The sequence below is a fragment of the Solanum stenotomum genome, chromosome 7 (genome assembly GCF_019186545.1).
Source record: "Solanum stenotomum isolate F172 chromosome 7, ASM1918654v1, whole genome shotgun sequence".
Taxonomy (NCBI): Eukaryota; Viridiplantae; Streptophyta; class Magnoliopsida; order Solanales; family Solanaceae; genus Solanum; species Solanum stenotomum.
The window spans coordinates 28,176,719-28,248,807 of record NC_064288.1 but is presented as its reverse complement, the minus strand read 5'-3'; the positions used below and the strand labels follow the sequence as shown (position 1 = coordinate 28,248,807).

Below are 72,089 nucleotides of genomic sequence, written 5' to 3'. Positions count from 1 at the left end.
TTGAACTAGAATTATGAATGCATGATAGATCATGAATATAAATGATTGAATTTGGGACTTTATGATGAATTATTCTTAGAATTTGCCTATGACTATGGATTATGACTAGAATCACCTAGTAATGAAGTATGTGATTGAAATACCTTGAAATCTAGGTATAATGATAAGATCAAGATAGAAAGATTTGAGGATAAGACTTGTAGTCATGAATGTTGATCACTAGGGTTTTAAGAGTTAAGCAAATGTGATGATCTAGACATGCTAAGGCTTTGAGAGTAAAGTCTAAAAAAGAATAGAAGTCTAATAGGTTGGATTTTGGTGAAAGTCCTATACTCCCCTAACCTACCTAATAAATGCTTGAATATGTGAAGTGATAGATTCACTTGAGTCATGATGATGCCAATGTCTAATGTAGAACTCTAGATGTGGTTTTAGGCATGAACATGATAAGACATGAAAGGTTCTCTCACATAGAATGATTCTAGGTTGAAAGGTTTTCTCACCTAAAATGAATCTAAGTCCTAGGACTCTAAGATATGATGAGGCTTATGGTGATTCCCCTAAATGACCTTTGCATGATAAGAATGTTGGGTGAGTTCCTTTATTACTAATTAGTTAGTTATGGGGAGTGTGAGGTGATGACCCTTCATATCTGTGTGACTCCCAAGGCAAGAGGTGATTACCCATTAGCCTTTATGATTGATCATGGAGGAAATTACCTAGGATCCTTCTGTGGTGATGTAACACCCCAGATATCTAATGACCCAAGCTAGAGCCTAACGTGTAGCCTAGTAGCCTAATGAAGTTAAAACGTAAGGTTAGGGTCTTAAAATAAATTCCCTAACTTGGTATTAAGGTCCTAGTGCCTAAACGTCAAGGCATGGCCCCCACAAGGACTTGATGAGAGCCAAGGGACTGCTCTAAAAGCTGCTAAAAACAGCCTCATCCATGAGAGGCAACCTACGAGGCGTATGTTGACTCACACCCCGTAGGTGGGGGTTGTGAATCAACACTTGGTTTCATCTAAGGACCCCTAAAATGTCCTAGCCTCAGTACTATTCCACGAGAGTGCAGTATGGTCCGTGGACCGACTCAAGCCCCGTGAAAGGATCTCGTGAGTTAAGACTTAGTCTCCTCACCCATACCTCAAGCTATCCCTCTCTGAACCAAACCACGGGAAGCCAAGATGGTCCGTGGACCAATCCACTCTCCGTGGTTTGAGGTTCGTGGATCGTTCATGGACAAGCTGCCTAGGTTCGGGCTAGGTAGGGGTGGTTTGGTAATTCACTAANAAACTTGCTTTTACAAATACCATTTCTATACCAGCACATAGGAGGATAATTACACAAGTATAGAGTAATGAACATATAATGAAGTAATTCTGTACACTAAGGAGAGGGGGAAATATTGTTAGCTATTTGGAGATCGTATGCTGCCACTATGTTTCCTTTACTAGGAATAGAACTTAGGAAATTCCCTTATTGATATTGATTGCAAGTATCAAATTTCATGTAGAAGAATATTGAATCGAATAGCCTTACATACCTTATCCTCTGACTAATACAATTATCATGATTCAGCCTCCACTTTTAGGTTTTAATCTACAATATAAGTCGTGATAAACTAAAATTAGCAGCTATCACACCATGAGCCTCATAAAACAGTAGCTAACTTGACGGATAATAAGCCCATACAACCCTCAAAATAATGTGTATCAACACACCCTTCTTCTCTACCCAATACATACATTATATATCCTTTTCCAAGATTACCCAAGCCACACCAACAACAATACACATGAAACAACCTCAAAAATTCTTTATTATACAACCAATTATTGAACTCACCACCCCCTTGAGTTCTTTATGACATCACACCCATAATTCCTCACTCATACATAAGGAGGACAAAAAAAAGAGCAGTCACCTTACCTTAATTTATGCAAATTTCCCTTTTAACTTGGAATCTTTAAGAACTTCAACTTCCCTTCACACTTAAACCAAAGAAGAAGAGAAAAGCATCTTAATAGCCAAGGAAGTGAGCAATAGCTTCTGGAAATATTATGCCTTAATACTTATACTTGAGCATGAATAACATGTTTTCCTAATCATCCATGTGAGAATTAAGCTAAATTCATAAGTGTTTTCACTTACCTTGTCTTGCAGAGATGAGGGTTTCTTCAAGAACCCTAGAAGAACTTTAAGGTTGCTGTTTTAATCCTTAAGAGAAAAGAGGGAGAGCTGGAGTTAATACTCAATATTGTGTGTTAAAATGAGTGAGAATAACAGCCAATATATCTTATATTGAGCTTTCTTCACCTTTAAGAATATCCTCTAGAAAGCTTCATTTTCAGCCACTAATTGGTCTAGTAGATGATGCACCTGCTTATGTACATCAAGCAGCTCAAAAGGTCAAACTAGGTGATGCACCTACTTGATTTCACTTGGGCTTAAATATTGGGCCTTGACAAATTTGGTTGTTGGGCTTAAATTTCATTTTCCTTTTATTTAACTTAATTTGGGCCTCAAGTGAGTCTATTAGCATAGGGCCAAATCTGATCCATAAACCTTTGGCCTTTTAAACTAGATCCATATAGCTCAAGTAGGTGATGCACCTACTTGGTCCTTTGGACTGGTCAATAAGTCAATGTAGGTGATACACCTACTTGTCACCTGCTAGCTTAGTTAATTCAAGCAAGCAACTCAGTTATTTTATTCCATTTTCTAAATATTAATCCCTTTTTCTTTAACTTAGCACTTAACTTTCAACTTTAAGCTCAATTACCACCTTACTGTCTCTTTAAATACTCTTGTTGGAGTTAACTTGCAGTACACATGCTAAAACGTGCAAGGAATCACATAACCTTCCGAGATAGTTTAAACCGACACTAATCATATAGGAATCATGGTCCCTCACCTATACCAAAAGGCTATGTTATCAAAAGAATATAACAAACATATGTGTAATACGGGATGTTATATGAGGCAATTGAGGACATGCTGCCTTATAACACCTTTGTACCTATAAAATGAAAACTCACAAAAACAACAAACAATGTTAGCGTTAGTAAAATAAACTCACAATCGCTCATGTTTACACACATTCAATTGCCTCTCAAATTGGCGCGGCTAATGTTGAAGATTGTTTATACTCAGTTGATCACAAGGTCTCAATTTCTACTCTTGGTCAGAATAGATTTTTATTTCAAGAAGAATGAATGACTCAATTAAAGAAAACGGACTTGAGTCAAGAATTAACTACGAAGTAAAATGAAAAAGCACGAAAAGAAAAGCAATAACAAAGAAGTGAATTCAAGAACCAATAGTCAACAAGTAGAGTAATTACGAGTTGAAAATCAGTTAAGGATTCTTGACAACGAACGAGAATCAGAAGAAAGAAACTAGAAATTAGAACCTGAGATGAAAGGGTCATAACATGAGCTTTCGATCGCCAAATGCACAGTTTTCTTCGCCTAACGTGAAATTCAGCTTGCCAACTTGAAGATTGACTCACCAAACTTGCCAAACAGATAAGGCAAATCGGCGATATGGGTGGAAGTTCGGTGACCAGGGCGAGGTCCAACTCGGCGACCTAGCTGCCCAAAGGGCGAGGCGCCGAGTAAAATGGGCGATCAACGATGGGATTCGCCCAAATTCCTCAAGCTGCACTTGCACAATTCTAAAAATTGACTTGTTGTGGTCCCCACCTTCCTTTGTCCTTTAAGCTTTACCCTTTTAGGTAAATTCCCCTTTTACAAACACTTTTACTCTTTCTATTTCTTCCCTTTTTGAATCAAACACTTGCTTTTCAAAAATCCCCTTTCTTGAAGATATGAATGTTCTTCAAGAACTTCAAGAACAAGATGAACACCCAAAATAAAAACCCGAAGATTTTTAGCTTAGAATTTCACGTAATTCGAGATTCAAGCTCTCTTAGATATAGGGAACATACCCCAATACTCTTTTGCACTCAATTCCTTGCCAAATCTTCCAGATCTCAAAACCCACTTTGTCTTCTTCAAAGCTTCTTCAACCAACAATGGTGGCTTCTTCAATAGTGATCAAAACCCTTTCAAATCTCAGCCCTAGACTCAAATAAGTTTAGGGAACACTAATCCAACCTTGGAAACTTCAAACAAGACACAAATCATCAAACCCATTTTAGCAATTTTCTCAAAACATTTTGAACATATTTTTTTTTGTAGCAACAAACCCAAGACTAGAATCGTAGGGATGATACTAAGCTTGGCTCTGATACCAAATGATGTAATTCTCACAAGAAGAATCACAAACAACAGCGGAAACAAAAGAAAGATAGAAGAAGAGATACAAAAAGAGGAACAATTGGCAACTAAATGATGTATTAAATCCTAAAAACCTCCAATTACAATCCCTAAACAAGCACCTAATCAAGATAAATAGATAGACACACAAAGAGGAAACAAAAAGCAATCAAAGGGTATATTAAGCCTAATGACCTCGATCCGTTAATCCTACAATAGCACCTACCTCGTACGAAGACCTCAAGGGAATAGATATCCCAAGCAAACCTTATTTCTAAACAATGTTCAACAAAAGCTTACCAAATTTTCAACACTCACTCAAGGAGTTAAATTTATCATTCATCAATATTCAAACAAGTCTTCCCTAAAAAGAACCCTAAGACACCTATTTATAGTGTTATGACTTATTACATAAATGGGCCCAAAAGTGACCCGAAATGGGCGAGCCAAGTCAGGCTCACCTAATGACTAGGTGATGTGTCCAATGTAGTCGGGTGAGGAATCTTGTTCCTTGCCTTGGTTGGGGAGCTACTGGAACATTTGGGTGGTATGAAGACCATCACCCAATCCACTTGGTGATGCGCTGATGGTCTTCAGCTCGCCTTATGAGCATCTTTCCCATTCATAGCTCCTTGGGACAGTTGGCGATCTTGGAACCCTCGCCAAGGAGGTTTGGCGAGTCACCGATGTGGAGGTCAGCTTACCGAATGGAACAAAATCTCCACTTTCTGCTCATTGGATCAGTTGGTGATCCTCGAACCCTCGCCAAAGGGCTTTGGTGAGTCACCAAAGTGTCCTTCAGCTCGCCGAATGGAGCACCTTCTTTACTCCCTTCTCATTGCTTCATTAGGCCTCCCATGCTCCAAGCTATCATCCAATAATGGTGTTGCCTAACTGGGAGCTCCTTCAAGGTGTATATGTTCCCATGCAAGGCATGGAACTCCCTCCTTGGCATCCATACATGACAAACAACCTCCATCCTTGTGAACACTCCATCAAAGCATTGAAGTTCGTGAATGGATAGGATTGATGTAATCCATTTTACATCAGTCTCTATGCTCAAAAAGTGTATTGGTGATCCGATTTCCATCCTTCCTTTAGAAGGTTTAGGAGTTGATGGGAACCGTTCTTATGAGGAGGTCCCGATTGAGATTTTGGATCGGCAAGTAAAAAGGTTGAAAAATAAGGAGGTAGCTTCCGTTAAGGTTCTATGGAGGAATCACTTAGTTGAGGGTGCTACTTGGGAGGCCGAGGTCGATATGAAGTCTCGTTATCCTCATCTTTTTCCTTCTACTCCTATTCAAGCTTGAGGTAACTAGTTCCTCTTAAGTTTAGTGTTTTGGGAGTCATGCGTGTTGTATGATTTTCCATGATTTCCCTATATTGTGCATGTTCTTGTGAGAATTCATGTTTAGTATATATTGAGTTTTCATGATGTCTATGTTTCCTCATGTTGATTTGCACTTTAGTATGATGATTGCAATTATGACTTCATGAGTAAATTGATGAACATGCTTAATTGTGTTTTGATGAAATGGCACATTAGCTCCATATTGTTGTAATGAGCTTGCTTGATGTGGAGAAGTTAGTTCCTCCCATGCTTACGTGAATTGATGAGTTGCATGCATATTGAGTTAGTAGATGTAGTTCCTACTTTCTTGTATTGCTTTGGCCATGTTGTGAAAAGGAGTTGAAGTTTCCTCCTTTTGAATAGTGCAAGTTGTGAATAATGCATTTATGAGTTTTGCAAATTTTTTATGTTTCATGAATAATGGGTTGTTAGTATAGAGTTTCTAACTTAGTTGGTGTCTTGGTCATCATTCGGGGATGAATGTTCCCAAGGGGGAGATAATGTAACACCCCGGATATATAATGACCTAAGCTAGAGCCTAACGTGTAGCCTTGTCGGCTAATGAAGTTAAAACGTAAGGTTAGGGTCTTAAAATAACTTCCCTAACTTGGTACTAAGGTCCTAGTGCCTAAACGTCAAGGCATGGCTCCCACAAGGAAGGACCCCCCAAGGGTCCTTGATGAGAGCCAAGGGACTGCTCTAAAAATTGCCAAAAACAGCCTTATCCACGAGAGGCAACCTACGAGGCGTAGGTTGACTCACGCCCCATAGGTGGTGGTTATGAGTCAACACTTGGTTTCATCCAAGGATCGCCAAAATGTCCTAGCCTCAGTACCATTCTATGAGCGTGCAGTACAGTCTGTGGACCGACTCACACCCTGTGCAAGGGTCTCGTGAGTTGAGACTTAGTCTCCTCACTCACACCTCGAGCTACCCCTCTCTGAACCAAACCACGGGCAGCCAAGACGGTCTGTGGACCCATCCATGCTTTGTGGTTTGGGTTTTGTGGATCGTGCCTGGGCAAGCTGCCTAGGTTCGGCCTAGGTAGGGGTGGTTTGGTAATTCACTAATTAATTAGGTTAGGGTGGGGAACGGTTATGATAAGTTGTTTAAGTATATTAAAGTATTTTAAGTATTAAACAAGTCTTTTAACCCTCATAACTCACAAACTAAAAGTCAAACCCACTTCCCTCTCAAAATATTCTCTCTATAAACTCCATTGAAGAACAAAGAAGAAGCTCCAGATTAGGGTTCAAGCTCCAAGATTTTCACTCCAATTTTGTGGGAAAACATCAATTAAGGTATGGGGGACCTTGATTCATGGAACACTTTTCTCCATGAAGCCCTTCAACTCTTGATTTCGAATTGGTAACTTGGTCAAAAACTAGGGTTTTTCATTCCAACCATGGGTTCTTCCTAAAAATGATTTTATTATGTTAATTGCATTATATTATGGATGATTTGATGTTTAATGGTGATTTTCATTGTAAAATTCCCCTTGAACCCATGAACACCCCCATGACCCCAATTTCAAGTATTGTGATGGGTGTATTGATGCAAGATAATTACTATGAATTGTTTCTATGTGAATTTAGTTATTGAATATTGTTTTATTTATGCCTATTGTAGTATCTTTAGGTGTAATTGTGAGACATGATTCATGACCTTGAAAAGGGGTAAATTGCTAGGGCTTGTGCATATGGATGCAAGATTGTATAAACTATTGATTGATTTAGAAAGTAAATCTACTATGACTAATGTGTAAAGAATGGTATTGTTGAAAGGTTGTTCTTCCCTTACCTTTGCACTTGATTATGAATGAAGTGTCTAGGATGATAATGTTGTTGATTGTGTCATTGCAAGGACAATTACACACACACACCCCATGCATAAACATGAGTATGATGTACCAATGGTGTTAAATTGAAAGTATAGTTATCATGTGCACGTTTACACATTATTATGCATGAAATATACATGACTATGATGATCCTATTTGTGTTGATTGAAAGTTCATTCTCATGAGAACACATGATCTTGGTGTGAAAGTTATATTCACATACTAATGTTGATTCTAAGGTTGAAAGAACATACTCACCTTTAATTAATCTATGAGTTATTTTGATGAATTGTATTGAATGAAGGATAAAGTATTCCTTCACACATGTAGATACAATTTAAATACTAATAACATATAATTTGGGAAATAATGCTTAGCACCGACTGGATATGGACAATGAGAAAAAGGCCCCTCCGCTAATGCAATAGGGCGGGTAATCCAAGTGATACTTATGAGATAGAAGCCCCTCCGCCAATGCAATAGGGAGGTTTTCTAGAAGCGATCTCCATATCCCATAACTATGTGCCCACATAGGACTTAGCTAGTGGATCCACCTTATAGCTATACATTTAGTTCTACCTTAGGCAAGTAGGACACCTTCTTTCGATGTGGGGTTACACGACACCAGATTCCATGTAGCTCACATGGTCTATGTTAGTTATGGCAACTTTTCCCTATAATAATGAAGATAATGAAAGAGTCATGAACTATACTACGACTTCTTGGTGAGTTTACTTAGTAGGATTGGGGGTATGGGACTTCACTTCCACATTGCACAAGTAGACTTAATAAGATCTTGTAGAATGGTTCCTTTATGTTATGATGAGATCCAAATGTATGCATGTGTATTGAATGGATAGTTGTTATGAATGACTTTCCTTGTATTCAAGTAATGTACATGACTATTTCCTTAATTGTGACTAATGATTATGATGAAGTCTAGTGATGATGTGCATGACCAAGGTAGCTTCAAGGGGGTGCTTAGTAGGGTTGGTATTATGCGATGCCAACCATACATTGCACAAGTGTTCCTTGGGGGTTGCTAAGGTGATGACTTTACTATGTAATAAGCATAAATGTGACGTTGGCTTGTATTTGACATTGATGGTGCATGTTGGTTTCTAAACTTCACAAATGCATACTTTTCAAATAAAATGTCCTTTTATCATATTTTAAGGATTTTATGCATGTTTCCATACTTAGTACATGTTTGTACTAACCCCTTTCTTCTTCTACATTTTAATGAGTGTAGGTTCCGGCTAGGTGACTTTCACTCTCCTTTGAAGAAGACTTGGATTGCTTATCCAAGTTGTGGTCAGTCCTCAAGTTCGAGGATGGGATTTCCTATTTCTTAGTTTCATTTTGTATCTCGTATATTGAGACTTTTATTCATGTAAAGGGCTAAGTCCCAAAACTTTGTATTCATATGTTTAGATGGTAAATGAGACAAAGTCTAGATTTCCTATTACCTTCCTTTATGAAAAGTGAAGTTGAACTTCGATTGTAAAGTTTTAAATTTTCCGCATTATTTCTATGTCTTATGTAATGATAATGCTAGAGGCTTGTATGAGACCCCTTCGGGGTCAAGTACACCATGTTACATCTAAGGGATAGCCTTGGGTCGTGACAGGTGATGTGGAGGTGAATACCTACATTACACATTAAAATAGATATGGAGGTGAATACCTATATTACCTTAATATGGATATGGAGGCAAATACCTAGATCACCTTAAAATGAACATGGAGGCGAATACCTATGATTCATAATATGTATGACTAGAGGTGAATACCCCGGTCTTTATGATTCCATGATATGTGTGGCTTGAGGTGACTCCCATTGTCCTTCATGACTAAACATTTTTGCCTTGAGGTGACTCTCCCTTGCATTTATGAACATGAGCATGACTAGTTTGGATATTAGGTCTAGATACATCTCCACTTCATGCATGACTAAGAGGTGATTACCTTTGTCTTTATGATGTTAAGAGATGATGAACATGAATGATGAACCTTAGGGTCTAGCTTAGCATGGGTAGGATTATGGAGTCTTGTTCATGCATGGAACAAGCTTGCCTTAAGGTGACTCATGAGATGTTGGCTCTTATATGATTTATGCTTAGATAGGATTGTGCTATAGTTGCCTTCCTTGACATGCTATGATTGAATAAGATGGTAGTTCCTTTGTCTTTATGAAGTAAACTATTAAGTAAGACCATAGGAGGGTGAGTGTGACTAAGATGACTTCAAGGCTATGCTTAGTGTGAAGGGTAGTATGGGATGCCTTTCATGCATTGCACAAGTATGTCTTAAGGTTACTTAGAAGTATGGTGCCCTTATGGTAGAAAAGCTTAAAGACTTAGACCATGTATATAGACTAGGACTAAGATAACCAAAAAGGGATACTTGGCTTGGGTAATATTATGTGATGCTATTCTTGCTTTTTACTTGTATGCTTTTGAGGTTACTTGAGAATGGCCAAGGGTCAATTATGTTTATATGATTATGACTTATCTCCTATGCTTATTAATTATGTCTTATGTTGACTTATGTTTACATGATGCTTATGTTGGAGATCATGCTATGACTTTGATGATTATGTTTATGATTATGTTATTGTCTTTTATGCTTTTGTCTTATGTTGACTAACCATTTGAGATGCTCTTATGTTGTATGCTAGCTTTCATACTTGGTACATTTTGTACTAACACATATTGCCTACATTCTAACCAAAGGTAGGGTCTTGGAGATTTGAATTGCTTTGGAGGCTAGGTTTCTAAGGTGCAAGAAGACTTGAAGATTTGGTGAGTCCTCATAGCTTTGAGAACGAACCTATATTTCCCTTATGTCATATCCTTATGGTTTAGACTATTGTATGGGTTGTGTCCCAAGAGTTTATTCAAAAAAGTTGTATTAGATGGTTTGAGAAAAAGGTTTAGTAAAGACTTCCGCTTGTCTTTATGAGATATGACTTCGATTGTAAAAGTTTTAAATTTTCCCATAGTTCCTATTTATCTTATGTTCAGGATATACTAAGGGCTTGTATGCGACCCCTTTGGGGTCAAGTACGTCGTGTTACGTCTAGGGGGGTACCCCTGGGACGTGACATCACTATAGTGTTATTTCTACCAGATCTCTAGTACAGAAGAAGGAGGATCCGGGTGCATCCACTATATCGTGCACCATCAGATCAATCGAATTTGCAAATGCCTTGTGTGACTTAGGAGCAAGTATAAACTTGATGCCACTGGACATCTACAAGCAACTGGGGCTAGGAGTTCCAAAGCGCATAGCAATGAGGTTGATGATGGTAAATAGGTCGGTGAAGCGAACTGTGGGCATCTTATGTGATGTGCTCGTAAAGGTGGACACTTTCATCTTTCCGACAGACTTTGTGATCTTGGATTGCGAAGTGGATTTTAAGGTTCCCATATGTAACAGCCTGTATTATGCATATGCTTGTTCTATTCTTGTGATACTTGACATAGCCTTATAGTATAGGTGAGGGACCATGTTTCTTATATGATTAGCGTTGGTTTAAACTAAATCGAAAGGTGGTGTGATGCCTTGCACGTTTCAGCATGTGTACTGCGAGATAACTCTAACAGGAATATTTAAACTCAAAACAATAAGGTGGTATTTTAGCTTAAAGTTGAAAGTTAAGTGCTAAGTTAAAGCAAAAGGGATTAATATTTAGAAAATGGAATAAATAAGTGAGCTGCTTGCTTGACTTAACTAAGCTAGTAGCTAACAAGTAGGTGCATTACCTACTTTGACTTATTGACCAGTCCAAAGCACCAAGTAGGTGCATCACCTACTTGAGCTAAATGGATTTAGTTAAAAAAGGCCACGGTTTATGGATCAGATTTGGGTCTATGCTAATGGACTCAATTGAGGCCCAAACTAAGTTAAATAAAAGGAAAATGAAATTTAAGCCCAGCAGCCAAAGCTGTCAAGGCCCAATAGTTAAGCCCAAGTGAAAGAAAGTAGGTGCATCACCTAGTTTGACCTTTTGAGTTGCTTGATGTACATAAGCAGGTGCATCACATACTTGACCAATTACTGACTGAAAATGAAGCTTTCTAGAGGATATTCTTAAAGGTAAAGAAAACTCAATATAAGATATATTGGCTGCTATTTTCACTCATTTTAACACACAATATTGAGGATTAACTCCAGCTCTCTCTCTCTTTTCTCTTAGGGAATAAAACAACAGTTTTAAAGTTCTTCTAGGGTTCTTGAAGAAACCCTTATCTCTGCAAGACAAGGTAAGTGAAAACACTTATTAATTTAGCTTAATTCTCCCATGGATGATTAGGAAAACATGTTATTCATGCTCAAGTATAAGTATAAAGGCATAATATTTCCAGAAGTTATTGCTCATTTCCTTGGTTATTAAGATGCTTTTCTCTTCTTATTTGGTTTCAGTGTGAAGGGAAGTTGAAGTTCTTGAAGATTTCAAGTGCAAAGGGAAAGTTGCATAAATTAAGGTAAGGTGACTGCTCTTTTTTTTGTCCTCCTTATGTATGACTGAGGAATTATGGGTTTGTTGTCAGAAAGAACTCAAGGGGGTGGTGAGTTCAATAATTGGTTGTATGATAAAGAATATTTGAGACTGTTTTATGTGTATTGTTGTTGGTGCAGCTTGGGTAATCTTGGAAAATGATATTTAATGTATGTATTGGGCAGAAAAGGAGGGTGTGGTGATACACATTATTTTGAGGGTTGTATGGGCTCATTATTCGTTAAAGTTAACTACTATTTTACGTGGCTCACAATGTGATAGCTGCTAATTTTAGTTTATCATGACTTATATTGTAGATTAAAACCTAAAAGGGGAGGCTGAATTGTGATAGTTGTATTGGTCAAAGGATAAGGTATGTAAGGCTATTCGATTGAATATTCGTCAGCATGAAATCTAATACTTGCAATCAATATCAATACGGGAATTTCCTAAGTTCTATTCCTAGTAAAGGAAACATAGTGGCAGCATACGATCTACAAATAGCTGACAATATTTCCCCCTCTCCTTAGTGTATAGAATTACTTCATTATATGTTCACTACTCTATACTTGTGTAATTATCCTTCTATGTGCTGGTATAGAAATGGTATTTGTAAAAGCAAGTTTGGTGAATCCTCCTCTTAGTTAGTTGAATTCAATCGTGTTATTTAAGCTCACAAGTAATGCATTGATGTTACATAGCTCTTTTTGTCGTTGTTACTGCCTTGAAGTATTATTTTCATGTCTTCTACTACTGGTCCGTAGTTCCAAATATCAAAAATGATTATGACCACCTAAACAACAATCTCAAAGATTAAAGAATCTAAGTAAAGCAATTTGTATAATTAAGGGTGGCAGCTCAGGGGCAAAAGCCTACCATGGGCCGATCCCAATTGGTATAGAAGGGTGGTAGCTCAGGGGCAAAAGCCTAGCATGAGTCGATTCCAGGTTGTGTAATTATGAGGACCGTATCCCAGGGGTTAAAATGCCTAGCATGGGTCATCCTCTTCTACTACTGATTAGCTGGTCATTCGTATCACATGCCTTATAAAGATCATAACATACAGAACGGTAAAGACAAGAATCTAACATACATGATTCCACAAGAGTTAACAAAGGTGATCTTCTATTCTGATTTATGCACACATATATTTGATACTTTGTTTCATTCGAACCCTTATTTTATATATGTTATTGCCTTACATATTCAGTACATTTTCTCGCACTAACGTCCCTCACGGGAGACGCTACATTTCAAGTTGCAGGCATAGGTACTTCAGCTAGTAGACCTCCTCAGTAGGAGCACACGACACTCAACTACTTTTGGTGAGCTCCAGATTGATTCAGAGCTTTACTAACTCCTTAGTAGATTCATTTTGGTATTGTATTGTAGTTAAGAGTAAGGCGAGGTCTATCCCAAACTACTCTAAGGTTTTCTATATTTTTTAGGCTTTGTAGACTTATGCATATGGTTCAGTTGCCTCTTAACAAGTTGTGGCCTCAACGGCCAAGTCTTGTATATAAGTGTTGGGTCTACTTATGTTGGTTCGTATTGCTACATCCTATGTGAACTTGTCACAAGAGTGTCATAGTTATAAGCATAGTAAGCACATGTTACATGTTGGTTCTCTCGGGCCTTGAGGGCATCGGTGCCTGTCCGTCTTCATGGGATTTGAGGAGTAACAAAAGTGGTATCAGAGCAGGTCATCCTAGGGAGTCTACAAAGTTGTGTCTGTGTAGAGTTTTGCTTATGGATGTGTTTTGCACCACATTTATAAACAGGAGGCTACGGGACATGTAGGAGTTGTCTCCTTTTTTCGTTTCTTAGAGCGTACGATAGAACCAGTGTTGTAGGTGAATCATATCTAATTTCTAAATTGTGTTATGATAGCAAAGATGTCGGTTACGAGAATGAGTAAAAGTACTGGTAAGCGAGTAGATCTGGCTGCCCAAGAAGGGACCAGCCAACCACCACTTAGTCAAGCTGTTCAAGGTGAGGCTCAAGATGAGTCTCTATCATAGACTTCTCCAACCTCTCCATCTCCAGAAGATCTAAGGAGGGAAGTTGCACCTCAAGAACCCCCTATTAATGCTACCGAGCAAGATTTGAGAAATTTAGTCCAATTATTGACTCGTATAGTTGCTGGCCACGGCCAAAGGCAAGAAGGTCTAGTTGCAGGTACTAGTGGTGTAGATAGAGCAGCTGGCACAGAGATACGTGATTTCCTTAATTTGGACCCTCCATCATTCACCGGGTCAAATCCTAATGAAGATCCACAGGACTTTATAGATCAAATCCAACGCACTTTGGATGTTATGCATATAAGTTGTAAAGAAGCCCTTGAGCTAGCAGCATATAGATTAAAGGGTGCGGCTATATTGTGGTATGAAGCTTGAAAGCAATCTAGGGGAACAAATGCGCCTTCAGCTACGTGGAAAGAGTTCAAAAAGGCATTCCTTGACCATTATCTGCCATTAGAGATCCGAGAGGCCCGTGCGGATCAGTTCTTAAATCTCCACCAAGGAAGTATGAGTGTGAGAGAGTACAGTCTCAAATTTAATTCCTTGGCCAGGTATGCTCCTAATGTAGTAGCTACTATGGAGGATAGAGTTCATCGATATGTGGATAGATTAGATTCATATCTGGTTAGAGACTGTACCATTGCTTCGTTGAATAAATATATGGATATTGCAAGGATGCAAGCTTTTGCGCAAAAGTTGGAGGATCAAAGGCAGAGCAGAAGGACACAAGAGTCAGAAACAGGGCATTCTAAGAGGGCCAGATCCATGGGGCAGTTTACACCATCCCAAGGTGAGTTTAGTCTCGGTTCTTTAACAGAACGCCTAGGCCATCATCTTCCTACTCTACAGCTAGTGCCCCACCTTAGTTTTTTGGAAAAGAAGAGAAAGCCAAGGTTCACAAAAAGCGGGTCATCAAGAGCAGGGAAGTACGAGCCAATCAAGGCCTCCTTGATAGCCTTGTAAACAATATGGAAGGAATCATCTAGGTGCATGTAGGTTTGCGATAGATGTTTGTTTTTGGTGTGGTACACCGGGTCATATGATGAGAAATTGCCCTCATAGAGGTGTGGGTGGTGTGGCACAACCTACTAGATCAGTTGCTGCATCATCATCATCATCAGCAGCACCTTGTTTTGGTAGGGGACAGATGTCTACTGGTCGTGGTAGAGGAGCTAGGGGAGCAACTAGTTCTAGTGGAGTTCAAAATCGCACATATGCTCTAGGGGATCGACAAAATTTAGAAGCCTCAGCGGATGTGGTTACAGGTACATTTCCATCTTTTCACATATTGTATATGCATTAATTGATCCAGGGTCTACACTATCATATGTTACTCTATTGATTGCTGAAAAGTTCAAAAGAACACCAGAATTATTAGTGAAGCCATTTGAAGTGTCTACACCTATTGGTGAGTCTATTATAGCTAGAAGGGTTTATGGTAATTGCATTGTAACTGTTTGTGATCGTGATACATTGGCTGACCTTGTTGAGCTAGAAATGGTAGATTTTGATGTTATAATGGGTATGGATTGGTTAGCTTCTTGTTATGCCACGGTAGATTGCTGAACTAAGATGGTGCATTTCCATTTTCCAAAAGAGACAGTCCTTGAATGGAAAGGTAATATTGAGGGACCAAGAGGTAAATTTATTTCTTATTTTAAGGTAAAGAAGATGATGTCCAAAGGATACATATGTCATCTAGTGATAGTGAAAAATATAGATGCGGAGCCACCAACTCTTCAATCCATTTCGATAGTGAATGAGTTTCCTGATGTATTTCCTAAAGATCTTTCAGGTTTGCCTCCAGAATGAGAAGTAGAGTTTGGTATTGATGTGATTCCAGATACTCAACCTATCTCCATTCCTCCGTATATAATGGCCTCGGCAGAATTACGAGAGTTGAAGGAGCAATTAAAAGACTTATTAGAAAAAGGATTCATAAGGCCTAGTATGTACCTATGGGGAGTACTAGTTTTATTTGTACGCAAGAAAGATGGCTCGTTAAGAATGTGTATCGACTACCGGCAGTTGAATAAGGTAATGATTAAGAACAAATATCCCCTCCCTAGAATTGATGATTTGTTTGATCAGTTACAAGGTGATAGGTGTTTTTTAAAGATCGACCTAAGCTTGGGTTATCACCAAGTGTTGGTCAAAGATAAAGATATACCCAAAATAGCTTTTCGAACACGGTATGGTCATTTTGAGTTTTTAGTCATGTCATTCGGGCTAACAAATGCACCAACAGCTTTTATGGATTTGATTAATAGGGTGTTCAAGCCATTTTTAGATGTGTTCGTGATAGTATTCATAGATGACATTTTGGTGTATTCAAGATCGGAAGAGGACCGTGCTAATCACCTGCGGCAGGTTTTACAAATTCTTCATGATCGTAAGTTGTATGCAAAGTTCTGTAAATGTGAGTTCTGGTTAAAATCTGTGGCATTCTTAGGTCATATTGTATCCGATGAAGGAATAAGGGTTGATAACCAGAAGATAGAAGCCGTGAAAAACTGGCCAAGACCTACAACGCCTACGGAGATCCATCGTTTCCTTGGATTGGTAGGTTATTACAGAAGGCTCGTTGAAGGATTCTCTTCCATTTCTGCACCCTAACAAAGCTAACACACAAAGAAACCAAGTTTCAGTGGAGTGATTAATGTGAAAGAAGCTTCCAAGAGCTTAGGAATAAATTAACTTCTACAGCTGTATTGGTACTTCCAGAAGGAACAAAAGGGTATGCAGTGTATTGTGATGCTTTGGGAGTGGGCCTATTATGTGTATTGATGCATCATGGTAAAGTAATAGCTTATGGCTCAAGGCAGCTGCGGCCACATGAGAAAAATTATCCAACTCGTGATCTAGAGCTAGCAGCAGTTGTGTTTGCTTTGAAGATATGGCGCCACTACTTGTATGGAGTTCATGTTGACATAAACACTGATCACAAGAGCTTACAGTATATCTTTAAGCAAAAGGACCTAAATCTGAGGCAGCAAAGATGGTTGGAGCTATTAAAAGATTATGACATTGATATCTTCTATCATCCTGGGAAAGCAAATGTAGTAGCTGACGCGTTAAGTCGTAAAATAATAGCAAGCACTTATGGGCAATCTGTGGAAAGATAAGGAATAACTAAGGATCTATGTCAACTAGCTAGCTTGGGGGTTCGCCTTCTTGAATCTCCAGACGAAGGTGTTATTGTGCAAAATGCGGTAGAATCCTCATTAGTAGTGAAAGTGAAAGAGAAGCAGTACACTGATCCTATTCTATTAAAGCTTAAGGAGAATGTACAATAGGGTATGACAAAGGCATTGAGCTTACGCAAGAGGGAGTACTTTGATGTCAAAACAAATTGTGTGTACCTAATGTAGATGAATTAAGAAACAGGATTATGATGGAAACACGTCATTTGAAATATTCTGTCCATCTGGGGTAAACTAAAATGTATCATGACTTGAAATAAATGTATTGGTGGGGGAACATGAAGAAGAACATTGTGGAATTCGTGGCTCAATGTCCAAATTGTTAACAAGTAAAAGTAGAGCACCAAAATCCCGGAGGTTATATGCAGTGTATAGAACTTCCAATTTGGAAGTGGGACATGATCTTGTCACTGGTTTGCCTCACTCATTTCGGAAGTTTGAATCCATATGGGTAATAGTTGACAAACTCACAAAATCAACACACTTCTTACCAGTGAAGACTACTTATACAGTTGAAGAGTATGCAAGGTTGTATATTAAAGAGATAGTTCGGCTACATGGAGTGCCAATCTCTATTATATTGGATAGGGGAGCTCAATTCACTGCAAATTTTTGGAAGTTATTTTAGAAGAGTTTGGGAACACAAGTGAATTTAAGTACAACCTTTCACCCTCAAACAGACGGTCAGGCAGAGCGTACAATTCAAACACTTGAGGATATGCTGCGAGCTTGTATATTGGACTTCAAAGCTAGTTGGGATTATCATTTGCCATTGATCGAGTTTGCATACAACAATACCTACCATTCAAGTATTAAAATGGCACCTTAGGAAGCTTTATATGGTAGAAAATGTAGATCCCCAATTGGCTGGTTCGAAACAGGTGAAACTGTCTTATTTGGGCTAGACCTTGTTCATCAAGCTTTGGAAAAAGTCAAAGTGATACAGCAACTACCTCAAGAGCTTTCAACCATTCATTCGGTGTTTCATGTCTCAATGCTTCGAAAATGCATAGGTGACCCATCTTGTATTGCTCCTACTGAAGATGTATAGGTTACGAGAGATCTCACTTATGAAGAAGTACCCATTGCTATTTTGGATCGACAAGTTAGGAAGTTAAGAAATAAAGAAGTAGCTTCTGTAAAAGTATTATGGAGGAACCAAGAAGTAGAAGAAGTTACATGGGAAGCCAAAGAAGCAATGAAATTCAAGTATCCTCATCTCTTCCAGACCGATGAGAAAGATGAAAATGTTCAGTTGAGACGTTAACAAGTAACTATAAGTCTATATGTTCAATGTGATTAATATTAGTACAAACTTAGGCTTGAACTTGTTTGGGCTGGATAACCATGCTAACATTCGAGGACGAATGTTTTAAGGGGGGAAGGATGTAAAGCCCATATTATGTATATGTTTGTTCTATTCGTGTGATACTTGACATAGCCTTATAGTATAGGTGAGGGACCATGTTTCTTATATGATTAGCGTTGGTTTAAACTAGATCGGAAGGTGATGTGATGCCTTGCACGTTTCAGCATGTGTACTGCAAGTTAACTCTAACAGGAGTATTTAAAGTCGAGACAGTAAGGTGGTAATTGAGCTTAAAGTTGAAACTTAAGTGCTAAGTTAAAGAAAAAGGGATTAATATTTAGAAAATGGAATAAAATAAGTGAGTTGCTTGCTTGACTTAACTAAGCTAGTAGGTGCATCACCTACTTTGACTTATTGACCAGTCCAAAGGACCAAGTAGGTGCATCACCTACATGAGCTATATGGCAAACAAAGTTAAATAAAAGGAAAATGAAATTTAAGCCCAACAGCAAAATCTGTCAAGGCCCAATATTTAAGCCCAAGTGAAAGAAAGTAGGTGCATCACCTAGTTTGACCTTTTGAGCTGCTTGATGTACATAAGCAGGTGCATCACCTACTTGACCAATTAGTGGCTGAAAAATGAAGCTTTCTAGAGGATATTCTTAAAGGTGAAGAAAGCTCAATATAAGATATATTGGTTGCTATTCTCACTCATTTTAACACACAATATTGAGGATTAAATCCAGCTCTCTCTCTCTTTTCTCTTAAGGATTAAAACAACAGCCTTAAAGTTCTTCTAGGGTTCTTGAAGAAACCCTCATCTCTGCAAGACAAGGTAAGTGAAAACACTTATTAATTTAGCTTAATTTTCCCATGGATGATTAGGAAAACATGTTATTCATGCTCAAGTATAAGTATAAAGGCATAATATTTCCAGAAGATATTGCTCACTTCCTTGGTTATTAAGATGCTTTTCTCTTCTTCTTTGGTTTAAGTGTGAAGTGAAGTTAAAGTTCTTGAAGATTCCAAGTTATAAGGGAAAGTTGCATAAATTAAGGTAAGGTGACTGCTCTTTTTTTTGTCCTCCTTATGTATGAGTGGGGATGGGTTTGTTATCATAAAGAACTCAAGGGGGTGGTGAGTTCAATAATTGGTTGTATGATAAAGAATATTTGAGGCTGTTTCATGTGTATTGTTGTTGGTGCGGCTTGGGTAATCTTGGAAAAGGATATATAATGTATGTATTGGGCAGAGAAGGGGGGTGTGGTGATACACATTATTTTGAGGGTTGTATAGGCTCATTATCCGTTAAAGTTAGCTACTATTTTACGAGGCTCACGGTGTGATAGCTGCTATTTTAGTTTATCATGACTTATATTGAAGATTAAAGCCTAAAAGGGGAGACTGAATTGTGATAGTTGTATTGGTCAAAGGATAAGCTATGTAAGGCTATTCGATTTAATATTCTGCAGCATGAAATCTAATACTTGCAATCAATATCAATATGGGAATTTCCTAAGTTCTATTCCTAGTAAAGGAAACATAGTGGCAGCATACGATCTCCAAATAGCTGACAATATTTCCCACTCTCCTTAGTGTATAGAATTACTTCATTATATGTTCACTACTCTATACTTGTGTAATTATCCTTCTATGTGCTGGTATAAAAATGGTATTTGCAAAAGCAAGTTTGGTGAATCCTCATCTTAGTCAGTTTAATTCAATCGTGTTATTTAAGCTCACAAGTAATGCATTGATGTTACGTAGCTTTTTATGTCGTTGTTACTGCCTTGAAGTATTATTTTCATGTCTTCTACTACTGGTCCATAGTTCCAAATATAAAAAATGATTATGACCACCAAAACAGCAATCTCAAAGAATAAAGAATCTAAGTAAAGTAATCTGTATAATTAAGGGTGGCAGCTCAGGGGCAAAAGCCTAGCATGGGCCGATCCCAATTGGTATAGAAGGGTGGCAGCTCAGGGGCGATAGCCTAGCATGAGCCGATCCCAAGTTGTGTAATTATGAGGACCACATCCTAGGGGTTAAAATGCCTTGCATGGGTCCTCCTCTTCTACTACTGATCAGCTGGTCATTCGTATCACATGCTTTATAAAGATCATAACACATAAAAAGGTAAAGACAAGAATGTAACATACATGATCCCACAAGAGTTAACAAAGGTGGTCTTCTGTTATGAATTATGCACACAGATATTGATACTTGGTTTCATTCGAACTCTTATTTTATATATGGTATTGCCTTACATATTCAGTGCATTTTCTCGTACTGATGTCCCTCGCGAGCGACGCTGCATTTCATGTTGCAGGCACATATACTTCAGCTAGTAGAACTCCTCAGTAGGAGCACATGACACTCGGCTACTTTTGGTGAGCTCCAGATTGATTCGAAGCTTTACTAGTCCTTGGTAGATTCATTTTAGTATTGTATCATAGTTAAGAGTACTCTAAGGTTTTCTATCTTTTAGAGGCTTTGTAGACTTATGTATATGGTTCAGTTGCGTCTTAACAAGTTGTGGACTCAATGGTCAAGTCTTGTATATAAGTTTTAGGTATACTTATGTTGGTTCGTATCGCTGCATCCTATGTGAACTTGTCACAAAAGTGTCATAGTTATAAGCATAGTAAGCATAGGTTACATGTTGGTTCTCTCGGGCCTTGAGGGCATCGGGTGCTTGTTCGTCTTCATGGGATTTGAGGCGTGACACCATAATCTTGGGGAGACCATTTCTAGCCACAGGACGAACATTGGTTGATGTTGAGAGTGGAGAGCTGAAATTTGGGCTCAACAATGAATAGGTAAAGTTTAATATTTGCAGGTCCATGAAGTGGCCTCAAGACATGATTGTGGTGTCGGCAATAGAAGTTTTTTATGAAGGAGAGCTTGGAGCAACTATTGAGGAGAGGATAGCAGTAGTGTTGATGAACTTTGAAGCTGATTTTCAGTCTGACTATGTGGAGACCGTGAATGCTTTACAGGGCATGGGAGCACATTCTTATGCTCCAAAGAAACTGGACCTGGATTTGAAAAACAGATCAAGTCCTCCAAAAAAACCATCCATTGAGGAGCCGCATGTGCTGGAATTGAAACAGTTACCCAGTAACCTGAGGTATGTATTTTTGGGTACTAACAATAATTTGCCTATGATCTTGGCTGCAAATTTGAATGAAGAACAGGTACAAGTTGTGATCAAAGTTTTGATAAGGTATAAAAGGGTAATTGGGTGGACCATTGCTGACATCATTGGGATACCTTCGGGCATTTGCACTCATAAAATCCAACTTGAGGAGGACTGCAGCCGAAGCATTGAACACCAGAGGAGGCTAAATCCACGAATGCAAGGGGTGGTCAAAAAGGAGATCATCAAGTGGTTAAATGTTGGGGTTGTGTACCCCATCTCTTACAGTCATTGGATTAGCCCAGTGCAATGTGTGCCCAAGAAGGGCGGTATGACAGTGGTTACAAATGCGAAGAATGAGTTGATCCCGTAAAGACCAGTCATTGGATGGCGAGTGTGCATGGACTATAGAAAGTTGAACAAGTGGACTTTGAAGGATCACTTCCCAATGCCAATCATGGACCAGATGCTTGACAAGTTGGCTGGAAAAGGGTGGTACTGTTTCTTAGATGGATACTCTGGCTACAACCAAATATCACTTGCTCCTGAAGATCAGGAAAAGACAACATTTACATGTCCCTATGTCACCTTTGCATTTAAACATATTCCACTTGGACTATGTAATGCACTAGCAACTTTCCAGAGGGGTATGATGTTTATCTTCTCGGACATGGTGGAAGACACTCTAGAGGTATTCATGGATGACTTTTCAGTGGTAGGTGATACTTTTGATGACTGTTTTCTCAATCTTAGCAGGGCTTTACAGAGATGCGAGGAGGCCAATCTAGTGCTGAATTGGGATAAGTGCCATTTCATGGTCAAGGAAGGTATAGTCCTTCGTCACTAGGTGTCACAAAAGAGGTTAGAGGTCGACAAGGCCAAAATTGAGGTGATTGAAAAGTTTCCTCCACCGAGCTGTGTGAAGGGTGTTCGAAGCTTTTTAGGACATGTCGAATTTTATAGGCATTTCATCAAGGACTTCTCAAAAATTGCACACCCCTTGTGCAAACTTTTGGAGAAGGAGGTTAAATTTTCTTTTGATGAAGCATGCCTCGAAGCTTTTGAATGCCTGAAGGAGAAGCTAATTTCAACACCAGTGATTATTGGCCTAGATTGGGCTGAGCCATTTGAGGTAATGTGCGATGCTAGTGGTACTGCCCTAGAAGTTGTGTTGGGTAAGAAGTGCAACAAGATGTTTCATCCAATCTACTATGCTAGCAAGTCACTAAATAGAGCACATCAAAATAACACAATCACTGAATAGGAACTACTGGTTGTGGTTTATGCCTTCGAGAAATTCAGGGGCTACTTGCTAGGTACTAGAGTGATAGTCCATATGGATCATGTAGCTCTAAGATATCTCATGGCAAAGAAAGATACGAAGCCAAGGTTGATCAGATGGGTGTTCCTACTTTAGGAGTTTGATTTTGAGGTTAAGGATAGGAAAGGTTGTGAAAACCAGGTGGCTGATCACCTATCTAGGTTGGAGGCTGAAAAGAAAGAGGAACTTGAGTTAGAAATCAATGATTTGTTCCTAGATGAGCAGGTATTAGCTACAACTCTTGATCTTATTCATTGGTTTGCTGATTTTGCTAACTTTCTTGTTAGTGACTTGATGTCTGAGGGGCTGACATTCCAGCAAAGAAAGAGGTTCTTGCATGATGTAGGTAAGTATTTTTGGGATGAACCTTATTTGTACAGGGTGTATGCTGATAATATCATTAGGCGATGCATCCTTGAAACTGAGATGTTGCACATTCTAAAGGCATGTCACTCCTCTCCAGTGGGTGGCCATCATGGAGGCACTTGGACATCCCACAAGGTACTTCAAAGTGGGTACTACTGGTCTACAATTCATCAAGATTAAATATATCTAGTAAGGAGTTGTGATGTGTTCCAGCGTCAAGGAGCCATTTCTCGGCGCCACGAGCTACCCATGACACCTATTCTGGAGGTACAGCTATTTGATGTGTGGGGAGTTGATTTCATGGGACCATTTGTGAGCGCCTATGGGGAGAAGTATATATTGGTGGCAGTGGACTATGTGTCCAAATAGGTTGAGGCAGTTGCTCTGCTTGAGAATGATGGCAAAAGCGTTGTTGCCTTTCTGAAGAAGGATATCTTCTCAAGGTTTGCCATTTTTGCAACAAGGTATTCAATACACTTATGGCTAAATATGGGGTTAAACAACATAAGGTGGCAACACCTTATCACCCGCAGACCAGTGACCAAGTGGAGGTATCCAATAGAGAAATAAAAGCGATTCTGGCAAAAATAGTGAATGCCAACAGGACAGATTGGGCACAAAAGTTAGATGATGTTCTATGGGCATATCAGACAACTTTCAAGACGCCTATTGGTATGTCTCCGTACCAATTGGTGTTTGGAAAGTCATGTCATTTTTCCGGTTGAGCTTGAGCATAAGACACTCTGGGCCTTGAAGAAGCTAAATCTTAGTTGGAGTGAAACTGCAAACTTGAGACCAGATCAAATCAATGAGATGGATGAGTTTCACTTGAGAGCATATGAGAGGTCTGCACTATACAAGGAGAGGATCAAGTTGTATCATGATAAGAATATTGAGAAAAGAACCTTCACTACTGGTGACTTGGTGTTACTTTTCAACTCTAGACTTCGTCTGTTTCTGGGGAAGTTAAGATCCAAATGGTCTGGGCCTTTTAAGGTAACTCAGGTGTTTCAGTCGGGTGCTATTGAACGTAAGAATGACAAGGGTGTTAGGTTCAAGGCAAATGGCCAGCAAATCAAGGCATACTTGGGTGTCCTTGAAGAAGTGAAAATAGTGGAAGAATGTAAGCTTTATGAAGTCTGAGTAATCAAGTAACCTGTGTCGCGTCGTGACGTTAAATTTTGCGCTGCTTGGGAGGCAACCCAAGATTGTAATTGTAATAGGTAGTTTCCTTTTTCTCATTTTTCTTTGTTTTTATAGAGTCACTGTGTGTTGATGTGTGTAGGAAAGATTTGGACTACAAATTGCAGAGCTGGTGCAGGAAGCCCTTCACAGGCAGTTCCACGGGTCGTGATGCCCTTCACGAGCAACTACACAGCCGGTCACAAAAACTACCTTTAGATGAGGGATACTGGAAATTACAAGAAAAAGTTCATGAGAGGGTTTACGGTCCGTCAGACTTTGTACGGACTGTCTAGCCCCTCGTGAATCTCAGGTAAGTTGTCCCTAACCAAGTTATGTCCACGGACGTCTCTATGGACCGTGATGCCCTTCACGGGAAAATTCACGTCCGTCATCCCTAACCCAGAAGGTCTGCAACCCGCACAGAAACCAACTTGAAATAAATGTATATTTACCTTCTAAAGCGCCAAAGGTCGGCTTTTTCTTCCTATTCCCTCTTCCATAATGGTTATCAATTACATAAAAAGGTTTTTCACCACCCATAAGTTATAATTTCATCAAAGAAGTCGAAACCTTAGTTCTACGGATCAAGAAATTGAAGTCAAGCTCATCTATTTTGTTTTTGGGCAAGAATTGTGATTCTATTCAAAGTAAGTTTACTATTAACTTGTTATTAGCATGAACTTATCAATAAACATGTTAAAACTACTATGATTGTGTCGAATTTGAGCATTATTTTTTTATGAATGATCATTGATGATACCTAATTGTGGTGGATCAGTTGAAATTGGTATTTTTCATAGGTGGGTTTGTGGAAATTTTGTGGAACTAGTTGTTGATGCATGAGTATGATCCATTCTTGAAGAATTAGTGTTGAATTGTGATATTAATCTGTGTCTGAGTCCTATTTTTGAGCGGACTGTATGATTGTGTGAATTGTGGCAATGAAATTGTTGAAATTGTGAGTTTACACTCATAGGCATGTGAGTATGCTCGAACTAGGTTTCAATTGTTCTTGATTGACTGAAAATTGTTAATTGTGGGTCTACTAGTTAGACTCATGTGCTAAAAGGTTGATATACCGTGAGTTTACGGTATTTCTAATGCATTTCACTTATAAGTTGTGTGTGTCTAGGGCCTTTTTATATTGGTTTTTATGTGTTTTTATCATGTTTTGCAGGAAAGATGTTCATACACGGAAGTATAGAGACAACTAAAAGAAATGCAGAAACATGCCATTCACGGAGGTGATCTACGGACAGTAGGTCCATTCACGGTCCGTAGGTCATGACCGTAGATCAGCAGGGATGGTATTTAGTACAAATCAGGTAAATCTGACCAAGTGTGGAACCACGGTGACCATTGACGGTTCGTAGATTGATCTATGGACCATACTGTTGATCCATAGAGTGATACTGCGAGGGTTCTAGTACCTGATTTTTGAAGATTCTAAGTATGGAGCTACGGAGGGGATTGATCTACGGTCCGTCCTGCTGGTCCATCGTTTGCTTCAGAGAAGCTGACTATTGGAAGCTGAAATATTTTCTATGTCCTGATTGACGGAAGGGACTTACGGACCGTAGATCCATCGACGGTCCGTAAGTCGGTCTCGTGGATTGAAGACGCGTACCTGATCAAAACTTTCCTTAATTTGTTTCGCTTTTAATTTAGGATTTGTTTTCTATAAATAGGGCATGTAAACCTCGTTTTTGGGGTTAGACATTATTATTCTAGTTTTACTTTGTGATTTTGGAGATAAAGCTGCAACCCTAGCAATTTTTGATTTTCTACATTCGTTTCGAAGATTTTGGCTTTGCAATTCAAGTTGAAATTCTAGGTTTATTATTCTCGTTACGTAAGTTCATGATTTCTTCATCTAATATTATGAATTGTGTTCTTGCTATTATGGGTAACTAAACTTCACAACTAGGGTTGTGGGAACCATGAGCGATTAACAAGGTATGAGTAGTAAATAAGTAATTCTTGAATAGTGTTTTGCATGCATTGATAATTCTTTCGTTTAAAAGTCTTTTTAACGAGTGCACGCGTTAGAACTCGTCTTGTTGCTACTTGCCGGATCAAGGAGGTAATCAACAAGAAAAGAATTATCAACATAGATTTAGTGTGATACTATCTAATAGGCTAGTGTTGATTGGTGTGAAGTAATAACTAAGCCAAACATCGATTATGACGTCTAATATGAGGTAAAGGTAAGGGTTAGTAAATTATACACACGTAGCCGGATCAAGGTGCAGGGTGAAATTCTCTAGATGCCGGATCAAGGATTTAAAGATACCTAACTTATCACTTTGCATGTAACACACTAGGAAAGGATTGCGATTACTAGGATTACTGCATTATGAGCTTGTGGGGAACACGTCTACCCTAGTTATTTTTCTCATCTTGATAACAACCGAAATTGACTTTTGTTTATTGGTTACTTAATGAATTCTTACAATTTGTTTCACAAATTCCCCCCTTTTATTTCTTGTCTCTGGAAGTACTTTGGCTAATTGAATATAGTTGTTGGTTAAAGTAAAGTCTAAACCATTTTCCTCGTGGGATCGACCCCAACCTACTAGTTGGGTTCTTTACTTGATAACGATCGCTTTTACTTCTTTAGGGAGGTGTAATTTGAGCGTATCAAATTTTGGCGCCGCTGCCGGGGAATCTGGCTTTTAGATTTATTTTTAACTACATTATTGAACGTCAGTCAAATATTTCCTAATTTTACTTTTTCCATTTGTTTTTGTCTCTCTCAGGTTCCGACTCTAGTGTATGCCAAGTACACGGAGCCAAGGCGAACCACTTACTCCGTACAATCCATAGTTGAACAGAACTTTGTGAAGAATGAACAATCAAGGACTTCCAGTTAATCCTATCGGAGGAAACCTAGATGAAGCAGTTGAGTTACAACAGCCAAGAGTAGTTGGTGGGGAAAACCGGGGTCTAGCTGAAAATCAATTGGGAGATGCAGTTGGTCCACCAGGCCCACAACAACATGACAACTATCGGGGCAACATCGACATAGCAGACTCTGATGGACCCATTGTCCTACCTCCTTTACCTCCAGGGCGCACATTTGTGGTGACTAGTAGTTTGATGCAGATGCTTACAGCAAGAGGCTTATTTTCAGGATCGCCATCGGAGGATCCACATGCTCACTTGGCCAAGCTAAGGGTGGTTTGCAAAAGTTGTGTAGGTAGACCAGACTTGGATATGAATGTCATTGGATTACGAGTGTTCCCTCTGTCACTGACAGGCGATGCTGCGGTATGGTTCACTAAGCTTCCATATAACTCAATTTTCACATAGGACCAACTAGCAGAGGTGTTTAAAGCAAAGTACTATCCAGTGTCTAAGAAACTCAATCACAAAGATAGGGTCAACAATTTCGTGGCATTACCTGGAGAGTCTGTGAGTAGCTCGTGGGACAGATTCACTGCCTTCGTAAGAAGTGTCCCAAACCACCGTATTGATGATGAGTCACTGAAGGAATATTTCTATCGAGGGAAGGATGATAACAATAAAGCAGTACTTGACACTATTGCTGGAGGTTCATATGGTGATTGTACATATGCACAGATTGCTGAAAAACTGGAGAGGATCTCTCGCAACAATAAAGCATGGAGCACTCGGAGGTCAGATACTGGGAGAAACACATTTACCGTTCATAGTACAAATAACAACTCTGCAGATGATATTCGTGAAGAGATAGACCAGATGAGGACCGAGTTGGGGTTGGTATTGAAGCATGTGAGCGGAGGACCAGAAAAGGTAAATGCTGTGAATTATTTAACTAGAACTCCACCACCAGCGGAAAAGTGTTACTATGAAGAAGATGCTTATGCTGTGAATGATCAGACGAGGGGTTTCCGACCAAATGCCCAAGGATCCAACACGGAAAATTGGCTCCAAGGTCAAGGAAACCAAGGTCGGAACTATGGAAATTACAACCGAGAGGGTCACTATGTCCGGGATGGGAACTTCAATCGTGACAACAACTACAACAGGAACAACTATGGTAACAGAAACGATCGGGTTGGACCTTATGTTCCCTCTCAAAATCGGGAATCTGGTGCTAGGGAAACTGGAGGCAATATGGCGCGTATTGAAGATATGATGCAGAAGATGAAGAGAAGGTTTGATGCAACTGATGAGAATGTGAAGGAGATGAGAAGCGACTTGTCTGGTATTGGACAAAAAGTTGACGCCCATGCAGTGTCAATAAAGCATCTAGAGCATCAGATGACTCAGTTGTCTACTACAGTGAACCCACGTCAACCTGGCACTCTTCCTAGCAACACCATCCAGAATCCAAAGAATGATGGTCATTGTATGGCAGTTACTACTCGAGGGGGTAAGCAAACCATAGATCCACCTAGGCCGTCTGTAGTGGAAGTTGAGATTAGAAAAGAAGATGATGTGATAGAGGTTAGACTAGAGTTGGAGAAAGCAACAGAGCACGAGGTGGAGATATCTCAGAAAGTGGTTCCCATACCTAGACCTCCACCACCTTTTCCACAGAGGTTAGTGAAGAAGACTGAGGATGGTAAATATCACAGGTTTATTACTATGTTGAAACAACTCTCTATTAATGTCCCTTTGATAGAAGCCTTGGAGCAAAAGCCTGGGTATGCGAAGTTTATGAAAGATATGGTGACAAAGAAAAGGTCTGTGAGTTTTGAAGATGATGATAGATTGCAGCATTGTAGCGCTATTGCTACAAGATCTATTGTGCAGAAGAAGGAAGACCCTGGAGCTTTCACGATCCCATGTTCTATAGGGTTGCTACACTTTGCTAAGGCATTGTGTGATCTTGGTGCTAGCATCAACCTCATGCCTTTGTCTATTTACAAGAAGTTGGGTTTGGGGGACCCAAAGCCCACTGCAATGCGGTTACTAATGGCCGATCGAACTGTGAAAAGGCCCATTGGTGTACTCCATGATGTGCTAGTGAAAGTGGAGTCTTTCATTTTTCAGGCAGATTTTGTGATTCTTGACTGTGAGGTTGATTTTGAGGTTCCCATCATTCTTGGAAGACCATTTCTTGCCACAGGTCGTGCGTTGGTTGACATGGAAAAGGGTATGAAATTCAGACTGAATAATAAAGAAGCAACTTTCAATATTTGTAGGTCCATGAAGCAGAGTGGTGAGCTCCAAACAGTATCTACCATAACTTACAGAGTGGAGATTGGGACAGAAGTGCAAATTGAAGAGCGACTAGGTGTTGAGACACTAGCAGCAATTATTATGAACTTCGATAGTGATGGCATTGAAGAGTATGATGAGTTGGTAGCCGCACTCGATAGGTGTGACTACCGGCCCAAACTAAAGAAGTATGAATTAGACATGAAGAATCGTGAGTCCCCACCCGCAAGACCATCTATTGTGGAGGCACCGAAATTGGAGCTTAAGGCTCTACCACCGCATTTGAGGTATGTATACTTGGGCAAAGAGAATACTTTGCCGGTCATCATTGCAGCAGATTTGAATGCGGGACAAGTAGAATGCTTGGTGACTGTGTTAAAAAAGTTCAAGCGAGCTATTGGGTGGACTATTGCAGATATCATAGGGATTCCTCCCGGTATTTGCTCTCACAAAATCCAACTCATGCCAGATCATAAGCCCAGTATTGAGCACTAGAGAAGACTAAATCCACCTATGCAAGAAGTAGTCAAAAAGGAGATCATCAAGTGGCTGGATGCAGGAGTTATTTATCCCATTTCAGATAGTAATTGGGTATGTCCTATGCAGTGTGTGCCTAAAAAAGGTGGTATGACTGTGGTTCCAAATGAAAGAAATGAGCTTGTTCCAATGAGGCCTGTTACTGGATGGAGAGTTTGCATGGATTACCGAAAGTTGAATGCGTGGACAGAAAAAGACCACTTTCCTATGCCATTCATGGACCAGATGTTGGATAGACTTGCAGGAAAGGGTTGGTATTGTTTTCTTGATGGGTATTCGGGCTACAATCAAATCCCTATGGCTCCAGAAGACCAAGAGAAGACCACCTTGACTTGCCCATATGGGACTTTTTCTTTCAAGCGGATGTCATTTGGGTTATGCAATGCTCCAGCAACCTTCCAGCGCTGTATGATGTCGATATTTTCTGATATGGTGGAGGATACTATTGAAGTGTTCATGGATGATTTTTCAGTTGTAGGTGAGTCTTTTGATCGTTGTCTAGATCATATGGCCAAGGTGCTTAAAAGGTGTGAAGACTGCAATCTGGTGCTTAATTGGGAGAAGTGTCACTTCATGGTTAAAGAAGGTATAGTGTTGGGACATCGAATTTCAGAGAAAGGTATTGAGGTTGATAGAGCTAAAGTTGAGGTAATAGAAAAGCTTCCGCCACCCATTTCAATAAAAGGTGTTAGAAGTTTTCTTGGGCATGCAGGTTTTTATAGGAGATTCATCAAAGATTTCTCAAAAATTGCACATCCCTTATGCAAACTGCTCGAGAAGGAGAGTAAGTTCTATTTTGATGATGCTTGTCTTAGAGCATCTGGAGAGCTGAAGGAAAAGTTGGTTACAGAACCTATCATTATTTCACCGGATTGGGGACAACCGTTTGAGGTAATGTGCGATGCGAGTGGAGTGGCGCTTGGTGTAGTATTGGGTCAAAGGAGAGAGAAAATTCTTCACCCTATTTACTATGCTAGCAAAGCTCTAAATGTGGCTCAGAAGAATTATACTGTGACCGAACAAGAACTTCTTGCAGTGGTTTTTACATTCGAAAAATTTCGATCCTACTTGCTTGGTACTAAGGTCATCGTGCATACTGACCATTCTGCATTGAGGTATTTGATGGCGAAAAAGGATGCAAAACCACGATTGATTAGATGGGTATTGTTGCTGCAAGAGTTTGATTTTGTGGTAAAAGATAGAAAGGGAACCGAAAATCAAGTTACCTATCACTTGTCCAGATTAGAGGAAGAGGCTATGGTAAAGCTTGGAGATAGGGCTGAAATTAATGATGCTTTTCAAGATGAACAGGTATTGGCTACTTCTAATGACTTGATTCCTTGGTTCGCAGACTTTGCTAATTATTTGGCAAGCGATATTGTGCCCCCCGATTTGTCTTTTCACCAAAGGAAAAAGTTTATGCATGATGTGAGGAAATTCTTTTGGGATGAACCTTATTTGTATCGTAGTTGTGCTGATGGGATTATTCGTCGTTGTGTGCTTGAGGTTGAGATGTTGAGTGTACTTGAAGCATGCCATTCATCGCCCGTTAGTGGGCATCATAGTGGTATTCGGACTGCAAATAAGATTTTGCAGTATGGATACTATTGGCCTACCATCCACCAAGATGCTTATGATTTCGCCAAGTCTTGTGATCGTTGCCAAAGAGATAGAGGGATTTCAAACAGGCAAAAGCTCCCTATGAATCCTATACTGGTGATAGAATTGTTTGATGTATGGGGCATTGATTTTATGGGTCCATTTGTGAGTTCGTATGGGATGAAGTATATTCTTGTTGCGGTTGATTATGTATCGAAGTGGGTGGAAGCAGTAGCGCTCTCCAACAACGAAGGTAAACGTGTCACCGCATTCTTGAAAAAGAATATCTTCTCCAGATTTGGTACACCGAGGGCTATTATTAGTGATGGAGGCTCTCACTTTTGTAATAAGTTGTTCAAGGCACTACTTGAGAAATATGGTGTCCGTCACAATGTAGCCACTCCTTACCATCCACAGACTAGCAGTCAAGTTAAAGTGTCCAACAGAGAGATCAAACAGATATTGGCGAAGACTGTGAACGCCAATCGAACGGATTGGTTAAGGAAGCTTGATGATGCTCTATGGGCATATCGCACTGCCTACAAGACCCCCATAGGTTTGTCTCCTTACCAACTTGTATATGGGAAGTCTTGTCATTTACCAGTAGAGCTAGAGCATAAGGCGATGTGGGCAATAAAGAAGTTAAATTTGGACTGGGGCACCGCATCAAATCAAAGAATGGATGACTTGCTTCTATTCAACTCTAGGTTGCGCTTGTTTCCAGGCAAACTCAAGTCCAAATGGACTGGGCCATTTTTGCTCACAAAAGTGTTCCCACATGGGGCGGTTGAGCTTGAAAAAAAGGATGGAACAAGGTTCATGGTAAACGGGCAAAGGATCAAGATCTATCTGGGAAATGCTGAAACTGTGCAAGAAGTGATTGAGGCCTACAATCTTGATGAAATTTGAGTAATCAAGAGGCATGCGTCGTGCTGCGAAGTTAAATCAAGCGCTGCTTGGGAGGCAACCCAAGATGTACAATCTAGCCAACGATAGGATGTAGTTTGTCTCTAGTAGTTTGCGTTGTTTGATTTCTTTCCTGTATCAAATTTGATAGTCGTTTTAGTTTTGTACCAGTGTTGGATAGAATTAGAATAGGGTCCGTGTCTAAAAAGTGTCCAGAAAATGTAAAAAGAATAGCATGTTGGTTGCTACAGGTGCAGGTACACCGCGAACAATCTGCAGAAAATGGTCTGGTGCAGAGGTCTACGGAACCCATCGACGGTCCGTTGTTTAACTCACAGACCGTAGATGGTGTCCGTAGATCATAGGTAAGCTTCTAAATTTTTTTAAGTTAAAGAGTGATCTACGGTCATGATCTACGGACCGTAGATGGACTCACGGACTGTAGACGGGGTCTCGTGAGTCCAAACCCTCATGCTGACTGACCCTACCCGGACCCCCTATTTAAAAATTCCATTTGTTTTAAACCATTTCTCTTCCCTCCATTACTCCCAAAACCGTTTCTAACATTCCATAACCTCCCTAAATCACTCCATAACTCCCCCATAACATCATCCCTTCCATAATTCCCCAACTTCCTTTCCATTTCAAATACAACCCATCCCATAATCTCACACAAAAGGGTCCGGTGTTTGGTCAGTAACGAAGAGGTGACTCCTTGGTCTTGCAAAGCTTAGTATTATCACACAATCACCCCACTCCTTGTTGCTTATAAGGTAATAGACTTTCCCTTCACTTTGAATTTCAATTCATAGATTGATTATAGAAAGTCAGGAGTTGGGTCTTGACCTTGGGTAATTGTTAGATGAAATTGCTTGATAAACTTGAAAATTACAATGCCCTTGGAACGATAGATAGTGATTGTGTAGAATTATTTTATGTGATTGTAAAACTATATGCTAGTTTCGACTTAGGGTTCCACAACAAGTCTAAATTGTTTGGTATAATAATCATTCGGAATCTTAAGAATGAAGAACTAACATAACTTAATGTTGTAAATGCATGATGAGATTGTGTTAATGTTGGAAACTAAGGCCAAAAATGTATGATACCTGGTACAGATGGCATCCACGATACCCCGTCTACGGAACGTAAATCCATCTACGGACCGTAGATGGGGTTCGTAATTGGATGCACCTGAAAAATTTCACCAAGTGTGAAACCACGGAGGTGGAGTACGGTCCGTAGGTCCATCTACGGACCGTTCTGCACTTCTGTGGTTTCCATCTGTGACCTATATGACAGGCCCCTGATCCACGGAAGCGGTCCACGGACCGTAGATCAGTCTACGGACCGTAGGTCTCCTCCGTGGATGACCATTGTAGCATCTGTCTAAAAAAAAATTGTGTCGTATGGTTAGTTTTGGCACTAATATCGTTCCCGCAGGTACGATGGCACCCAAGAAGATGGTCACCTACTCAAAACGGGGCAAGTCCAAATCTGTTGCCCTTAGTTTTCGGTTAATCGATGAGACCCAGACACCGACACAGATCCATCATATGTTCCTATCAACCCTAGGACTTCTCGCCCTGCACCTCAAGGCACCAGAGGCACCCCCCGGAAGGTGCTTCCCGACGTAGTCACTGTCTCCCAGTCTGATGAGGAGCACACACTGATCGGATCACCAACTGGGGCTGCTTCCAGTTCAGAGGGGTCTATGTTCGGACCTGAGTCCGACCATGCTTCAGGCTCCGAGTCCGCCCATCCTTCAGGATCTGAGCCTGACAATGCTGCAGGGTCCAGTGCTAAATCAGCCACAGAATCTGGTGAGAATGACCAAGCAGCCTCGTCTGATGAGGCAACTAGCTCGGAGTCCACACCTATACCACGGAATGATGACCCCACTCCAGAAGCCGACGAGCCAAATAGATGGTGCGTAGAGGGCCAATGGCAAATATATTGGGATGCCAAGATGACCAATGACAAACAGAAAATGGCCCAAATTATTACAGAGGAGTGTAGAGTCCTCACAGGGAGCTTGCACACTGTCCCAAAAATCCACCGGCTATTTAACTTTCACAAGTGCGACTGGATGGCTCGAGACCCAGGGACGTATAGTGAGGAGATGGTGCGAGAGTTCTATGCCTCATATGCCGCCACTCTCCGCGGTTCGATTACCAAAAGGTCAAAGCCCTTAGCCCACGATCCTCTCACTTCCACTATGGTCCGGGGTTGTTCGGTGGACATATCACCTGCCACCATTAGCCGTTTTCTCTATGGTCCTACCACGGGCCACTCTTGGTCTCTTAGCACTTCAGAGTTTGATTACCGCTGGGACATCATACGGAGTGGCGCTTTCCAGAGGAATGTTGAGCAGCGAGAGGCTGTTCTACTATGGTTGGCCAGGTACATTACTGTAGATGGCGAGAGTGCGAAATGGGTCGCCGCTCCACGGTTGGGCATTCGGAAGGCCATATTAAATTTTGTGGCCAAGTTCTTCTGGCTACTGGTACGTAATAGAGTGTCGCCTACAAAAGCTGACAATCAAGTCACTTGGGACAGAGCAGTGATGGTTACAGCATTGGTAGCAGGAGTAGAGATCAACTTTGCCCGCATGCTGCTGGCAGAGATTCACGAGAGAGCTTTCAGGACCTCCACTACTTACCCCTTCCCATGTCTGATTTTTCATTTGTGCAGGGACTCTGGAGTGCCGATCTGGCATTGTGACAAGTTAGTCCACCCTCCAGGGGCATTGGACATCGGCCTTATTCGAGATGAGGCAAATGTGGCAGCACCTCGCAGAGAGCCCCAGATTAAGGTACCTCCATTGGGTTCCGATCTTGCAGACACAGTGGGGCAGGCACAGGGCGGTGACCCCATTATCCCAGACCACACCGACACTGTCCCAGGCTCCTCTTCTCAGGCAGCTAGTATGGCTCCTAGCTCTTCCCGGTCCACACCACAATTAGGATCGACTGTTGTCCCGATGGCCATAGTACAGGCGCAGATGGCCACACTGCTGCATCACATCCAGCCGTGGATGCAAAAGTCGATCGCCAAGTCCGAGGCTAGGATGGAGCGCAAGATGGAGGGAATGATGGACTGGAAGGTCCAGGCTGTTAATAAGCGTCTTGATGTCTTTGAGTTGCGAGTCCTCGAGTGAAGCATGATGGCTTATAAAAAATGATACCTGTCAGATTCTGGGATGTATGCTAGAAGTAGGCTACGATTAGTTGATTGTGTTGGCTCTGAGTATGACATAGTAACAATCGACTTGATGGCATGACTAGACCTAAAACTTGAACTGGGTAATCTGATAATCTGATAATGAAACTATATGCCAAGAGTGTGTCAGAATCATTGACTGTTCAAACGATTTTGTGCAAAACTAGAACTTGCCCGGTTAGTCCTGCTAAGACAATTCAATCTAGAGGATAGGAAGTGATCATAGGCCATTGTTCTGAAAAATCCACAAATCGCCTAAAAGAAGGATCCAACCAAATGAATTAAATGCTCCCTTTGATCCAAATAATTTGAGCCTAAAAAAATAAAACCATTTCTTTCAAAAAAACCCTGAACTCAGTTTCCCATAATCTACTATGTTGGCCCCGGTTCCTCCTTGGACATGTGCACTTTGACTTAGGCCAAAAGCCTAAGTTGAGGGTGGCTATTGTAAAAAGTAACTTCAATCTTTGCCCTGACCTGACATCGGGTATTGTGCACCTCAACTAACGGAAATTCCATAAGTTGAGGGTGGCTATGAAAGAGGAAACTGAAAGAAAAATAGGTATGAAAAGAGTGATGAAAAAAAAAAGGTGAGGAATGGACTTGTTGAAAGCAAAAGGTAAAATAAAAGTAAAATGAACTACAAAGTCTAAAGTCACATCCGTGGTTGAAGAAAATTAAGGGAAAGAAGGTAAAGCGATAGTATGACAAAAATAAGGCAAAAAGAGGTTAAAAGCCTAGTGTAATGTCAAGGAGGGCAAAAAGTCATTAAGCAGTACCCAAATGTACCACACCTGACCATGAGCCTACGTTACAAGCCAATAAAGTCCTGTAGTGATCCTAGAGTCTAGTTTGGAGAGTCTAAGCAGCGAACATAAGGGCAAGCTTATGGCAGTAAGCACTAATTGTATTTGAAATTACTTCTGAGCATGAGTGTTGAATAAATCCTTACACCATGAAGGACATTCAATTTTTGTGAAAATGGGATTTCGTTTGAAGTAAGGGCACTAGTTACATTGTCGGAAAGTTGGTACCTTGGTGACAGTGAGAAGATGTCTGTTGTGTGTCAGTTGGTTGATCTGTGTCATGATCTGATCTGCATGGATTAGCTTGTCGAGTCTAAGAGAACGAAGTTGCATCTGAAAAGTGATAGAGGTAGAGAGCCATGTGATTGCTTGGGGTCTGAAATGCTTGCTTCTATACAAGTGTCGTTTAGAGTCGTAGTGCATCGCTTGAGGACAAACAACGAATTTAAGTTGAGGGTGTTGATATACCGTGAGTTTACGGTATTTCTAATGCATTTCACTTACAAGTTGTGTGTGTCTAGGGCCTTTTTATATTGGTTTTTATGTGTTTTTATCATGTTTTGCAGGAAAGATGTTCATACACGGAAGTATAGAGACAGCTGAAAGAAATGCAGAAACATGGCATTCACGGAGGTGATCTACGGACCGTAGGTCCATTCACGGTCCGTAGGTGATGACCATAGATCAGCAGGGATGGTATTTAGGACAAATCAGGGAAATCTGACCAAGTGTGGAACCACGGTGCCCATTGACAGTTCGTAGATTGATCTACGGACCGTACTGTTGATCCGTAGAGTGATACTGCGAGGGTTCCAGTACTTGATTTTTGAAGATTCTAAGTATAGAGCTACGGAGGGGATTGATGGACCATGATCGATCTACGATCCGTACTGCTGGTCCGTCGTTTGCTTCAAAGAAGCTGACTTTTGGAAGCTGAAATATTTTCTAAGTCCCGATTGACGAAAAGGACTTACGGACCATAGATCCATCGACGGTCCGTAAGTCAGTCTCGTGGATTGAAGACGCGTACCTGAACAAAACTTTCCTTAATTTGTTTCCCTTTTAATTTAGGATTTGTTTTCTATAAATAGGGCATGTAAACCTCGTTTTTGGGGTTAGACATTATTATTCTAGTTTTACTTTGTGACTTTGGAGATTAAGTTGCAACCCTAGCAATTATTGATTTTCTACATTCGTTTTGAAGATTTTGGCTTCGCAATTCAAGTTGAAATTCTAGGTTTATTATTCTCGTTACGTAAGTTCATGATTTCTTCATCTAATATTATGAATTGTGTTCTTGCTATTATGGGTAACTAAACTTCACAACTAGGGTTGTGGGAACCATGAGCGATTAACAAGGTATGAGTAGTAAATAAGTAATTCTTGAATAGTGTTTTGCTTTCATTGATAATTCTTTCGTTTAAAAGTCTTTTTAACGAGTGCACGCGTTAGAACTCGTCTTGTTGCTACTTGCCGGATCAAGGAGGTAATCAACAAGAAAAGAATTATCAACATAGATTTAGTGTGATACTATCTAATAGGCTAGTGTCGATTGGTGCGAAGTAATAACTAAGCCAAACATCGATTATGACGTCTAATATGAGGTAAAGGTAAGGGTTAGTAAATTATACACACGTAGCCGGATCAATGTGAGGGGTGAAATTCTCTAGATGCCGGATCAAGGATTTAGAGATACCTAACTTATCACTTTGCATGTAACACACTAGGAAAGGATTGCGATTACTAGATTACTGCGTTATGAGCTTGTGGGGAACACGTCTACCCTAGTTATTTTTCTCATCTTGATAACAACCGAAATTGACTTTTGTTTATTGGTTACTTACTGAATTCTTACAATTTGTTTCACAAATTCCCCCCTTTTATTTCTTGTCTCTGGAAGTACTTTGGCTAATTGAATATAATTGTTGGTTAAAGTAAAGTCTAAACCATTTTCCTCGTGGGATCGATCCCAACCTACTAGTTGGGTTCTTTACTTGATAACGATTGCTTATACTTCTTTAGGGAGGTGTAATTTGAGCGTATCAAAGGTCTGGTAACAACTTGTTGTGGGATAGATATTGGTGAGATTGGGCATCTATTGATTTTGGGAGAAAAGGGCACTGAATATATGTAAAGTGTAAGTTCACGATAGGGTTCACGGACCATGATGATCACCACCGCCCGTGATACCAATCGTGGTCCACACTTAGCATATGAACTTCACATTGTTTACTTTCATGAGGGCCTTTACAAACTGTGGTTCACTCCACGGGTCATTAAGCCCTCCGTGAACTTTGACCAGTGTGACCCCTGTTTGCACCTATGTTCAAGGATTGTTCAAGATGGTCTCCACGGACCGTGGTAGCTACCACGACCGTGTAGACCTCCTTATAAAAAAAACAAAAATATATATTTTTTTACTTTCTGTAATTATATTTCGGTTTTGTATTTTACTTCTGTGGCCTTTCCCAATGATAGATTGGGTGACAACATTCTTAAGGCAAGGCGTCACGCTGTAATTATACATGGGAAGTCTGAGTACCCGATAGTGTGTCATTTTACTGATGTGCGTACTAATGGGTGTTTGTGTTTCTCAGGTACTATGCCTCCCCAAAGAAAGAACGCAACTCCTCCTTCCTCACCTACTGCTTCCCAATCGAAAGGTGGTAATGCTTCGGAGTCTAGTAGTTCCAAGGTTCAGATAAATACTACCATTGAAGAGCACTCACCTCGAACTACTAGATCCCATACCAAGAGGGAAACTCTCCAGAACACTCCTCCCCAGTCTGAAGAGGGATGTAGTAGTTCTCATAGTGGTGAGGAATCTGGTAGCCAGTCTGATGATGGTTCAGGTAGCCAGTCTGATAATGGTTCGGGAGGAAGTGTAGAGTTTGCTAGCGGCTCTCAGGAAAATGCAAACACATCCCCACCTGCAGTAGGACCAGAGGCCGCAATTGGAGCTCAGACAGATGCCGGTGCCAAATAACAAGAGGATGATATTACTCGAGATGATACAATGGTCCAATATGTTCACCTCCATGAATTTGATCCATTGGTGAGACAACAGTTGATTGACTGTTTCAGATCTATGTGTACGGTGAACAAGTCTGAAGATTTCTTCAAAAATGCCATTGTGAATAAGTCAGACGGCTTTAAAACTAGACCACTCATGCTTGAGACGAGAGTAGTGATGACAGATATCCAGGCATTCCCAGATATATACAGACTATTCTAGATTCACCAATTTGAATGGATGAACAATGCTCCTAGGGAATTCACTGGCCACCCACCTTGAGAGTTCTATGCCATTTACGCAACCACTCTAATGAACATTGCTACGGAAACTGAAACAAGGAAGAGGGCACAGAAGATAGTTGCAGCCACATTAGGGCCTTGGGATACAATCACGGTGTGGGGAACGACCATGAATATCTCTGAGGAAACAATCAATAGGATACTACATGGCCTAGAATATACAGTGCCAGCTTCTGTAGGGATATTTGAGGGTAAACACCACGCGGTCACTAGTGAATCGAAGATGGAGGATCCTAGTTCGCGAGAGCGCATCATGCGTTGGATTGCAGGTTATATTGCCACTGAAGGAGAAGTGGTATCATGGGTGTCTGATCCACATGTGCTGATTAAAAGGCGTCCCTCAACTTTTCGGCCGAGGTCTGGTGGTCCATAGTTTGAGCACGGTTGCTCCCCACAACAAATGATAATACCCTTTCCCCATCGCTGGCATTATTGGTTGCTTGCCTCATGGTCGGTTACCTTGTGAACGTAGGTCGGATCATCACTACGGAGATGCGAGACAGAGCGCCAAATGAGCGAGCAAGTTTGTCATTTCCCTATCTAATAGGGAAACTTTGCATGCGGGCTAATGTTCCACCAAATAGTATGGTGGATAAACATGTAGGATAACTGTTGCATCCAAAATAAAGGATGTCGCCAACCCACTATTTGGGAGAAAATCAGGAGCAGTGGGACCACTAGCGGTCATACCATATACACCAGTAGTTATCCCACAGGCTGAAGGCCAATTTGAGCCGGGTGAATCCTCACAACCAGCTTCGGAGGCACCATCACCGCCACCAGCTTCATACTCACAGGCTTCAGGTACTTTTATCACTATTCCTATTGTTTTCCTTGAGAAGTTGGTTGCAGATCAGCGACAAACCAAGACTTTAGTAGACCAAATTGTACACCGAATGCCCCAACTCATAAATCGAGATGTGTTAGCTGCGGAGAAGCGAGTGAGGTGCGATTCAGGATTTTTTTGAGATATTTTTATGTCTTTTTCTTGATTTGTATATTTTTCGGACGTTTACGAATTAAAGTTTTTTATATTTTTTAGGCAGTCACAAAAATATGTAAAATTTTGATATTTTATTCATATTGATATTCTAATGTGACTGGTGTGATTCGGGAAGTTTTTAAGGTGTTTTTATGTATTTTTCTTGATTTTTAAATTTTTTGGACGTTTACGAATTAAATTTTTTGATTTTTTTCAGGCAGTCACGAAAAAATATTAAACTTTGATATTTTATTCGTATCGATATTCTAAGGTGACTGGTGGGATTCAGAAATTTTTTGAGGTGTTTTTATGTCTTTTTCTTGATTTTTATATTTTTCGAACATTTACGAATTAAAACTTTTGATATTTTTCAGGTAGTCACGAAAAAATGTAAATTTTTGATATTTTATTCGTATCAATATTCTAAGATGACTAGTGCGATTCAGGATTTTTTTGAGGTATTTTTATGTCTTTTTTCTGATTGTTATATTTTTCAGACGTTTACGAATTAAAATTTTGAATATTTTTTGGGAAGTCACGAAAAATTTAAAATTTTGATATGTTATTCTTATCGATATTCTAAGGTGACTGGTGTGATTCGGGAATTTTTTAACGTGTTTTTATTTATTTTTCTTAAGTTTTATATTTTTCGGACGTTTACGAATTCAAATTTTTGATATTTATCAAGCTGTCATGAAAAAATGTAAAATTTTGATTTTTTTTCATATCGATATTCTAAGATGACTGGTGCAATTCGGGAATTTTTTGAGGTGTTTTTCTATCTTTTTCTTGATTTTTATATTTTTCGGAAGTTTACGAATTAAAATTTTCGACATTTTTTGGGCAGTCACGAAAAATGGTAAAATTTTGATATCCTCTTCGTATTGATATTCTAAGGTGCCTGGTGCGATTCGGGAAGTTGTTTGAGGTGCTTTTATGTATTTTTCTTGATTTTTATAATTTTCGGACGTTTATGAATTAAAAATTTTTTTACATTTTTTGGGCAGTCACGAAAAAATGTGGAATTTTGATATTTTATTTGTTTCAATATTCTACGATGATAGGTGCGATTCGAGAATTTTTTGAGATATTTTTATGTCTTTTTCTTGATTTTCATATTTTTCAGACGTTTACGAATTAAATTTTTTGATATTTTTTCGGCTGTCACGAAAAAATGTAAAATTTTAATATTTTTTTGTATCAATATTCGAAGATGACTTGTGCGATTCGGAAATATTCTGCAAATGTTTTTATGTATTTTTCTTGAATTTTATATTTTTCAGACGTTTATGACTTATAATTTTTGATATTTTTCAGGCAGTAACGAAAAAATGTACAATTTTTGTATTTTATTCATATCGATATTCTAAGGTGATTTGTGTGATTCGGGAATTTTTTGAGGTGTTTTTATGTATTTTTTTATTTTTAAATTTTTCGAACATATAAGAAATAAATTTTTTGATTATTTTCAAGCAGTCACAAAAAGAATTATAACTTTGATATTTTATTCCTATCGATATTCAAAGGTGACTAGTGTGATTCGGGAATTTTTTGAGGTGTTTTAATGTATTTTTCTTGAAGTTTATATTTTTCAGACGTTTACGAATTAAATTTTTTAATATTTTTCAAGAAGTCACGAAAAAATATAAATTTTGATATTTTATTCATATAGATATTCTAAGGTGACTGGTGCAATTCGGGAATTTTCTGCGGGGTTTTTATGTATTTTTCTTGATTTTTATATTTTTCAGACATTTATGTATTAAATTTTTTTATATTTCTGGGGTAGTCACGAAAAAAGTGAAATTTTGATATTTTAGTCGTATTTATATTCTAAGGTAACTGGTGCAATTCAGGAATTTTTTGAGGTGTTTTTATTTTTTTTTCTTGATTTTTATATTTTGTACGTTTTCCAATTAAAAATTTTCATATTTTTCGGGAAGTCACGAAAAATATAAAGTTTTAATATTTTATTCGCATCGATATTCTAAGGTGATAGGTGCGATTCGGGAATTTTTGAGGTGTTTCTATGTCTTTTTCTTGATTTTTATATTTTTTGGACAATTACGAATAAAAAAATTTGATATTTTTTGGGCAATCATGAAAGAATGTAAAGTTTTGATATTTTATTCGTATTGATTTTCTATGGGTGACTGGTGCGATTAAGAAATATTTTGAAATGTTTTTTTTTGTCTTTTTCTTGATTTTTATATTTTTCAGGCGTTTACGAATTAAATTGTTTTATATCTTTTGAAAAGTCACGAAAAAATGTAAAATTTTGATACTTTGTTTGTATTGATATTCTAAGGTGATTGGTGCAATTCGGAAATTTTTTTGAGGTGTTGTTATGTATTTTTCTTGATTTTTATATTTTTCAGACGTTTATGAATTAAATTTTTTGATATTTTTTGGGTTGTCACGAAAAAATGCAAAATTTTGATATTCTATTTATTTCGGTATTCTAAGGTGATTGGCGCGATTTCGAATTTTTTAAAATGTTTTTATGTATTTTTATTGAGTTTATATTTTTCTGTCATTTACGAATTATAATTTTTTATATTTTTTGGGAAGTCACTAAAAAATGTGAAATGTTGATATGTTATTCGTACCAATATTCTAAGTTGACTGGTAAGATTCAAGAATTTTTTGAGGTGTTCCTATGTCTTTTTCTTGATTTTTATATTTTCGAACGTTACGAACTAAATTTTTTGAGGTGTTGTTTAGATGTCTTTTTCTAGATTAATATTTTTTCGGACGTTTACGAATTAAATTTTTTTATATTTTTCGGGCAGTCACAAAAAATGTCAAGTTTTGATAGTTTACTCGTATCGTTATTCTAAGGTGACTGGTGCGATTTCGTAATTTTTTGAGGTGTTTTTATGTCTTTTTATTTGTTTTAAATTTTTTCAAACGTTTACGAATTAAAAATTTTGACATTTTTCGCGCATTAACGAAAAATGTGAAATTTTGTTATTTTATTCGTATCAATATTCTAAGGTGACTGGTGCAATTCGAAATTTTTTTGAGGTGTTTTATGTCTTTTTCTTTATTTTTATATTTTTCTAACTTTTACGAATTAAAATTTTTGATATTTTTCGGGCAGTTACGAAAAAATTTAAAATTTTGATATTTTATTCTAATTATAATTCTAAGGTGACTGATACTATTCAGGATTTTTTTGACGTGTTTTTATGTCTTTTTCTTGATTTTTAAATTTTTTGAACGTTTACGAATTAAATTTGATATTTTTCAGGAAGTCAACAAAAAATGTAAAATTTTGATATTTATTCATATCGATATTCTAAGGTGACTGGTGCGATTCAGGATTTTTTGAGGTGTTTTTATGTTTTTCCTTGATTTTTATATTTTTCATATGTTAACGAATTAAGATTTTTGATATTTTTTGAGCAGTTACGAAAAAATGTGAAATTTTGATATTTTTTGGTGACTGATGCGATTCGGGATTTTTTTGAGGTGTTTTTATGTCTTTTTCTTGATTTTTATATTTTTGGGACGTTTACGAATTAAATTTTTTTATATTTTTTGGGCAGTCATGAAAAAATTCAAAGTTTTGATATTTTATTCGTATCGATATTCTAAGGTGTATGGTGCGATTTGGGATTTTTTTGAGGTGTTTTTATGTATTTTACTTGATTTTTATATTTTTCGAACGTTTACGAATTAAAATATTTCATATTTTTTGGGAAATAAAAAAATTCATATTTTTCGGGAAGTAAAAAAAATGTAAAATTTTGATATTTTATTCGTATCGATAATCTAAGGTGTCTGGTATGATTCGGGAAATTTTGAGTTGTTTTATGTTTTTTCTTGATTTTTATATTTATCGTACGTTAACATATTAAAATTTTTGATAATTTTTGGGCAGTCACGAAAAAATGTGAAATCTTGATATTCTATTCGAATAGATATTCTAAAGTGACTGGTGCGATTCGAGAATTTTTTGAGGTGTTTTTATATCTTTTTCTTGATTTTTATATATTTCAAACGTATATGAATAAGAATTTTTGATATTCTATCCAATCGATATTCTAAGTTGACTAGTGCGTTTCGGGAATTTTTGAGGTGTTTTTATTTCTTTTTCTTGATTTATATATTTTTCAGATGCATATGAATTAAATTTTTTGATATTTTTCGAGATGTCACAAAAAATATAATTTTTTGTTATTTTGTTCGTATCGATATTCAAAGGTGACTGGTGGGATCCAAAATTTTTGTGAGGTATTTTTATGTCTTTTTCTTGATTTTTATATTTTTCGAACGTTTACGAANNTTGATTTTTATATATTTCAAACGTATATGAATAAGAATTTTTGATATTTTTCGGGCAGTCACGAAAAACATAAAATTTTGATAATCTATCCGATCGATATTCTAAGTTGACTAGTGCGTTTCGGGAATTTTTGAGGTGTTTTTATTTCTTTTTCTTGATTTATATATTTTTCAGATGCTTACGAATTAAAATTTTTGATATTTTTCGGGATGTCACAAAAAATAAAATTTTTTGTTATTTTGTTCGTATCGATATTCAAAGGTGACTGGTGGGATCCGAAATTTTTTTGAGGTATTTTTATGTCTTTTTCTTGATTTTTATATTTTTCGAACGTTTACGAATTAAAACTTTTGATAGTTTTTGGGCAGTCACAAAAAAATTTAATATTTTGATATTTTATTCGTATCGATATTCTAAGGTGACTGGTGTGATTTGAGATTTTTTGAGGTGTTTTTGTATCTTTTTCTTGATTTTTATATTTTTCGGACGTTTACAAATTAAAATTTTTGATATTTTTTTAGCATCCACGAAAAAATGAGAAATTTTGTATTTTATTCGTATCCATATTCTAAGGTGACTGGTAAAATTCGGGATTTTTTTGAGGTGTTTTTATGTCTTTTATTTTATTTTATTTTATTATTTTTCGGACATTTACGAATTTAAGATTTTCATATTTTTTGGCCAATCACGAAAAAATATAAATTTTTGATCTTCTATTCGTATCGATATTCTAAGGTTACTGGTGCTATTCGAGAATTTTTTGAGGTGTTTTTACGTCTTTTTCTAGATATTTATTTGTTTCGGACGTTCACGAATTAAACTTTTTGATATTTTTTGGAAAGTCACAAAAAATGTAAGAGTTTGATATCCTATTCGTATCAATATTCTAAGGTGACTGGTGCGATTCGAGAATTTTTTTGAGGTGTTTTTATGTTTTTTTCTTGATTTTTATATTTTTTGGACGTTCACAAATTAAACTTTTTGATATTTTTCAGACAGGCACGAAAAAATGTGAAAATTTGATATTTTATTCATATGGATATTCTAAGTTGACTAGTCCGTTTTGGGAATTTTTTGATGTGATTTTACGTCTTTTTCTTGATCTTTATATTTTTCGGACGTTAAAGAATTAAAAGTGTAATACCTTATGTAATTAAAGTTATCCTTGGTACAGTGTTAGAGGTTTAAGAGTATAATTTTTGTCTAAGTACATCATCCGTGTTAAAATTGAAAAACGTTGGTTTAAAGTTGAAATTTGATAAGAATATATTTTTCGTATTTTTCAATAAAAAAAGAAATGTCCTAATTCTTTAGTCATGATAAGTTGTGTTTTTATTTTGTAAGAATTTGATAAATTATTAATAATATAATGAAGATCGTATGCCTAGAAATGACAAGACTTTATTATTATATGAGTTACGCATTATTCATTTTTTTTTAATAATTATGATATATTTAAAAACTTATATATATATATATATATATATATATATATATTATCACGAACCTATGCAATATCCCAAATATATACACAATGGGATAAGAATTGTTGAAAGTTGGCACCTCCACTTCCACGTGGAAATGTAGTAGTGCTACAATATGCATTCCATATTCAATATTTCAAAATTGGGGATCAATACTTTATTATTAATATAATAACTAAAGGAAGGAAATGACTAGAATACCCTTGGTAGTCCAAGGGAACCACCACTTACATAGTATAGGAAGGAAATGACGGGAATAGCGTTGGTAGTCCAAGGGAACCACCACTTATATAGTATGAATGATGATTATTATATATGATGATGAAGAAAGAAATATTAATTAGCCCTACGTGGCCATTTTTTATAGGTTTGGTAGTATTGGTAGGAGCTCTTTTAAGGAAGGAAATGATGGGAATACCCTTGGTAATCCAAGGGAACCACCACTTATATAGTATAGGAAAGAAATGACGGGAATACCGTTGTTAGTCCAAGGGAACCACCACTTATATAGTATATTATATATGCTGATGAAGAAAGAAATATTAATTAGCCCTACGTGGCGATATTTGATAGGTTTGGTAGTATTGGTAGGAGCTCTTTTAAGGAAGGAAATGATGGGAATACCCTTGGTAGTCCAAGGGAACGACCACTTACATAGTATAGGAAGGAAATGACGGGAATACCGTTGGTAGTCCAAGGGAACCACCACTTATATAGTATGAATGATGATTATTATATATGATGATGAAGAAAGAAATATTTATTAGCCCTACGTGGCCATTTTTGATAGGCTTGGTAGTATTGGTAGGAGCTCTTTTAATGAAGGAAATGACGGGAATACCCTTGGTAGTCCAAAGGAACCAACACTTATATAGTATGAAGAAATATTAATTAGCCCTACGTGGCGATTTTTGATAGGTTTGGTAGTATTGGTAGGAGCACTTTTAAGGAAGGAAATGACTGGAATACCCTTGGTAGTCCAAGGGAACCACCACTTATATAGTATAGGAAGGAAATGACGGGAATACCGTTGGTAGTCCAAGGGAACCACCACTTATATAGTATATTATATATGATGATGAAGAAAGAAATATTAATTAGCCCAACGTGGCGATTTTTGATAGGTTTGGTAGTATTGGTAGGAGCACTTTTAAGGAAGGAAATGACTGGAATACCCTTGGTAGTCCAAGGGAACAACCACTTACATGGTATAGGAAGGAAATGACGGGAATACCGTTGGTAGTCCAAGGGAACCACCACTTATATAGTATGAATGATGATTATTATATATGATGATGAAGAAAGAAATATTAATTAGCCCTACGTGGCCATTTTTGATAGGCTTGGTAGTATTGGTAGGAGCCCTTTTAATGAAGGAAATGACGGGAATACCCTTGGTAGTCCAAGGGAACCAGCACTTATATAGTATGAAGAAATATTAATTAGACCAACGTGGCGATTTTTGATAGGTTTGGTAGTATTGGTAGGAGCACTTTTAAGGAAGGAAATGACTGGAATACCCTTGGTAGTCCAAGGGAACAACCACTTACATGGTATAGGAAGGAAATGACGGGAATAGCGTTGGTAGTCCAAGGGAACCACCACTTATATAGTATGAATGATGATTATTATATATGATGATGAAGAAAGAAATATTAATTAGCTCTACGTGGCCATTTTTTATAGGTTTGGTAGTATTGGTAGGAGCTCTTTTAAGGAAGGAAATGACGGGAATACCCTTGGTAGTCTAAGGGAACCACCACTTATATAGTATAGGAAAGAAATGACGGGAATACCATTGGTAGTCCAAGGGAACCACCACTTATATAGTATATTATATATGATGATGAAGAAAGAAATATTAATTAGCCCTACGTGGCGATTTTTGATAGGTTTTGTAGTATTGGTAGGAGCTCTTTTAAGGAAGGAAATGACGGGAATACCCTTGGTAGTCCAAGGGAACGACCACTTACATAGTATAGGAAGGAAATGACGGGAATACCGTTGGTAGTCCAAGGGAACCACCACTTATATAGTATGAATGATTATTATTATATATGATGATGAAGAAAGAAATATTAATTAGCCCTACGTGGCCATGTTTGATAGGCTTGGTAGTATTGGTAGGAGCTCTTTTAATGAAGGAAATGACGGGAATACCCTTGGTAGTCCAAGGGAACCAGCACTTATATAGTATGAAGAAATATTAATTAGCCCTACGTGGCGACTTTTGATAGGTTTGGTAGTATTGGTAGGAGCTCTTTTAACGAAGGAAATGACTGGAATACCCTTGGTAGTCCAAGGGAACCACCACTTACATAGTATAGGAAGGAAATTACGGGAATAGCGTTGGTAGTCCAAGGGAACCACCACTTATATAGTATGAATGATGATTATATTATATATGATGATGAAGAAAGAAATATTAATTAGCCCTACGTGGCCATTTTTGATAGGTTTGGTAGTATTGGTAGGAGCTCTTTTAAGGAAGGAAATGACGGGAATACCCTTGGTAGTCCAAGGGAACCACCACTTATATAGTATGATGAAAAAAATTAAATATATATATTTAGTATGAAGTATGATGATGATAAATAGTAAGTTGATAGTCCAAGGGAACCACCACTTATATAGTATTATTATATATAGTATGAAGTATGATGATGATATATAGTAAGTTGGTAGTCCAAGGGAACCACGACTTATATAGTATGATGATAGGAGCTCTTTTAAGGAAGGAAATGACGGGAATACCCTTGGTAGTCCAAGGGAACCACCACTTATATAGTATTATATGATGAAAAAAAAAATATATATATATATAGTATGAAGTATGATGATGATATATAGTAATTATAATTATTATAAATAGATGGTTTTATATACTGTGTTAAATTTATTTTTCTTAAGAAATTTTTTTTTAATAAATAAATGTAAATTGTTGTTTTATTTCTCTAAAAAAAATAGATAGAAGTAGAATAGAAAATAGAATATAATAGAAAGAAATAGAAAGTAGAAATAGAAAATATTAAATAAAAGAAAGAAATATTAATAGAAAGAAATAGAAAGTAGAAATAGAAAATATTATATAAAAGAAAGAAATATTAATTAGCCCCGTGTGGCAATTTTTGATTGGTTTGGTAGTAGTTGAGGAACCACCACTTCTATTGTATAGTATTATTATATATAGTATGAAGTATGATGATGATATATAGTAAGTTGGTAGTCCAAGGGAACCACGACTTATATAGTATGATGATAGGAGCTCTTTTAAGGAAGGAAATGACGGGAATACCCTTGGTAGTCCAAGGGAACCACCACTTATATAGTATTATATGATGAAAAAAAAAATATATATATATATAGTATGAAGTATGATGATGATATATAGTAATTATAATTATTATAAATAGATGGTTTTATATACTGCGTTAAATTTATTTTTCTTAAGAAATTTTTTTTTAATAAATAAATGTAAATTGTTGTTTTATTTCTCTAAAAAAAAATAGATAGAAGTTGAATAGAAAATAGAATATAATAGAAAGAAATAGAAAGTAGAAATAGAAAATATTATATAAAAGAAAGAAATATTAATAGAAAGAAATAGAAAGTAGAAATAGAAAATATTATATAAAAGAAAGAAATATTAATTAGCCCCATGTGGCAATTTTTGATTGGTTTGGTAGTAGTTGAGGAACCACCACTTCTATAGTATGATTTCTTTAGAAATACTATTGTTCTCATTTTCATTTTGTGAAATATGTATAGCAACATTTATCCAATTTTCCTAACCAAGATACAGGTACTTAACCTACTATTTGCAATTTTATATATATATATATATGTATACTTAAATACACATACTTACTTGCCTTGTTTTGCTTTCTTAAATTGTTGTAGCCACACTTGTGCGTTGTAAAGGGGATGCTAGGAAAACTATTTCGACCTTGTATGTGATCCTGTAAAGAAATCGATTAGTTACAACAAGTTATTCAATCCCTTATTCAAGGTATGTTAAGGCAAAACTCTTTTTTTTTCATATCACACAAATTATAAATCATCGAATAAGTCATTTTTACTTGTCTATTGGTAGGAAGACCCTTTGTGAAGGGCATTGGGATGTTAGCTGATCTTATTTCTTGAATTGATCATATCATTATTGTGTCTGTACTATTTTAAGAATACTTGACGGTTAAAGTTATTTTTCGTAGAGATTCTTATTCCTTATATGTGTTACCGAGCTATTGTCCTAAGAATGAGGTTGAACTAATGTAGATTTATTATGTTGTATCTAATGGGCTGTGAAGCTGTTCTTTCTCATGGGGAGTTCTTAAAAAAATGTTGGTTGAAAATTATTCTCATACTAAGCATGGTGCCCTATTCTTTTGGTTATATACTTGTCAAACAATCTTGTTTCTAAGAAGGCTCATTCCATTACCAAATTGGAGTCTTCTATAGTAAATCAAGTTAGGCATGTCAGTCTCCTTTTGAGTTTCTACATGATTAATTTTGCTAAAGTTGAAGTCCAGTCAAGTGCTTCGAGTCTATAATGAGTCTTTAGGCCTAAACGGTCGTATGGAAGTTAAGATGAGACTCTTTAAGCACCTTAAGCTCTTTAAGAATATCCTCAGGTTTAAGTTATATTTCTAAAGTCAACTTAAGTATTAAGGTTTAATTCTAAAAGCCTATGAGGTTCTATGAGTCATTACATGTTATACGAAAGTGATTACGAGATTATGAGAACAAGATACCAATAGGCCAAGATTGGCAACATGACGAAGGTAACATAAATGCATATTATTAATCCATGACATGGCATTCTATGCATTCTACTGTCGAGCTATAATCGGGAGGTATGAGGCCTATTGCCTATATATATACGTATGAGATACAGAAGGCCACAAGTTGGCGAATATGAGATATAGAAGGCCACAATGTTGACCAAAGTCAACCATGCTGTCAGGGACTCGAGTCAACCACACTTCTAGCCTAATTTGGCCATTTCAGAGCTGATGGAACTGTCATAATTCCGTTTTGAGGCCATTTTCCTGATGAATTGACTAAAAGTCACTTTTCAAGCTTCAAGGCCTCTAAAACACTTAAAGCTGCACAAAATCCAACCGAACGACCAGGCGATCGAACTGTTAGTGCCAGCAATTCATAAATGACTTGGGGTCGCTGTAGGAAAGCTCTAACCAATGAAAAAAAGATGGGTACACATAAATGACTTGGACGGTCATTTCAACATCCACTACTAAAAAAACTCTCGTCCGCGAAAGTAAGAATAAGGATATACCTGAGGGCTCAAATAAGCTGGGGAACTGCTCCCACATCTCTTGTTCGGTCTCCCAGGTAGCCTACACGACTGGACGGTGTCACCACTGGATCTTAACTACAGGAATGGATCGGGAACGGAGCTGACAAACATCTCTGGCTAATATGGCTATCGGTTCTTCAACGAAGGTCAGCCTGTCATCCAACTCAACTGAATCATATTGTAGCACATGAGACTTATCTGGAATATACCAGCGTAGCATCGATAAATGAAAAATCGGGTGTATAGCTGAAAATGCAAGAAGTAGGGCTAACTCATAGGCAACATCACCAACCTTCCTCAGGATCTCAAAAGGCTCAATATATCTGGTGTTAAGCTTTCCCCGCCTGCCAAAACTCATCACACCCTTCAAGGATGACACCCGCAAGAACACTCAGTCACCAACACCAAAACACAAAGGACGACGCTTGCGGTCAGCATAACTCTGGTGCCTGCTCAGAGCTGTCCTATGCCTATCCTAGATCACCCGAGCTCTCGCCAAAGACTCCTGGAGTAAATCTGTATTGTACGACCTAGGCTCCGAGGACTCAAACCAACCAACTGGAGTGCGACAATGCCTACCATATAGGGCCTCAAACGAGGCCATCTGAATGCTCGAGTGGTAGCTATTGTTGTTCGCAAACTTCGCCTAGGTCAAAAACTGATCCCACTGACCCCTAACTCCAACACACAGGCCCACAACATGTCCTACAGGACCTGAATAGTGCACTGCAACTGGCCATCGGTCTGTGGGTGGAAAGCAATGCTGAGTTTAACCCTGGTGCCCAACTCCCTCTGAAATGCTTTCCAGAAACTAGATGTAAACTGATACCCTCGATCTGATATGATGGACACTGACACACCATGAAGACGGACTATCTCCTGAATATAAACATAGGCCAACCGCTCTGCACTAAATGTAGATCGAACTGGGAGGAAGTGAGCGGACTTGGTCAATCGATCAACGATGACCCAAATACAATCAATGCCCCTGGGAGTCCGAGGCAATCCCATCACGAAGTCCATGGTGATATGCTCCCATTTCCACTCGGGAATGGGTAATCTCTAAAACTCCCCACCAGGCCTGTAATGCTCGGCCCTCACATGCTGGCAACTAAGGCAATGGGACACATGCTCAGCAATATCTCTCCTCATGTCGTCCCACCAGTAATGCTGCCTCAAGTCTCGATACATATTTGTTGTGCCTGGATGAATAGAGTATTTGGAATCATGGGCCTCGTGAAGAATAAACTAAATTAAGCCCCCAACTCTAGGAACGCACAAACGACCGTCAAATCGGAGAACCCCATCTGATCCTATAGTAGCTTGGCCACCATCACCCTGTAACACCCGGTCTCTGAGGGCTGCCAATTACTCATCCTCGTACTGTCTGGCACATATCGGATCAAATAGTGAAGACTGATCCCCGATAAAGGCTAATACTCGCCTGGAGTCTGAAATATCTAATCTGGTCATCTTGTTAGCTAGAGACTGAACTTCTAAAGCCAAGGGCTGCTCCACGGTAGGCAAGTAAGCTAAGATACCCATACTCCCTGCCTTTCGGCTCAAGGTGTTCGCTACTACATTCGCATTGCCCGGACGATAGAGAATATATAGGTCATAGTCTGCCAGAAGCTCAATCCAACGTCGCTGCCTAGAATTAAGATCCCTCTGACTCATAATGTATTGTAGGCTGCGATGGTCACTGTAAATCTCACAGTGAACCCCATATCGGTAGTGCCTCCAACGCTTGAGCGTGAATACTACCGCCACCAACTTTAGATCATAAGTGGGGTAGTTGTTCTCGTGTACTCTCAACTGTCGGGAGGCATAAGCAATAGCCCGTCCCCACTGCATCAAAATACACCCTAGACCAACAACAGAAGCATCACATTATACGATAAAACCCTCTCCCTCAACTGGAAGAGTTAGGATATGAGCGGTAGTAAGCAACTCTTTGAGCCTCCAAAAGCTCAACTCACACACCTTAGACCACACAAAAGGAACACCATGGCGAGTCAATCGAGTCAATGGTGTAGCAATAGTGGAGAAACCCTCAACAAAACGCCTGTAGTATCCAGCCAGTCCAATGAAGCTCCTAACCTCAGTCACAGAAGTGGGCCTAGCCCAACCACGAATGGCCTCAATCTTCGTCGGATCCACCATAATACCATCCTTGGAGACTACATGCCCTAGAAATGTCACAAACTCCAACCAAAACTTGCACTTTGAGAACTTGGCATAAAGTCGCTGGTCTCTCAAAGTCTGGAGCACAATCGTCAGATATTGCACATGCTCCTCTCTGCTCCATGAGTATGTAAGAATATCATCGATGAAAACTATAAAAAAAAAAGAGTCCAGATAGGGCCTGAATACACGGGTCATCAAATCCATGAAGGCAGCAAGGGCATTGATGAGAAAACAAACAAATACAATCAGCCCTCAATTCATTTCCAGATTTATGACACTACGCAACAACTATTTCAAGAATAATTTGTATCCAAAACCTCTGAATCTAACATGTAAGGATCAATACATAACATCTCATTACTCACAGTCAATCATGTTTATACCTGCGAATTATCAGCTCACACAATCCACTTTCAAATGCAACCACTGTGTCCTTACACCAAAGAAGTCCCTCGCTCATATTGGTAGGGACTGAGTACTACGCTCACGCTCTCAATGAACTTCTAACACTAACAACAAACTTCCATAGGATTGCCCTTGCTTTCTACACTTTCTCTTTCAAACACCCGGAATAGGATCACTGTAGGACTTTTTTTGCTTGTAACATAGGCTTGGGGCTAGGGAATGGATATTTAGTTTCGTAAGTGACTAATTTCTTGGTTTCCCAAAGTTTCATTTTCACATACTCTTTTCTGAGTGATTCTCTCTTTTTCTTTATTTCATCCCGACCCAGTAACTATCATTTTCTCTTTCTTTTTTTATACACATTCAGCACACTGGTTGAACCTTCTTTTTCCCTTTTTCTTTCTGTTCGGATTGCAATCACCCTCAACTTAGGCTTTTGGACTGAGTTGTGATATCGTGTTCCTCCGGAGAACCAAGGATTTGATATATGTTGGGTAAGAACAAAGACTGATTTAAGGCTCAAATTGGGTTCAAGTGATAAGCTTTTCATTTGGTTTTTTTATTTTTGGGTTTTTTTTTACTGGTTTAACAAAAATGGCCTACTGATCCTTTCCTATCCGGTTATTTTCAGATTCAAGCAAGACTACTTAGGCAAGTTCTAGTTTCTGCTCCTAGTGTTAGACTTCAATCAAAACTTACTCATACACTACACATGATTACATTTTTTTAGTTTCTTGGTTCACCAATCAATTGGTCAGATTAGCCACTTTCAACATATCAGTATCTAAGATGTCATCTAAAGATCCTAACAGTCAAACTCAGATTTAGGTCCTCAATATTCACAGAGTAGTTGCTGCAAAACTTAATACATAAAACACCCACAACAGTAATACAAAGAGACAACCTCTATTTTTCTAACAACTATGGCCGGTTTTTGACCACCCCCTCCCCAAATAAAAAGGACTTTGTCCTCAAAGTCGAGAAAAAACAATCAAATACACAGGCTATGAGGAGGGGTCATACCTGCGGCGCTTTAGACGCCGGTCGTCGGATCAACATTGGCACCCTTATCAATGGGTGCACTCTCAAGTCTCGGGACATGATCAGTGTGGTCCGCATTAGTCGAAGCAGGTGTGCCACTACCAGAAGCTCCAACTAAGGCTGCATCTCGCTGTTTCTGTTCAAGGGGTTCCTTCTCCCTAGCTTCCCTCTTTGATGCTCTACGAGCTCTCTTTTCTTGCCTTCTTGCCTCTTTAGCTGGGTCAGTAGGAATCTCTTCATTATGTTCTCTAGCTATGTGTTTTCTCTTGCCGGATTTACTTGTAGGGGGTGCTCCCCAAAGATCATCGAGTGTTTGAGTGGAGGGTGCCTGACTTAGCATTTGCATCAACGACTCTGGCATGACCGGGGTGGGCACCTGTGCTGGATTTTCAGCCAACTTAGCAATTTGAGTGCACATCTCGGCCAACTGGGCTGCTGACCCGATAGCTTGGAAACAATCCTGAACAAGGTTCTCCAAACCATCCATTTGGTCCTTTAAGACTGATAGCTTCGTCCTCATCTCATTTTTTATCTCTTTTTTCGTAGCTAATACCTTTGTCTCTATCAGCTGGAGTATCCGGAGCACAATCTGGTCTACCAATGTCTTGGTCTGGCATTGATCTGCAACTAATTTCTCAAGAAAAAGCATAGGGATAGTAACAAAAGTACCTGGAGTCTGGGAGGCTGAAGCTGGAGGTAGTGGTGCCTCTATGGACGGTTGTGATGACTCTCTCTGTTCTGGATCTCTATCTGCCTGGGGGATATCAAGTGGGACATGTGGAACAACAACTAAAGTACCCACAGCGGCAGATTTCGCGCCAAAGAGATGGTTCACAACATCCTTGATTTTTGAAACCTGGGTTAGTCTGAATGTTTCACCCCATCTGTCAACTAGGTTGTTCGAAGGAATGTTCGCTCCTCGACATAATTTCCCTATCATACAGGGAAAAGAAAGTGCATCTCTCTCATTTAGCGCCCTGTCTCTCATCTCAATAGCTATTATTCGTCCCGCATTAATCGGGTAACCTACCATAAGACATGCTACTAACGAGGCGAGGGGGATAATGTGTTATCATTAGTTGTCGATCTCAATTGCGCTCGGACAACAGCCCACCAAACCTTGGCTAGAAAAGACAGCGAAGCTTTAGTGATAAGTGTTGGAGTTGTGGTGACCCAAACTGCATTTTCCCCATTTATGGCAATTTGCTTCGCAATCCAGCGTAAAACCCTTTCTCGAGAAGTCTGATCTTCCATTGTAGCATCACTAGTGACCTCATGATGTTTACCCTCAAAAAGGCCAATTGAAATGGGTGCAGAGTATTTCGGGCCGTACAACATTCTGTTAATCGACGCCTCAGAAATATCTATTGATTTGCCCCTAACTATGATTGAGTTGAGTGGACCCCAGGTACTAGCCATGTCCTTCTGTCCACTCTTCGTGGTTTCTGTATCCACAACAAAATTCATCAATGTAGCTGCATAAGAGGAATAAAATTCTCTGGTCAAGTGGCTAGAATATTCACTAGCATTGTCCATCTAGTCGAACTGATGGAGATGAAATATCCGATAGATGTCCGAGAATGCTTTGATATCAGCTACCACCACCCTAGTCTCAGGCATAATTTCTCGATTCTTGAAACCCCAGTTTTATTCACAATACCATTGTTGAAGAACTCTTTAGATCTGTTGACAATCCACATGGAGCGATAACAAGCAATCAGTTGTGGTCTCAATGCAGGGTTAGGTTCCTGAGCGTTCACATACATCACCATGGTATCATCATCGGTGATTTCCTCCTCCTTCTCTCTATTAACTGCTTCCTCTCGTACTCCAATTTTAGCTTCTGTGGTAGCCACAGGTGGAGAAGTACTTGTGTCGGCCTGAGAACCGCTTTCAGATTCAGCATTGTCCCCCGAGTCATCTACAGATTGGTTACCAGCGACAACATCAATTTGACTTCCCGAGATTTCCCCGTTATCGGAACTACTACCTTTTTCTTCAGATTGGGAAGGAGAGTCCTGGAGAATAGCTCTCCTAGCCAATGATCTACTAGCCCGAGGCGAGTGATCTTCAGGTGTAACATTTATTTTCACCTCAGACCCACTCGCTTCGGAGTTGTCATGACCCTCTGATTGTGAAGCGGTGACAGGAGCAGGTTTTTTAGCATTCTTTCTTCTGGGACCCATTGTACCTGAGAAGCAACACACCAATTCAGTACTATCATCAATAAAACGACAAACTAGCAGGTACTCAGACTTCCCCTGTGTAATATCATTGTGACTCCTTGCCTTAAGAATATCGTCACCCAATCTATCATCGAGAAGGGCCATAGAATCATAATATTAACAAAAACTGGATACCGAAAAAAAATTTAAAAATACAAACAAGGGCACTCTACGAGATCTTGAACGGGCCGTGGTATAAACCACAAACTGTGATGTCCCTCATGGAGTTTAAACAGGATCAGAGTGCACAAGGAATCGTTGGCCATTTAACCCAAGGGATGTTGACAGAAGGTTTCACGGCCCGTGGAGTGAACCACGGTCCGTGATACTGCTCGTGAACTTTAACTGAGGACTACAGAGGGTTGGATTGATTGCAAGTGTGGTCTACGACAAGTTGCACGACCCGTGATGTATTTCACGGTCCGTACAATTGGTCGTAGTCTTACACTGGGCAATAGGTCAGTCACCTTCTTCCCAACATCAAATTTTTGCACTTAATCCCCATAGTTGTACAAATGCAGGATGTTCTTATACTTTAAACCCTACCCTACTTCTTATTCAACTAAATTAAGTAACCTAAATTTCACCACCTAACCTACAAATTTGACCCCCTGTGATTGACCAACACACAAGAATAACTATAAATTTCCAATTTCGACTTACCCACACCAATTAAGTAATAGTTAACAATTAATCATCGCAAAAGCATGCTGAAGTCAAGAAACTCGAAATCATTATAGGCAAGATGTAACGGTGCAAACCATTGAAAATCAACTTACTTGGATTGAAGAAACCAAAATCAAGAAATAGCTTGACACACTTGCATAACTGAGCACTTACGGTTTCGATTCTTGGGTAGATGTAGGATTTATTGATGAATGATGATCAATTTTTTATTTTTTATTTTTTATATATAGCCTTTATGGAGGATAAGAACAGAGAAACTGACGTTTTGCCCTTTGGAATCAATAAATACGTTTTAATTTATGAGTTGGGTTACGCGCAGGTCGGGTCGGGTAATTCGTGTTATTGGGTAGTGGATTACGGGCTGTGAAACTTCCCGTGGAAGACATCACGGTCTGTGGATCTGTCCGTGACAATACCTTGGCTAAGAAACTTACCTGGTGCAGACGACGGACTGTGAAGTTGCCCGTGAAAGGAATCAAGGTCCGTGAAACTATCTGTGATGTTAACTTGAATTGAGATTCCTACCTGAGGTTCACGAGAGGTTAGACGGCTTGTACACTATATGACGGTCCGTGAACCCTATTTTATGCAATTTCTAGTAGCTTCCAAACTTAGTCCTTAATTTGACAGATTGTGACAGTGCCCGTGAAGAGCTCTACGGTTCGTTAGACCGACCGTGAAGCTCAGTCTGCACCAAGTCCTGCATTTTTCCCCTTATTCTCTCATGCATACATCAGCACACCGTGACTATAAAAATAAAGGAAATAAGGAAAAGGGAAACATACATAATATAATTACATCTTGGGTTGCCTCCCAAGCAGCGCACAATTTAACGTCGCGGCGCGACGTAGGTTACTTGATTTCTCAGACTTCATCTAGTTTACATTCCTCCACAATCTTCACATCCTCAGGAACACCCAAATATGCCTTGATTCGCTGACCATTAGCTTTGAACCTCTCGCCTTTCTCATTTTCTAGTTCAATAGCACCAGATTGAAAAACATGTGTGACCTTAAAAGGTCCAGACCATTTAGACCTCAGTTTTCCTGTGAAATGTTGATATTTTATTCGTATCGATATTCTAAGGTGACAGGTACGATTCGAGAATTTTTTGAGGTGTTTTAATGTCTTTTTCGTGATTCATATATTTTTTGGACGTTTACGAATCATACTTTTTGATATTTTTAGGGCAACCATAAAAAAATGTAAAATTTTAAAATTTTACTCGTATTAAATATTCTAAAGTGACAGGTGCGTTTCGGGAATCATTTGAGGTTTTTAATGTCTTTTTCTTGATTTTTATATTTTTCAGACGTTTACAAATTAAAATTTTTGATATTTTTTAGGCAGTCACGAAAAAATGTGAAATTTTGATATTTTATTCGTATCGATATTCTAAGGTGACTAGTTCGATTCGAGAATTTTTTGAGGTGTTTTTATCACTTTTATTGTTATATTTTTCAGACGTTTACAAATTATAATTTTTGATATATTTCATGCAGTCACGGAAAAATGTGAAATTTTGATATTTTATTCGTGTCGATATTCTAAGGTGACTTGTGCAATTTAGAAATTTTTGTGTTATTTATATGTCCTTTTCTTGATTTTTATATTTTTAGGACGTTTACAAATTAAATTTATTGATATTTTTTGGGCAGTCACAAGAAAATGTGAAATTTTGATCTTTTATTAGAATCGATATTCTAAGGTGACAGGTGCGATTCGAGAATTTTTGAGGCATTTTTATGTCTTTTTTTTATTTTTATATTTTTCAGACGGTTACGAATTAATTTTTTTGATATTTTCCTGATAATCGCGAAAAAATGTGAAATTTTGTGCCTCTTCAAGAAAGCTTTGCTTGGTAGGCGCTGCCCACTCAGTCGGACAATGCTCTGAACACGCCAGGAAGCCTTTATTACTATACCTATCGGCCTTCGATTTGATGATGCCTATCTCGTTGTGGTAGAATAGTACTCCACCATTCGATCTGAGTTCCGGTCGGTGATAGCGGTTGATTGCTTTTTCTTATCGGGGGTTTTTACTTTCCTTCTTGTTCCCGCCAGGATCTTTCAGAAAACGGATTCCTATTCAAAGAGTGCATAACCGCATGGATAAGCTCACACTAACCCGTCAATCTGTGATATTTTATTCGTATCGATATTCTAAGGTTACTTATGTGAGTCGGGAATTTGTTGAGGTGTTTTTATTTCTTTTTCTTGATTTTTATATTTTTCAGACATTTACGATTTCAATTTTTTTATATTTTTCAGGCAATCTTGAATAAATGTAAAATTTTGATATTTTATTCGTTTCGAAATTCTAAAACAAATCAATACAATAGCAGTCCTCAACACTAAAAAATAATCAAAAGACTTGAATATATGGTTTTCAATCACCATTCAATGAGTTGCAATAAAAAAGTAAGTCTAGAATTCTCAAATAAACTAATAATTAGAGGTTGTGGCAGTGCCCTTACCTTGGTTATCTAAATCTGTTATTCTCCTTNGTGAACCCTATTTTATGCAATTTCCAGTAGCTTCCAAACTTAGTCCTCAATTTGACAGATTGTGACAGTGCCCGTGAAGAGCTCTACGGTTCGTTAGACCGACCGTGAAGTTTAGTCTGCACCAAGTCCTGCATTTTTCCCCTTATTCTCTCATGCACACATCAGCACACCGTGACTCTATAAAAATAAAGGAAATAAGGAAAAGGGAAACATACATAATATAATTACATCTTGGGTTGCCTCCCAAGCAGCGCACAATTTAACGTCGCGGCGCGACGCAGGTTACTTGATTACTCAGACTTCATCTAGTTTACATTCCTCCACAATCTTCACATCCTCAGGAACACCCAAATATGCCTTGATTCGCTGACCATTAGCTTTGAACCTCTCGCCTTTCTCATTTTCTAGTTCAATAGCACCAGATTGAAAAACATGTGTGACCTTAAAAGGTCCAGACCATTTAGACCTCAGTTTTCCTGGAAACAGACGTAGTCTGGAGTTGAAAAGTAACACCAAGTCACCAGGAGTAAATATCCTTTTCTCAATATGCTTGTCATGATATAGCTTCATCCTCTCCTTATACAGTGCAGCCCTTTCATAGGCCTTCAGACGGAACTCATCCATCTCATTGATCTGATTTAGTCTCAAGTTTACGGTTTCGCTCCAATTTAGATACAGCTTCTTCAACGCCCATAGTGCTCCATGCTCAAGCTCAACTGACAAATGACACGCCTTTCCAAACACCAATTGATATGGAGACATACCAATAGGTGTCTTGAAAGCTGTCTGATATGCCCATAGGGCATCATCTAGCTTCCGTGCCCAATCTGTCATGTTGGCATTTACTGTCTTTGCCAAGATTGCTTTAATTTCTCTGTTGGAAACTTCCACTTGACCACTAGTCTATGGGTGATAAGGTGTTGCCACCTTGTGCTGTTTTACTCCATACTTGGTCAGAAGTGCACTAAAAACTTTGTTGCAGAAGTGAGACCCACCATCACTGATAATGGCTCTGGGTGTTCCAAATCTTGAGAAGATGTTCTTTTTCAAGAGCCCAGAGACACTCTTTCCATCATTCTCAGGTAATGCAACAGCTCAACCCATTTGGACACATAGTCCACATCCACCAGTATATATTTATTCCCATATGAACTCACAAAGGGACCCATGAAGTATCCTGTGAGCTGTTCGAGCACCACCATGATGACCGCCAACTAGAGATGAATGACAGGCCTCCAAAATGTGCAACATTTCGGCTTCCGAAACACACCACCTAATTATATTGTCAGCACACACCCTGTACAGATATGGTTCATCCTAAAAGTACTTGCCTACATCATGCAGGAACCTTTTTCTTTGTTGATATGTTAGTCCTTCAGGCATTAAATCACTGACCAAAAAATTAGCATAGTCAGCAAACCAAGGAATAAGGTCAAGAGCAGTAGCTAATACATGCTCATCCGGGAATGTGTCATCTATCTCGAGCTCAGTTTCTTCCTTCTTTGTAGCTTCCAACCTAGACAGGTGATCAACTACTTGGTTCTCACAACCTCTCCTGTCTTTCACTTTGAAGTCAAACTCTTGGAGAAGCAATACCCATCGGATCAACCTAGGCTTGGCATCTTTCTTTGCCATGAGATATCTCAAGGCAGCATGGTCTGTGTGAACTATCACCTTAGTGCCCAATAGATAAGCTCTGAACTTTTCAAAAGCATACACTACAGCCAATAGTTCTTGTTTAGTGACTGTGTAGTTTCGATGTGCCCCATTTAGCGACTTACTAGCATGGTAAATTGGATGGAACATCCTGTTGCGCTTATATCCCAACACAACTCCTAACACAGTCCCACTAGCATCACACATCACCTCAAATGGATCCGCCCAGTCTGGGCCAATAATCACTGGTGCTGAAATCAGCTTCTCTTTTAGGCACTCAAAAGCTTTAAGGCATGCCTCATCAAAGACAAATTTCACCTCATTCTCTAAAAGCTTGCACATGGGGTGTGCAGTTTTGGAGAAGACTTTGATGAAACGCCTATAGAATCCGGTGTGTCTTAGGAAGCTTCGAACACCCTTCACATAGATTGGCGGAGGTAATTTTTCAATCACCTCAATCTTAGCCTTGTCGACCTCAATTCCTTTCTGTGACACCTTGTGTCCAAGGACTATGCCCTCTTTTACCAAGAAATGGCACTTCTACCAATTTAGCACTAAGTTGGCTTCCTCACATCTCTGTAAAGCCCTGCTAAGATTCAACAAACAATCATCAAAAGTATCGCCTACTACAGAGAAGTCATCCATTAATACCTCTAGAGTGTCCTCAACCATGTCTGAAAAGATGGACATCATACACCTTTGAAATATGGCTGGTGCATTACATAGTCCAAATGGCATGAGTTTAAACGCAAAGGTGCCATAAGGACATGTGAAGGTGGTCTTTTCCTGATCTTCAGGTGCAATTGATATCTGGTTGTACCCAGAGTATCTATCTAAGAAACAGTACCATCATTTACCTGCCAACCTGTCGAGCATCTAGTCCATGAAAGGCATGGGGAAATGATCCCTCAAAGTCCATTTGTTCAGCTTCCTATAATCCATGCACACTCGCCATCCAGTTATCGGTCTCTGCGGGACTAAGTCATTCTTGGCATTTGCTACCACAATCATGCCTCTTTTTTTAGGCACACATTGCACTGGACTGACCTAGTGGCTATCAGAGATAGGGTAGACCACCCCAGCATCTAACCATTTGATTATTTCTTTCTTAACCACCTCTTGCATAGGTGGGTTCAACCTTCATTGGTGTTCAATACTCGGGCTGCAGTCTTCCTCAAATTGAATCTTATGTGTGCAAATACCTGGAGGTATCCCAATTATATCAGCAATGGTCCATCCAATGGCTCTTTTGTATCTTTTTAGCACCTTAATCACCTCTTGTACTTTCTCTTCATTCAAATCTGCAGCCAATATCACAGGTAAAGTGTTATTAGTACCCAAGAATACATACTTGAGGTGAGTGGGTAACTGTTTCAGCTCTAACACTGGTGGCTCCTCAATGGATGGTTTCGCTAGAGGGCTTGGCCTTTTTTTCAAGTCCAAATCCAATTTCTTTGGAGTATACGAATGTGCTCCCATAACCTGCAAGGCATTCACTGTCTTTACATAATCAAACCGAAAATCAGCATCAAAGTTCATCAGTACTGCTACTAGTGTTTCAACAGCCATTCTTTCTTCTATGGGTACCCTCATGTCTTCATCAGTGACCACTCTATTGCAGATATCACATTCATATCTCGTGGTTGTTTTATTGACCTGCAAATATTGAACCTTACCTCATTTGTGTTGAGTCTGAACTTCAACTCTCCTCTCTCAACATCCACTAAAGCTCTTTCCGTGGCCAAAAAGGGTCTTCCCAAGATTATGGGAACCTAAAAATCCACTTCGCAATCAAGAATCACAAAATCAACTGGAAAGATGAAAGTGTCCACCTTTACCAGTACATCACACAGGATTCCCACTGGCCTTTTTACTAACCTATCAAGCATCATCAACCTCATTGTTGTAGGTTTTAGTACTCCCAAACCTAACTTTTTATAAATGGCTAAAGGCATCAGATTTATGCTAGCTCCCAGATCACATAAAGCTTTTGCAAACTTGATTGACCCAATGGTGCATGGTATTGTGAATGCACCTGGATCCTCCTTTTTATGCACTAGAGATCTGGTAGCAATGGCACTGCAATGATGAACATCGTTAGAGAAATCATGACTTACAGCTCTTTTCTTGATGACCAAGTCTTTCATAAACTTGGCATATCCTGGCATCTGCTCTAGGGCTTCGACCAATGGAATGTTTACTGAAAGTTGTTTCAGCATGGTGATGAATTTCGTAAATTTTTTGTCTTCAGCTTTCTTTTTGAGCCTTTGAGGGAAAGGAGGAGGTGACCTGGGAATCTGTTGTAAGGGCAGGTGTTCCTGAACCTCTTTCTCTTTTCCTCTCGAAGGTTGTGCTTTAGGTTGAGATTGTTAAGCCTCTCCCAGATCATCTACATGTATATTCTTATCCTCTTCTCTGCTAGCTTGCTCCAAGACCTGTTCATACTTGGTACCTGCAGAAATAAGGTCAGAAAGAACTTTACCACTCCTGGTGGCGATGGCCATGCAGTGTCCGTCCTTCTTGGAATTTTGAATAGTATCACTTGGTAGTGATCCGTTCTTTCTCTGATTCATTGAGGCTGAGAGTTACCCCAACTGCTGCTCTATTTGTTTAATGGAGGTGGTGTGGGAGTCCACTAACTGACTCATGCTCAAGAAGTCACCTCTCATTTCTTTCACCCCTGCATCGGTTGACTCAACCTTCTGAAGTACCTTAGCCATCATGTCCTCAAGCTTAGACCCGCTAGAACTACCATTCGTCCGGTCTCTATTACCTGGAGGTACATATACACCACTGCAGTCATTCCTATACCCCTTTATGTTTTGCTAGTTTCCTTGATCGCTATTTGCTGGCCTTTCATACTGACTATCCCTAGCATAACTCCGACCTGCGTTTCCAGAATTGTACCCCTGATTTCCAGAGTTATAATTCTAGAAACCTCCTTGATTCCCCAAATAGTAAGCTTTCTCATCAATGTCAAGATCCTGATCTTCATACCTGTTTTGCTGTCCCACAGCATTCACCTTTTCAGACTTGGCAACAATGTGCTTTGTGAGCAAGTCTATTTGAGTCCTCATATGTGCCATATCTTGGTCCATTTCTTCTTCTCTCTTCCTTTGTTCAGCTGAAAGCTCAAATGTATACCCAAGCTCTCCTACCTCTGCATCTCTAGTGTACCATGCTCTGTTGTTCTTTGAGACCTCATCTAATAGTTGCATACTCTTTGCAAATGGCTTCCTCATAAATGAGCCTCCACAAACTGCATCAACAACAGGTTTATTAACAAAATTCAGAGACCTACAAAAGGCCTGTTTAAGATGTCTTTCGGTAAGATCATGGTTGGGGCATTTCTTCATCTTTTTGTTGAACCTCCACCAAGTATCATCCATTGTTTCTCCTGGTAGCTGCTTATATGTACTAATCTCGTCCTTCATCTGTAGCTCTTTTGATTCTGGGAAGAATCCTTCCAAGAAAGCTTCCTTCAACTCATTTCAAGTTCTGATGGAGTCATCTGGCATCTCATTCAACCAGTTAGTCGCCTCTCCAGTAAGAGACAATGGAAACAACCTCAATCTCATTGTTGTTTGGTTTACCCCAGGAATCTTTTGTGACTTATAGATCCACAAAGTTCATCAAGTGATGATTCGCATCATCACCAGTTGCACCCCTAAACATACCTTTAAGGTTCAACAATTGAATCATAGTGCTGGTGATTGTGAACTTAACACCTGAAGGTAGTGCAGGTAACACTATTGCTCCAGTGGCTCCAGCTCCATCCAAATTTCCATCATCTTCATCATACATCATGTGCGCTGGATGTTGAGCTCTACCCCTTGGATCTATTGGTTGGCGCTGGGGAGGGATCAATCCATCCACTCCTCTATTCTCATCTACCACCCTAGGTTGATTGTTACCGTCGTTCTGCTGAACACCTCTTGCAGCGGCTTCAACTTCTAGTCCCAACCTTTGTCTTTGTGCCTCCAGTTCTTGTGCATTCACCATTTTTCGAAGAGTCTTTTCGAGTTCTAAGTCGTAAGGGATCAATGGAACTCTTTTACTCTTAGTACTTGGCTTACACAGTAGCACTCACCTGAGAGAGACACAAATACAGAACAAAACGTAAAATTAGGAAATATAACTACAAATTGAATAAAAGCTAGTAAAACACTTCTGAATTGAAATTCCCCGGCAGCGGCGCCAAAAATTTGATACGTCCAAACTTACACTCCAAATAAAGAGTGTAAACGGTCGTTGTCAATTTACAGAACTCAACCAGAGTTGAGGTCGATCCCACAGAGAATTTCTTTACAGATAAAGTTTCACTATCGCATTTACTCAATTGTCGTTACTATTTCCTAAACAATTAACAAGGAAAGTAAAATTGGGTTTAATTGCAAAGTATTCTATCAGCAAGCACTTCCAGTCAAAACTTAGTTACACGGTTCACAAAAGATCTCGTTGTAAGTTGATTCAATTAATTTAAAGAAACCAGGTTTTGTGTTCACTATGACATCAACTATAATGCTCTCCCGTAAATTGAGTGTCAAGTAAATTAATGTTTACAGACTATTTGTGAATTAAATAAAACTAACGCTTCTCAGCCTAATTAGATAATATTCACTCTAATTCTCTCGAAGTTAAGTGTTATCGATATTGGACTTCGCTTAATTTGATATGGTGTTAAAGATCCCTTCTCTCGAAATCCAACTTTAACTCCGATTCGTAAACTTAGTTTAGCTTTTTCCCAACTGATGCTTTTCTCTCGAACAAACACCAGATACAGGCCTGTCTAAAGCGTGCACTCAATAGACTAAAATGATAATGAAAGTTGTAAACTACAAGTTCTAAACAAAGATTGCCTTTTACTCATTTTACGGAATCGTAACTAGAATATCATTATAGATCCCACACACCCAGTCGTGATGTTTAGCCACTCATGTTCTTATGCAAATAATCAATAATAGATAATGAAAACATGTTAAGAATTACTTACAAAAATAATTGGTAAACCAACAACCACTTGATAATATCAAGATCGAAATGAACAACATCCGATGACAATAATCTGAATCCAAAATTTAAAACTAAAGTTTTTTCTTTGTTCCTCTTCGTGAAACGTCAGATAACACCTAATAATTCACAAAAATGACCTAAAGTAATTCAAAATAGAATGTTCAAAATGAGTCATAATCAAGTTAGGACTGAGTTGTCGGGCCTTGTCACGGCCACTACCACGACCCGTCAAGGGCTTCATGGATCGTGAAGCCCTCCGTGGTCTTGCCTTAGAGCTTCCCCAGAGTGGGTCTTCAAACTTGGTCACTGGAAAATGTACCACGAGAGACACCACGGTCCGTAGTGAGGACCACGGCCCGTGAAGTCATCCGTGGTCTTTACTTGGGTTTCAACCTTCTTTCAACTCTTTCTTGCTTTTATACTGGTTCAGCTTCACGGTAGGTACCACGGTTCGTGGTAAGAACAACGGCCCGTATAACCCTCTGTGATCTTCACTTCGTTATTCTTGCTCTTCATCTTCTCAAGGCCCAGTTCTGCCCCACTTTCACGAGCTCAACCACGGACCGCCACAAAGTTAACGGTTCGTGAAGTTGGCTGTGAACTTCACTTGGGCCAACATCAGTTCTTCTTCTTTTTCTGTACAACCCAGATTTTGCCTACACATTTAACAAGCCCATCAAATAATCCCAAAATATCACTTCATTCCAATATTAGTTCATAGTTATTAAGCATCAAATATGCCACGATTTCATGGCACATCAGGCATTAGTCAGCCCAAAGGACATCACTAGGAACTCATAATGGCCATAACGAGTCCTAAATGAGGTTTTAGGGATATCCGCTGCCCTAATCCTTGACTGATGGTACCCGAACCTCGAGTCAATCATAGAAAACATAACAGCTCCCTGGAGCTGATCAAGCAAGTCGTCAATGTGAGGCAAAGGGTAACGGTTCTTCATCGTCACCTTGTTTAGCTGCATGTNTATGGTGTTAAAGATCCCTTCTCTCGAAATCCAACTTTAACTCCGATTCGTAAACTTAGTTTAGCTTTTTCCCAACTGATGCTTTTCTCTCGAACAAACACCAGATACAGGCCTGTCTAAAGCGTGCACTCAATAGACTAAAATGATAATGAAAGTTGTAAACTACAAGTTCTAAACAAAGATTGCCTTTTACTCATTTTACGGAATCGTAACTAGAATATCATTATAGATCCCACACACCCAGTCGTGATGTTTAGCCACTCATGTTCTTATGCAAATAATCAATAATAGATAATGAAAACATGTTAAGAATTACTTACAAAAATAATTGGTAAACCAACAACCACTTGATAATATCAAGATCGAAATGAACAACATCCGATGACAATAATCTGAATCCAAAATTTAAAACTAAAGTTTTTTCTTTGTTCCTCTTCGTGAAACGTCAGATAACACCTAATAATTCACAAAAATGACCTAAAGTAATTCAAAATAGAATGTTTAAAATGAGTCATAATCAAGTTAGGACTGAGTTGTCGGGCCTTGTCACGGCCACTACCACGACCCGTCAAGGGCTTCACGGATCGTGAAGCCCTCCGTGGTCTTGCCTTGGAGCTTCCCCAGAGTGGGTCTTCAAACTTGGTCACTGGAAAATGTACCACGAGAGACACCACGGTCCGTAGTGAGGACCATGGCCCGTGAAGTCACCCGTGGTCTTTACTTGGGTTTCAACCTTCTTTCAACTCTTTCTTGCTTTTATACTGGTTCAGCTTCACGGTAAGTACCACGGTTCGTGGTAAGAACAACGGCCCGTATAACCCTCTGTGATCTTCACTTCGTTATTCTTGCTCTTCATCTTCTCAAGGCCCAGTTCTGCCCCACTTTCACAGTTAACGGTTCGTGAAGTTGGTCGTGAACTTCACTTGGGCCAACATCAGTTCTGCTTCTTTTTCTGTCCAACCCAGATTCTGCCTACACATTTAACAAGCCCATCAAATAATCCCAAAATATCACTTAATTCCAGTATTAGTTCATAGTTATTAAGCATCAAATATGCCACAATTTCACGGCACATCAGGCATTAGTCAGCCCAAAGGACATCACTAGGAACTCATAATGGCCATAACGAGTCCTAAATGAGGTTTTAGGGATATCCGCTGCCTTAATCCTCGGCTGATGGTACCCGGACCTCGAGTCAATCATAGAAAACACAACAGCTCCCTGAAGCTGATCAAACAAGTCGTCAATGTGAGGCAGAGGGTAACGGTTCTTCATCGTCACCTTGTTTAGCTGCCTGTAATCAATACACATCTGCATAGTATCGTCCTTCTTCATCACAAACAGGACTGGGGGACCCCAAGGTGATACACTAGGCCGAATGAATCCCTTACCCAAGAGATCCTGAAGTTGAACACTGAGCTTCTTGAGCTCTGCGGGGCCATACGGTACAATGAGATAGAAATAGGACGAGTACCCGGCTCTAAGTGAATGGCAAAATCAATATCACGATCTGGGGGTAGGCCAAGCAGGTCGACAGGAAACACATCAACAAACTCTCGGACTACAGGCACTGAATCAACTGTAGAGTCCTCCCTACTAAAATCTCTAACATTATCCAAGCAAACCAAACATCAGCTAGCCACTAACCTTCGAGCCTGAATGCAAGAAATCACCCCAACCAGCATGCGACTACAAGAGCCCCGCCATACCACCGGCGGAATACCAGGCATGGCTAAGGTAACAGTCTTGGCATAGCAATCCAACATATCAAGTAAAATAAGATCAACCCGAGTGTCTCGCCCCTGAATAGTCACCAAACAAGATCTAAAAATCTGATCCACTATTAAAGAATCACCAACCGAGGTCGAAATGCGTAACATCACTGCTAAGGGCTCAGGACTCATACTCAATCGAGGAGAGCAATAAGCAGACACATAAGAATAAGAGTGAAACAAATGAGATTCCATGAAACCAATTTAGACATACGATGCACGAAAATGATACAAAACATGGAATCTTCCTAACGACATCATGTAGCCTCCCGAAGATAAGTCACAGACATCTCCACACCGATCCACAGGACTCCACTAGACGTTAGCTCTGTACAAGTGAGATAGGTGAACATGTGGCTCTGATACCAACTTGTCACGACCCGATTCCTTGAGCTGTGATGGCACTTACTATATCCCACCAGTATNATCGAGGAGAGCAATAAGCAGACACATAAGAATAAGAGTGAAACAAATGAGATTCCATGAAACCAATTTAGACATACGATGCACGAAAATGATACAAAACAGGGAATCTTCCTAACGACATCATGTAGCCTCCCGAAGATAAGTCACAGACATCTCGGCACCGATCCACAAGACTCTACTAGACGTTAGCTTTGTACAAGTGAGATAAGTGAACCTGTGGCTCTGATACCAACTTGTCACGACCCGATTCCTTGAGCCGTGATGGCACCTACTATATCCCACCAGTAGGTAAGTCAACCGGAAACCCAGAACAACTAGTAGTGGGTAAAAGGGCAGAAACTAAGTGGCAGAAACAATAACAACAAAAAGGAATAAGGCAAGCCAAAAGAATACATACATAAGAACTGAATCCCTCCCAGAACCTGGAAGTCACAAGTACAGAGCCATATTAAGAGTACAAGTCCCAAAAGTGGACCAACATACAAAAATATACGCAACTACAAAGGACATGTCTCAAGTACAAAAGACGAGCCACAAAATATATGTACAGAAGGAGACAACAATGATCAAGACGTTGTGCTCACCCTCGCCTCCGAATGATGGCTACTATTGGCCTGAATGGAGGCGCTGATAATTGGTGCTCGGTCCTGCATCACGAAAATAGATGCAGAGTGTAGTATGAGTACCAGTGAAAAGGTAACCAGTAGGCATCATAGGACAACTGAGTGAGAAAGGTAAAAGCAATAGGAAATTCTAGAATAAAACACATACAAAGGTCACGAACAAGAAAAGTAAAGGTATGCACATGAGTGTAAGGCAAACAAACCTAAGGTAACTACTTTAACTGGGCCCTATAAACCCTGGAGGTACACTCGTGCACAAATTGAAGTAAAAACCCGAACGGACCCCCATAAGCCCGACAGGTACATAGAGAAGCTAAACTAAGACTAGAAGAGATTTGTAAACCCGAAGCATTACAAAAATGTCAGCATTTCTGAGCTATGAAAGAAAGGAAACAGAGATACTGGACCTCGAACTGCGGGTGAGTCTGCCTATAGTAG

General features: G+C 39.1%; 2 protein-coding genes across 2 annotated transcripts; both read right to left on the bottom strand.

Moving 5' to 3' along the window:
- Window positions 1–52,185: 52,185 nt before the first annotated feature.
- On the bottom strand, window positions 52,186–53,150 carry LOC125869783 (uncharacterized). The gene is made up of 3 exons (XM_049550221.1): window positions 52,837–53,150; window positions 52,612–52,750; window positions 52,186–52,491 (listed from the first exon to the last, which is right to left on the bottom strand). Exons 1-3 carry the CDS (start codon window positions 53,148–53,150, stop codon window positions 52,186–52,188), a joined length of 759 nt encoding a protein of 252 aa, XP_049406178.1.
- An 8,322-nt stretch (window positions 53,151–61,472) lies between these two features.
- On the bottom strand, window positions 61,473–62,012 carry LOC125869782 (uncharacterized). Its single transcript, XM_049550220.1, has one exon. It carries the CDS (start codon window positions 62,010–62,012, stop codon window positions 61,473–61,475), a length of 540 nt encoding a protein of 179 aa, XP_049406177.1.
- Window positions 62,013–72,089: the final 10,077 nt, after the last annotated feature.

What these genes read in the sequence shown, in the direction of transcription:
- LOC125869783 (XM_049550221.1), bottom strand. Translation starts at nt 53,150, where the DNA reads ATGGACTTCGTGATGGGATTGCCTCGGACTCCCAGGGGCATTGATTGT. An exon ending in CAGTGCACTATTCAGGTCCT is followed by an intron (nt 52,751 to 52,836) that starts GTAGGACATGTT and finishes GAACAACAATAG; the next exon opens with CTACCACTCGAGCATTCAGA. An exon ending in AGTCTTTGGCGAGAGCTCGG is followed by an intron (nt 52,492 to 52,611) that starts GTGATCTAGGAT and finishes TCATCCTTGAAG; the next exon opens with GGTGTGATGAGTTTTGGCAG.
- LOC125869782 (XM_049550220.1), bottom strand. Translation starts at nt 62,012, where the DNA reads ATGACAGATTGGGCACGGAAGCTAGATGATGCCCTATGGGCATATCAG.